Source organism: Coffea arabica, chromosome 6e (genome assembly GCF_036785885.1).
Source record: "Coffea arabica cultivar ET-39 chromosome 6e, Coffea Arabica ET-39 HiFi, whole genome shotgun sequence".
Taxonomy (NCBI): domain Eukaryota; kingdom Viridiplantae; phylum Streptophyta; class Magnoliopsida; order Gentianales; family Rubiaceae; genus Coffea; species Coffea arabica.
In genome coordinates this window covers 37,762,588-37,834,676 of record NC_092321.1, presented here as the reverse complement: position 1 = coordinate 37,834,676, position 72,089 = coordinate 37,762,588, and the positions used below count along the sequence as shown (strand labels likewise).

The 72,089-nt window shown below is 38.9% G+C and overlaps 1 protein-coding gene across 1 annotated transcript; it reads left to right on the top strand.

The window, feature by feature from the left end:
* The first annotated feature begins 43,346 nt into the window (after positions 1 to 43,346).
* LOC140009878 (uncharacterized) lies at positions 43,347 to 69,238 on the top strand. The gene is made up of 4 exons (XM_072056212.1): positions 43,347 to 43,558; positions 44,305 to 44,809; positions 44,903 to 44,971; positions 68,621 to 69,238. Exons 1-4 carry the CDS (start codon positions 43,347 to 43,349, stop codon positions 69,236 to 69,238), a joined length of 1,404 nt encoding a protein of 467 aa, XP_071912313.1.
* Positions 69,239 to 72,089: the final 2,851 nt, after the last annotated feature.

The following is a 72,089-nucleotide window of genomic DNA, read 5'->3' as shown; positions in this document are numbered from 1 at the left end:
TTTTATCTTGTATGAGACGAGGGTGTACTTTATCACACTCGTTCTCTTGCCTGTACTGAACGAACTGGAATCTATTACTTGTACTTGTTATGTACTTGAACTTGTTACTTGCACTTGTTATGAGATCGTTTGGAAGTGTGTCCAATGATCGTCCTGTTAAACTTGATTGTCCTGTTAAACTTGAGCTCAACCTCATTCCGGTATACTCGAGTATTACCATTCCCGTTCCTGTTTGGCGTTCGGGCCCGGTAAGGGGGTATGATTGGTGAACGGAATTTGGCGTTAAAGTGGTGTTCTACTGGACTGGTTCCTTTATTTGAATGTTGACGGAGGGTCAACGGGGCTGGATCAAGTATAGCAACGGGGATTTGGCTCCTGAGAGCCACATGTATCCTTTACATTGTGACGTTCATTCATTTCTCGTATTTGATGTGAATATGTGCCTCAAAAGTGTTTTCTCATGAATTCTACTGATTCTACTGTTTATAATGTTGGTACCTCATTGAGCTTTTAGCTCACCCCGTTCCGTTATCCTTGTTTTCCTTACAGGGAACCATCTTTTGGAACTGCAATGTTTTGAGAAATGAGTTGAGCTAGTTAGAAATTCTTTTGTTCTTTTGGTATAGCTCCTCGACAACTTGGAAACCCTAAATGTATTAATACAATGTTTCCTTTTGGATTTGTAAACTTACTAATATGTATATTATAAAGTGTTTCCTCATGTTTATGTAACATATGTATTCGAGAATGTATATTCTTTCATGGCAAACAAAGTTTCTTGTATTTGGTCGGATCCTGCATGGTGGCGGCCCTTCCATTTCGTTTTGATTCTTGTAGTTTTATTCCAGTTTTGATGAAGGTATGACTGAGTCCTGGCGAGAGCTGGGCAGGCGGTCCGCCGAACCCTTTGGTTCGCCTTAGGGGGAGGTAGGGCTGTCACACCCTTACACTCATTCACATGAGCGAGACCACAACACCACTTTGCCCCAAGCTCACTCCGTGCAGAGACCACGTGAAGCGGCCCTGATACCACCTGTGATAGCCCCACCTCACCCTAAGGCGAACCAAAGGGTTTGGCGGACCGCCTGCCCAGCTCTCGCCGGGACTACGGATCCGGAACAGACATAAACCCTTCCAAACGCTCAAAAGAACTTCAAAAAGGTAACATTCAGAACCAAATGAGCCGAAATAAAAGATACAATCAATCTTTGGTACAGCGTTCCCACGAAAATCAAAACGAAATGGAAGAGCCGCTGCTACGTCACAACCCATCCCAGTACCAGTACACTTTATTTAACATGAGAGAATGTACATGCCCATATATATGCCACATAAACATGAGGAAACACTTCAAAATATATATAGTAGTAAGTTTACAAACCAAAAAGAAACATTGTATTAAGATATATTTAGGGTTTCCAACTTCCATGGAGCTATACAAAAGGGTGTTTATACAAGCTCAATTCATTCTTCAAAATGATCATTGGTCCAAAAGATAGTTCCCTGTAAGAAAAACAAGGATAACGGGACGGGGTGAGCTAAAAGCTCAATGAGGTACCAAAAGTATAAACGGTAGGAACAGTAGAACTCATGAAAAATCACTTTTAAGGCACATATTCACATCAAATAGAAGAGATGAAAGAACACCACAATGTAAAGCATACAGGTGGCTCTCAGGAGCCAAATCCCCGCTGCAATACTTGATCCAGCCTCGTTGACCCTCCGTCAAAGTTCAAATGAAGGAACCAGTCCCGTAGAACACCACTTTAATGCCAAATCCTGTCCACCAAACATACCCCTTACCGGGTCTGAACGCCAAACAGGAACAGGAATGGTAATACTCGAGTATACCGGAATCAAGAGTCTCAATACTCAAAGATTCCATAAGAACAGGCACCCATGGATTGTCAATTTCCTCGACCAATCCCTTGCATGGCTCGATTTAATTAACTCCCCATGAGGTTGAGCTCAGGTTTAACCAGAAAGTCGCTGGACTCACTTCCAAACGACATCATAACAAATGCAAGTAACAGGTTCAAGTTCATAACAGGTACAAGTAATAGATTTCAGTTTATACAGGACAGGCAAGAGAACGAGTGTGATAAAGTACACCCTCGTTCATTCAAAATAACAGAGTTCACAGTTATCCATGTCACAAATTTCAAGTATAGAGAAACCAATTAAACAACAATCCAGGGGAGTGGTACACTCACCTATTAAGGTGAAATAACGTCCAGAATATCTTTCCGAGTAACCCTCTCAATCACCGGTGAACCCTAAGGTTAATCAAGAGAACATATTACAGTTCCTCCAGCAAAAGTTAGGTGAATCGAAAATAATTCAAATACTACTAGTACAAAGTATAAATATGATTTTGAAAGTGAAAAGAGTACATTTGAACCAAAGGATATGAGTAAAATATTTGGAAAACTCATGCTCGCTCGTAAAACTTTGAAATATCCATTTGAGTCGAAGAAATGAAGAAAACGTATTTCTATTAGTCGTAAATTTTATTTTTTCCAAGTGTACAAGTTTTGGCCAGATTCGACCTTATATACCTTGATACAAGACGACGCAAATATCCTAGATGGTTCATATGGTATTTGCTCTCAAATCGTTACCTAATCCTCGAGTGTAAATTTGGGCAGCACGCCATTTGTATTTACCTATTTTCCAGCCACTTATGGCTTCATTATTTTCCTCAATCAATCCCAAAGTCATACACAATATAAATTCATTACAACAGCCATTCAATAGGCTCAAAGTCATCCAAGTACAAGATTTAGCTAGGAAAATGACCGGAAATAAGCTTTAAGCTAAGGAACCAAAAAGGCAGATTCACCGCTACTTAGCCTATCGGACATAACCGAAACTACGCTTATTGGATTGATGTGAAAGTTATACCATTTCGAAGATAAGACAGAGGGATATAACTTTGATGAAGACTACTTAGTCCAGTTCTCATCCTAACTAGGTCAAAGTTACCAAAACAACCCCAGATTTTCCAGTTCGAAGCTCACTGTGAAATTCAACTAGCAGTCCTGATTCATTCAATCATATCTCAGAACACACAACTCCGATTTAGGTAATTCTAAATCCATTTGAAAGCTAAGATACGAGGCTATAATTCTTAAGAAGACATCGACAACCAAATAAGTAGTATTCCTGGTCAAACTAAGCAATTACAGAAGCTGATTATCAGTTTCGGACAGAAACAGGGAAGCAAGGGTATTTCTGTCTTTTCATAGGCTACGTTACTCCGATTGGGCTGAAATTTTGTAGGAAACTATAAAACATGATTTTCTACAACTTTCATGTTTTTTACTAAGGCCAATTCGTCCTCTAACTAGGGGTAACAGTACCATTTAGCTACAACATGGAAATTGAAACCCTAATCTGGAATTTTTCCGCACAACATGGAAATTTTCCGCATTTAGCTACAATTTACGCACTAAAGCTTCATTCTAGACCATTCCAAGCCATCATTCATGGCCAACCCATAAGAAACATATAGAAACAAGAAAATCCTCAATAAATAGGAAAATTAGACAACTCAACCATAACTTAAGAAATAATCCACAAAATGACATGCTTCACCACTAGAAACCCTTAATTGATCATTATTATCATGAGAAGGAAGATATCTAGACAACTCACCTTTACAACTCCAAGATAACTAGAGCTTGTTCTTCACAAATGGCTCCACTAAAAGCCTTAAACTAGCTTATCAACTCACTTTTGTGGAGGAATTTGGAATTTAAATGGTAGGTTTGCAAGATTCAAGCAAGAAAGGAAGGAAAATTGAAGAAGCTTTGATGCGGATACGGGCGCACAACAACTCCAACCTTGGGTCATGGACCCTTTGATCAACATTGGTGGTCCGATGACAAGATCAAGAACCATAGTTTAGTAGTTGTTAGGCGTTTAGTATTTTATTACTTATTGGGCCTTATCGGAAAGCCTTAAAGAGCTGGCTCTTTAAGCTCTTTGTGCGGACCGAATTTCTTCCAGGTTTATGTGGGCCGGATTTTTGCCCTAGGTTTAGCCTATAAAAGGCACCTCTTGTAAGAGTAAAGGACGGATTATTACAACCAGAAATCGTGAGGAATTTTCCTTCAAGTTCTTAACCGAACTTACTCTTGAATTCTTGAGTTCATAGCTTAGGATTCAAATCAGACTTTATCGATTAGCTTGTTCCCTAATCGTGGTGTCGCTTCATCCATCCTTATTTGCTTAAGGTTGCTGATTACCTTTGTGTGTCAGAGGTCTTGAGTTCATGAGAACAATCGAGTTCAATTTCTGTTGGGAGAAAAGATCCAACTCTGATAATTACAAGGTTGGGAGGCTCTAGGAGGGTCTTCCCCTAGGGTTGCCTATATCAGTTGGTAATCAGAGCATCAGGTTAATTCTCTTTTAATTGAAGTTGTTCATATCTTGTTAGTGGTGTCTTTTGTCAAAAAAAAAAAACTGTAGCGATTACTGTTCATCGTTACTATTGTTCATCCGAGTCAAAAAAAAAAAAACTGTTTGGGTGTTGTCTTTTTGTGTTTTCTGTCCAAGTTCTTGGGTTTGTTATATTTGTGTTTGGGTTGTTAGGGTTTAAAGACAAAAAAAAAAAAAAAAAGAGTCACGTACCTTATATTGTTTAGTGATCAAGTTGCTAGAGTATTGCTGGAATTTTCTTTTGAATAGTGCTGAAATTCTGTTTTGCCTATTTCTTGAGAATTGGTTGTTGTTTCTGCAAACCCTAGACACCGCAACATAATTTGGGAAAATTCTTGTGTTTCTTGAACAAATTCTTGAAGTTCTTGGACCACCAAGTCTTGTTTTGAAAATTCTTGAACAATAAACCAAGAACTAGGGTTTTCTTGGAATTGGCATAACCTTTCATCCGTTTCTTGAACTTGTTGGTGTGATCTGAATTTGTGTTCCTTGAAGAGCCAAAAAAAAAAGAGAAAAAAAAAACGAAAGAAAAAAAAAAGGAAGAAGAGAAGGAATTGGCTCTCATACAAAGGAAATCAAGTTTCCAAAAAAAAAAAAAAAATCGCGAGTTTCCAATTCTTGGTGGGTTCCCAAATCTTGGTTAATCTCCAAATCTTGGTTGATTTCCCAAAACTTGAGTTTCCTAATCTTGATTGGTTTCCAACTCTTGAGTTCCAATCTTGATTGAATTCCAAAAACCCTAAACGACCTCACCAGCCCCAAACACACCAGATTCTATTTTCAAAACCAAACCAAACACCTTAGCCCCAAACCGCCTTGGGAGTTCTTGAGTTTCTAAAATCGGTTGAGCTAGTTTTGCAATCCGATTTGACTGAAATTTGAGGACTGATTCATAGATTGTTTGAGCACTCCAGAAACACCATTTACCTTCCAAAGTACTGACCAGAAACTCAGCAAAACAACAGCTCCAAAAAAAAAAAAAAGTTCCGGCTTCGGGTAGAGTTTTTCTAAGATTTGTAAAATTTTGCTTTGTGTCTTGTTACTTGCTTATAGGGTAATTAATTCTGGAATTTTTGAGAGTTGAGTTGTCTTAAGAACTTAGAGAAGGAAAATTGAGAGTGAGTGTGTTTTCCTTGAGTGATACACGAGTGCTTTGCAAGGTCGACTAGGATACACTTGTTTTGCAGGTTAGACAATATGTCTCAAGAGGGGAACATGCCTGAGCCGTCTGAGACCGACGTGTCACTCAAACTGGTGCTCCAAACTCTTCAAAAACAAGCGGAGAGACATGAATTTGCGATGGAGAAACCTGAATTTGCGATGGCACAAATATCCGACAGGTTGGCTGCCATTGAGATGCGAGGTACCGGAGATACACACCATAGGGTTTCGAGTGTTCAGAGTGCTGATCATGATGCGGATAATGAGGGGTATCATTCTCACACCTCATTTCGATCAAGGAGAAGCCAAGAGGGAGCGAGGGAAGGTCGAGGCCGACCTAGGAGAACCGATGACAATCTTGGTTCCATCAAGACTAAGATGCCTACCTTTCATGGGAAAAATGATCCTGAAACTTATTTAGACTGGGTTCGGAGAGTTGAGCAAGTGTTTGAAGTCCACAATTACTCCGAAGAGAAAAATGTGAAACTTGCGGCTATTGAATTTGAAGATCATGCATCCATTTGGTGGGAGCAAGTATGTGCCACAAGGAGGAGAAATAGGGAACAACCAATTGACACTTGGGCTGAAATGAAGCAAGTGATGATGAAACGATTTGTACCCTTCCATTACACCACGGACTTGTACAATCGGCTCCAACGACTCACCCAAGGGTCCAGTTCGGTTGATGAGTACCACAAACAAATGGAGGTAGCAATAATAAGGGCCAATATACAAGAGGATTCGGAAGCAACCATGGCAAGATTCCTTAATGGATTAAATCCTGAAATTCGGAAGAAGGTTGAGCTTCAAGACCACTTTGAGCTACAACAAATGGTGTCTTATGCAGATAAGGTGGAAAGGCAAGCCTTACCTATAAAGACACCTAGTGGCCGAACCACTACATCCTCTTCCACACCTTGGAGAAGAGATCAATTGCCAACATCCAATGCTTGCCCGAGGCAAGGCAATAAAGAAAGGGAAAACAGGCGAATGGAGCAACCGTTCCATCCGAGTGCAACTCCTTCTAAACCAACCCCGCGGCCGGCCCTTCCAAGGGTCAATACGTCTACCAACCAGCCAAAGGCATGTTTCAAATGCAAGGGAATTGGCCACCTCATGGCTCAATGCCCTAACCGAAGCATCATATACATGAATGAAGAAGGAATGTGGCAAAGCGAAGGAGAGAAGGAATATGCGGACATACCACCGCTTGAAGAAGAGGGGAAGGATGCTGACCTGGTTGAAATAGAAGAGGACCCCGTGGCTCGAACTATGGTGACTATGAGAGTGCTAAATGCACAAGCTCAAGAAGATGATCTCCAACGGACCAACATTTTTCATACGAGATGCAAAATTGGAGATGAGGTATGTCTCATGATCATTGATAGTGGCTCTTGTACTAATTGCGTAGCTGCTGACTTTGTCGAGCAAAAGCACCTTCCATGGACTTACCACCCTAAACCCTATAGACTATCTTGGTTAAATGATGGGGGGGGGAAGTCAAGGTGACCAAACAAGCTTTAATCGCTTTTTCTATTGGTCGATACAAGGACCAAGTTTTATGTGATGTAATTCCTATGCAAGCTAGTCATGTCTTGTTAGGGCGTCCGTGGGAGTATGATCGGCAGGCTGATCATATTGGACTCACTAATAAGTATAAGTTCATTATGGACAACCTCAAGATCACTCTTTCACCCTTGACACCTACACAAGTGTATGAGGAACAATTGCATCTAAGAAAAGAGCGAGAGAAAAGGCAACTGAGAGAGGCAAAGAAAAAGCCGAATGTGCTTGAGGATGAGGAAAAAAAGAAAGTAGAGGCCGAGTTGAGTGAAAAAGAAAATTCGAGTGGAAAAAAACTTAGTGAGGCAGAGAGCTTGAAAGTGAACAAAAAGAGCTTCTATGCAAGTGTGCGTGAGGTAGGTAGGGCTTTGAATGCACAAAGTCTTCTCATAGTACTTCTGTACAGGGAAGCTGATTATTGTTCTTTTTACACACTAGGCATAACCGATTCTCTTCCTAGTGCAATCTACTCTCTTTTGCAGGAATTCAAGGATGTGTTTCCGGAGGAACTACCAAAAGGATTACCTCCAATTCGAGGTATCGAACATCAAATCGACTTTGTTCCTGGAGCAATTCTCCCAAATCGACCAGCCTATAGAGCAAATCCGGAGGAAACAAAGGAAATCCAAAGGCAAGTCGATTCCCTCCTTGAAAAGGACCAGGTACGTGAATCTCTTAGTCCTTGTGCAGTTCCAGTCATTTTAGTGCCTAAGAAAGAAGGGACTTGGAGAATGTGTACAGATTGTCGTGCAATTAATAAAATTACTGTTAAGTATCGTCATCCTATTCCTAGGTTAGATGATATGTTAGAAGAATTGCATGGGGCAATCATTTTCACTAAAATTGACTTAAGATCTGGTTATCATCAAATAAGGATAAAGGAAGGAGACGAATGGAAAACTGCTTTCAAAACAAAGTATGGTCTTTATGAGTGGCTTGTGATGCCTTTCGGCTTAACAAACGCTCCAAGTACTTTCATGAGGTTAATGAACCATGTTTTAAGGCATTTTCTTGGGAAGTTTGTTGTTGTTTATTTTGATGATATATTGATCTTTAGCAAGTCTTTAGATGAACATGTTGAGCATTTGCGACTTGTTTTAAGTGCCTTGCGTGAAAATAGGTTGTTTGCTAACATGGAAAAATGTGTCTTCTGCACTCCTGAAGTTAATTTCCTTGGATATATTATTGGTGCAAATGGCATACGTGTTCATCCCGCCAAGGTAAAAGCCATCTTAGAGTGGCCGACTCCAACCAATGTGTCTCAAGTAAGGTCTTTTCATGGTCTTTCAAGTTTCTATAGGAGATTTGTTAAAAACTTTAGTACTATTACAGCACCTTTGAATGAGACAATTAAAAAGAATGTGGGGTTTCAATGGGGAAAAGAGCAAGAAGAGTCATTTAATAGGCTTAAGGATTTGTTAACTTCAGCACCTATTCTTGCTTTGCCTAATTTTGATGTGACGTTTGAAGTTGAATGTGATGCTAATGGGATCGGCATAGGGGCTGTCTTACATCAAAATCATAGACTCTTGGCATATTTCAGTGAAAAGTTGAGTGGGGGAGCTCTTAATTACCCTACTTATGATAAAGAATTGTATGCTGTTGTGCGTGCTCTTGAAGTGTGGCAGCATTATCTTATGCCTAAGGAATTTGTGATACATACTGATCATGAATCAATTAAATTCCTTAAGGGTCAGGAAAAGTTGCATAAAAGACATGCGAAGTGGATTGCATTTATTGATTCCTTTCCGTACATCATTAAGTATAAGAAGGGGAAAGATAATGTCGTTATGGATGCATTGTCTAGGAGGTATACTTTGATCACTAACATGAGCACTAAGCTACTTGGTTTTGAGCACATTAAAAACATGTATGCACATGATGACGATTTTTCTAATGTGTTTCAAGCTTGTGAACATGCTGCATTTCAAAAGTACTATAGGCATGAAGGTTTCTTGTTCAAAGAAAATCGCCTATGTATTCCCAATTGTTCGCTTAGGGAATTACTTGTTAGAGAAGCTCATGGTGGAGGGTTGATGGGACATTTCGGTATTGATAAAACTCTTGACATTTTGCATGAACATTTTTATTGGCCTAAAATGAGGCGTGACATTGCTAACATTTGTGATAAGTGTTTAAAGTGTAAGCAGGCAAAGTCAAGGAGTAACCCTCATGGATTGTATACTCCTCTACCCGTACCTCATGCTCCTTGGACAGACTTATCCATGGATTTTGTGCTTGGTTTACCAAGATCTTCTAGAGGTATGGATAGTATCTTTGTTGTCGTGGATAGATTTTCTAAAATGGCTCATTTTATCCCTTGTAGGAAAACAAATGATGCGCGCCATGTTGCTGATTTATTCTTCAAGGATGTGGTTAGATTGCATGGAGTACCGCGTACTATTGTAAGTGATAGGGATGTGAAATTCTTAAGCTATTTCTGGAAATCACTTTGGGGAAAGTTGGGAACTAAGTTGCTGTTTTCTACTTCTAGTCATCCCCAAACGGATGGTCAGACTGAGGTAACCAATCGAACCCTTGGTGCTTTACTTCGAGCCATTGTTCAAAAGAACTTGAAGAAGTGGGAAGAATGTTTGCCTATCGCTGAGTTTGCATATAATCGAACCACTCATTCTACTACTAATCATTCTCCTTTTGAAATTGTTTATGGGTTTCAGCCGCTAACCCCTCTAGATTTATCACATATTCCTGTTGATGAGTGTTTAAGCGCAGATGGTGTCAAAAATGCAGAGGCTGTTCGGACCTTGCATGAGAGAGTTCGAGCTCAAATTGAGAAGAAAAATGCGCAATATGCACAACATGCGAATATGGGTAGAAAACATGTTGTATTCGAACCCGGTGATTGGGTCTGGGTGCACATGCGGAAGGAAAGGTTTCCTGCATCTCGACGGACCAAGTTATATCCAAGAGGAGATGGACCTTTTCGTGTACTAGAGAGGATCAACGACAATGCCTACAAATTGGAACTTCCAAGTGAGTATGGCATAAGCGCATCTTTTAATGTGTCTGACCTATCCCCTTTTGACTTTGATACAGACTTTGAAGATTCGGGGACGAATCCTTTCGAAGAGGGAGGGAATGATACGGATACGGGCGCACAACAACTCCAACCTTGGGTCAAGGACCCTTTGATCAACATTGGTGGTCCGATGACAAGATCAAGAACCAAGAAGGTGAAGGAAGCTTTACGAGCCTTGATCATTCACCATACAAGCAATGAGCAAGCTAGGTTTGAAGATTCGATGGACCATGAAGTTACTTTGTTCACTTGTACGTTTGAAGCGAAGGAATGATCTCATACTTGTTAGCTTAGTTGGTAGTTGTTTTAAGACTGTCTAGTTTAGTAGTTGTTAGGCGTTTAGTATTTTATTACTTATTGGGCCTTATCGGAAAGCCTTAAAGAACTGGCTCTTTAAGCTCTTTGTGCGGACCGAATTTCTTCCAGGTTTATGTGGGCCGGATTTTTACCCTAGTTTTAGCCTATAAAAGGTACCTCTTGTAAGAGTAAAGGACAGATTATTACAACCAGAAATCGTGAGAAATTTTCCTTCAAGTTCTTAACCGAACTTACTCTTGAATTCTTGAGTTCATAGCTTAGGATTCAAATCAGACTTTATCGATTAGCTTGTTCCCTAATCGTGGTGTCTCTTCATCCATCCTTATTTGCTTAAGGTTGCTGATTACCTTTGTGTGTCAGAGGTCTTGAGTTCATGAGAACAATCGAGTTCAATTTCTGTTGGGAGAAAAGATCCAACTCTGATAATTACAAGGTTGGGAGGTTCTAGGAGGGTCTTCCCCTAGGGTTGCCTATATCAAGCTTTCTCTCTTCTTTTCTTCTCAATAATTCGGCCAAGATGCTAGAGAAATGAAGATGATTTTGGTCAATTTTTGGTATTTAGTAAAGGTGATGAATAGTATGTTACATGACACTTGTCCATTCCTATGCTTGATCTCATCCTTTTGTCTCTCCTAGATTAATCTAACTAAGTAATCTCTAATTATCTCTTAACACCTAGTAAATTAATCCCTGTATACAAAACTTAACCTAGTGGGTCCCACAACCGGTATACGCTCTTAATTTCTCAAAAACTAATTAATACTAGAAAAATAATTTTAGAACTATATTTACTCATAAAAATTATCTAGAAAATTTTCCTAATAAAGAAAATATAGAAAAGGCATGCAATTAAATAAAATAAAGTCCAGAAAATAAGAAAATCCACGGGTTCTCACAGTTTGGACATGTTTCCAACGACCATTACTGTTACCTCTGAGCTCAACCTCATTGGAAGTCAATTGACTCGAGCCAGCAAGGACTTGGTCAAGGAAAATTGACAAGCCATGGGGACTGTTGTAAGGAATCTATGGGTATGAGACCCTTGATTCCGGTATACTCGAGTATTATCATTTCCGTTCTTGTTTGGCGTTCGGGCCCGGTAAGGGGGTATGATTGGTGAACGGGATTTTGACGTAAGCGGGGTCTACAGACATGTGTGTTTCATTAAAAGTTGACGGAGGGTCAACGTAGTCGGATCAAGTACTGCAACGGGGATTTGGCTCCTGAGAGCCATCTGTATCCTTTAATTTGTGGTGTCCGTTCATTTCTTTATTTGACGTGTATATGTGCCGTAAAGAGAAATATCATGATTTGTGACTGTTATACTTCTGGTACCTCACTGAGCTTCTGGCTCACCCCGTTCCCGTTAATTTGTTTTCCTTACAGGAACAACTTTCGAAACCATGTTTTGAGAAATGAGCTGAGTTAGTTAGGTATTCATTTGTTCTTTTGTATAGCTCCTCGGTAGTTGAAAAACCCTAAATGTATTTTGATTCCAAGTTCCCTTTGATTTGTAAAGTTTATGAACGTGGATTTGTAAAAGTGTTTACTCTTGTATATGTGAACTATTTTCTTTAGTAATGTGTTTTCATGAGTGTTGGATAAAGTGTACTTGTTTCGGTTGTGTTGCGGTTGAGTACGAAGATCGATCAAGGAAAGAAACATTTTGAAGAGGTTACTGTTCGCGGAATTCGGCCAAGTTTTGGCCGAATACCTGGTCGGATTTGCCGGGGATTTGGTACCCTTCGAAGTCAGCTTCTCTTGAAAATCTTATTGCACTGACCATCCGGCCTAATTCTGGTCGAATAGTGATGTGGCAGGCACTGTTCATCCGCGACTCGTTTTTGTTAATTTATTTTATTTTATTTTTACATCCGTCGAAGCGTTCGAGCACTATATTGTCATTCGGAACGATTTAGCTTGTGTGTAAATGACCTATTAGCCTTCGATTGGTTGTTTTCTTGGGATTTCTATCGCAAGTTAGGTGAGGTTTGTGTTGTGTGTCTCTGTAGTCCTGGCGAGAGTTAGGCAGGCGGTCCGCCAAACCCTTTGGTTCGCCTTAGGGTGAGGTTGGGCTGTCACAGTTGGTATCAGAGCCTGCTTCGCGTGGTCTCTGCGCGGAGTGAGTTTGGGCCGAGGGTTAATGTGGCTTGATTATGTGAGTATGTGTAAAGGACTAAGTGCTCTTTTGAGCCTAAGTTATGACTCATGAAGGGTTATAGGTTTCAAACCTTTATCATGTTACTTGGAGACAATTGATATATATGTCGAGTAGGAATTTAAATGTAGATAATTTACTCTTGGGACTGGCTAGCTCGAGTTGTGAATTATCTTATTTTGAATTCTTGTAACCGAATACCAAATAGATGAAAGCCTAGGATAGAAATGATTTGGGCGACTTACAATTTTGATTTTTCGGAACTTCGTAGGATATATTAGGGTTTCATTAAGTGTGATTAACCCTGACTAAGATATAAGCTATGTATCCCTGCAGGGTGTGGACGGAGTGAATGGAAAGCTCTTAGTTTGATGTTTTGTACTTTTGGGCCTAGTTTGTCTAGTGTATTTTGAATATGACCTTGTTACTTTCTTGGACATATTTTTGCTTGTATCTGACGATTAATGTGTGATTTGCTTGATAAAGTTATATTATATATACATATGCCCTTTCGAGCTATGTCCACTTTTGTTACTATTACATACCTATCTTTGTTTTAGTATTGTATTCGCGTTTCGACCCTAGACTTGGTCAACCAAATGGAGGGTACTCGTAGGGGACGAGGCCGGGGACGTGGTCGTAAGCAACCCTCGAATGAAGGGAAAAATCGGGAACCAATACCTGAACCTAACCCTGAACTTAGAGTGGATCCTAACGTTCAGGTAGCGGCTGTCATCCAGCATATGATCGATTTATTGGCCCATGTAGTGGAACATCAGGGCCAAAATCCTGTTAATCAGCCGGACAACCCTGGTAATCATATATAGGGTAAGGATAGAGCCCTCGAACGGTTTCAGAAGTTCTCCCCTCCGAAATTTCTTGGAGGGCCAGACCCTGACGTGGCCGAAATGTGGCTGGAGAAGATGATCGATATTTTCGCCGCATTGCACTATACTGAAGAGAGACAAGTGATATTTGCTATCTTCCAACTAGAGGGAGCAGCCCGTTCTTGGTGGAATATAATAAGATTGAAATGGAAAAGAGAACAAACACCGAAGACATGGGTGAATTTCATGAGGGAGTTCAACGCAAAGTATTTTTCACCTTGAATTCAAGAAAGAAAGAAGATGAATTCATTAGGCTTCGCCAGGGAGCTCAGACTGTCGCCGAAAATGAGAGCCAGTTCACTAGGTTATCTAAGTTTGCTCCTGAGTTAATTGTGACTGAGTAAAGGAGGATAAGGTGTTTTGTCCACGGACTAAACGTCGAGATTCAGAAGGACCTGGCTGTAGCTCAACTTAGTACTTTTAGCGATGCGATGGAGAAAGCTCAACGAGTTGAAAGCGCGAGGTTAGAAGTCAGAACCTTCCAGGCAAAGAAAAGGGCTACTCCTGAAGGTGGCCAAGGGCAAGAAGATACGACCACACCTCCTAAGTCTGGAAAAGGAACTGGAGGAATAAGATTTTCGGGGACATCAAGAGATACCCCACAGAAAGGCTCGGCCTCTGCTTCCCGTGGTCACTGCGGGTAAATCTGCTTCCCGTGATCCGCAGTACTCTGCTTCCCATAGTACCCGCAGGGAAGCCGAATCACACGGAGGATGTTTGCTGGAATAAAGGAAGAAAATGTTTACGTTGTGAGAGTGCAGATCATCAGATCGCTAATTGCCCAGGCCTACCTCGAGAAGGAAGGGGAACCCAACAGTCCACTAAGACCACCCCTGACTAGTCAAAGGGGGAAAGGACCATACCGAAGGTGCTAGCTCAGGTATACTCCCTAGAGCAACATCAGGTTCCTGACACATCTGAGGACATAAAAGGTACGATCCGCCATTTAACTTAGATGTTGATGGATCTCGTTGGTAAGGAAATTTCGAGGACGAAATTTCTTTAAGGGGGAGAGAGTGTGAGGACTCGTAAAATTTCCTTCTTTTATATTCTTTAATTTTATTTCTTCATATGAAATTTTCCTTTTCTTTACCTTATTATATTAATTTGCTAGATTTTTTATAAGCAAGAATAGTTTTGAAATCATTTTTGCAAGTATAAGTTAGTTTATGGGACATTATACGTGTATATTGTACGTGGGGCCCGCTAGTGCATTACGTGTGTTAAATTTTGATAATTAAGTGAATTTACATACGGGGATATTATTGTACAAGGTATTAGGAGATAATTAGAAATTGGTTAGATCAATTTCTATTGGAAGTTAAGCGGATTAGATCAAACCCTTAAAGGTGCCAAGTGTCATGACCCTATTGCAAGTTGGACTTTGACCAATTTTCATCACCTTTACTAAACCTCAAAATTGACCAATTTCCTTCCATTTTGAGCTTGCCTTGGCCGAACCTCTTGGAGCAAAAATACAAGAGAAGCCTTCATTTTTCCACTTCAATTTCTTGCTCAATCTTTGAGTTCTAACCATCAAGAGTTCTAATCACTCCATAAAAGTGTTAGCCAAGATAGTTTCCAAGGTGGTTGTGGAGTTGTTTTGGAGGAAAAACCCCTAAGCTACTACCTTTCTTAAGGAGTTAAGGTGTTTTGCTTGGAAACTCACTCTTTGTTCCTAATTATGGCAAATTAGTGATTTATGGTGGCTAAATAGGTTGTTTTATGGAAGATTTCATGGATTAAAGTGAAGTTAGCTAAATTTCTGATTTTTTGGGGATTTTTCTGTTTTCATATGACGATTATGGTTGGCCTTGAATTGATGGCTCTAAATTGTGCTAAATGGATCCCTTGTGCGTTAATTGCGGTTATTTGCGGAAAATTTCAGCTTGTGCGGAAAATTTCAGTTTTAGGGTTCCAATCTGCCCTGTTCTGACCGGCTTTATTAGTGCATGTTAGAGGTCGAATCAGGCTTAGGTTAAAACATGAATGTTGTAGAAAATAGTGTTAGCTAACTGCCTACAAAATTTCAACTCAATCGGATTACTGTATCCCATGAAATGACAGAAATACCCTTGACTGCCCATGAGCCCTGTTTCGCGGACAGATTTCTGGTTTCATGGGGATTTCCATTTTTGACCATGAAAATGCATGATTTGGCTTTGGAGGTCTCCATAACAAATGTAGGTATATGTCTTGGCTTCGAAACACCATAAAATTCGTTTCAATCTTATAGTTGTGCTTATTGTGCCGAAAGATCTATTTTATAGTCTATGACTTGTATGTGGTTCATTTGAGATGAATTGGTTTTGATTGTACGATAGAAAAGTAAGGAAATGTAGGGGATATGCTGTCCAAATTTTGGAAGTGTTGGATTTCTTCGAGTTTGGTTTGGTTTGGGATATATATAAGAAGGGCTTTTGGGGTTGTTCGAGCCCTAGGTCTTCATGTTACCTTTTGTGACGGCCCCACCTCCCCCTGAGGCGAACCAGAGGGTTCGGCGGGCCGCCTGCCCAGCTCTCGCCGGGACTCAGTCGTTCACTACAATCCTCAATTGAATTTCAAGATAAAACTTCAAATATTACATCAAATTCTCCAAAAATTACATGTCACAAATGCAGCGGAAACAATTCCTAACTATACATAAAATGATTCCAAATCAAAACTGTACAAAACATAGGCCATCCAATCACGTGCACAAGTACTATAAGTCCTTCCTTCGCCTTGAGCCCTGTGGAGGGGAATAAAATATTTTTGGGGTGAGCTAGAAGCTCAGCGAGTAACCAGCAAAATCATTAAGCAAATATATTTCACAATGTTGCATTTCGATGATTTCGATGATGTCATGATTCAGAGATCAAATGTCCGTCTAGTGCTCTCGTGAGCCAGTGAAATCATTGCACTAGAACACCCAACGCTCAAATAGATCATAACACACGAACAGAGAGAGGAAGCCCCTTTTTGAGCTCCAGATAACCATGAACATGAACCACAAACAGAGTGGAGACGTTGGTGTCCAGCACAAGACTTTCCCAGAACTCATTGAAGCCAAAATCATATCATGAATTCACATGCAAGCACGCATGAGATGCAATCGAGTAAATAATGCAAGAAACATTTCACAAGTACTTTGGAAATAGTTTAGGGTCACTCACCTCCACGGCTCCGAAACCATCCATCATGTATCATTGCCTTGCTCAAATCCAAGTCTTAAATCACAAACTCAATGCAAACAAATCCCTTCAAAGTTCGGACAGCACTTCCCCTAAATTTCTTTACTTTTCCAGCCATCAAGGCTTCATTATTTCCTCAGCCAGTCCCAAAGGTACACACACAACAACAAGTTCATCTAATAGTCATTCAGCAAGCTCCAAGAAGTACAAAGACAAGTCAAGCTAGGGAAAAGTCCGGAAATGAAAGTTAAGCTCAAAACCAGAAAAACAGTTTTGACGTCATTTTACGGTAATGGCACCAAAGGTACTACGAGTATCGGATGGAGGTCCAAGACCCACTGTTTCGAAGCTAAGAACCAGGTCTACAACAATGTAGAAGGTCACTCAGTCCAAATCCCAGCACAACTAAGTCAAATATGCCAAATAACAAACCAGAACCGTAATTGCAGGTTTACAAATTACCCTATGCTGTAATCAGTACAACTCAGTCTAAACAGGTCCAAATGCAGAAATTCCAAAGGCATATGGTAGCTAGTACATCAAGCTACATTTCATCAGAAGACCTCAATACCCAAATCCAAAACAATTCCAGTCAAAACAACCCATTACAGGCGCAGTTCTTACATCCTGATGAACCCAGAACAGCAACAGTAAATTCGGCTTATCTCATTCTACACTACTCCAATTGACCTGAAATTTTACAGGCACCCTTAGAACATCAATACCTACAACTTTCATGTTTTGAGTCAAGGACAATTCGGCGTCTATCTATGACCTAAAATTTCGGACAGAATGAAGAACCAAGGAACCCTAATTTTCCAGATTTCTTCCAAAACAGAAATTACTTGCAATCTTCCACTTTTTCCACCTTCTAGAATCATTATATACCATTTCCAATCATCATATATAGCCACACAATCATACTCATATTAAAACAGAAAAATCCCCAAAAATTACAAAAGTTCATCAATTCAACCAAAAATCACGATATAATCCATAAAGTGGCACCTTATACCACCACTAAGCATCAATTAAGCATCATTAGAGGGAGGAGAGTGGTACTTCATGACTTACCTTTAAAACAAGAGAGAGAGAACTATGGTTCACCTTAACCTTCCAAACAACTCCACAAATCCACTTACTAACTCTAATTGAAGAGGTTTTATGAAGTAATTTCAAGGTTGGATGGTTAGTTTTTGTGAGAACCCGTATTGCCCTAATATTTTCCTAGGATTTTTCCCCTTTAATTGCATGTTTTCTGCATTTTCTGGCTTAGAAAATTTCTTGGTGGAATTTTATGAGCAATTATAGTTTTTAGACAATTTTTCTAGCATTGGAGAATTTTTAGAAAATTAAGAATATATATTGGACGTGGGACCCACTAGTGCGAAAAGTTCGGAAAAATTCGGCCAATAAGGTTAAGTTTCGGATACTGTGAAAAATTTATCGGGTGTTAAGAGATAAGTAGAGAGTGAGATTTGATTGATGTGAGAGAGAAAAGAAGAGATAGGATTGCATTTAAGAAGGTGACATGTGTCATCGTCTCATTAGTTGGACTTTAAGAAACACTATTCACTTTCTTGACTTTTTTTTGACCAAAGGAATAAATATCAAAAAAATTCACAAAATTCACCATTTTCTTCCTTGTGTTGGCCGGCCCTCTCTCTCTCAAAGAAGAAGAAATTTTCCCAACTTTCAAGCTTCCATATCACTCAATCTTCCACAAACAAGAGTTTAGGTTTGATTTCATTCCATAAAATCCTTTCTTTTGGTGATAGTGAGTGCTCTAGTGAAGTTTGTTTGAAGCTCTAAGGTGGCCATCATCTCTCTCTCTCTTGTTACTTGGTAAGTGATGCTTGAACCCCCCTATTACCCCTAATGATGGTTATATTATGCTTAGAAGTGGCTAAAGTGTTGGATTATGTGATTTATTTCTTGGTTTGGCTTGATTTGGTGGAGTTTTTAATTTTATGATGAATTTTCTGGTTTCATATGATCTTGATGGTGTGGTTGTTTTTGATGGTTTGTAATAAGGGGCTTTGACTCTAGTGGGTGTGAATTGTTGAGAAATGCAATCAATTTTGGATTTGAATGGAATTGTGAAAAGTTAGGGTTCATGAACCCCTATTCTGTCCGAAATTTTAGGTCATAGCTATCGGCCGAATTGGACTTTGCTCAAAACATGAAAGTTGTAGGTATTGGTGAGTATGAAGTGCCTACAAATTATCAGGGCATTTGGAGTAGTATAGAGAGAGTTATGCCGTTTTTACTGTTGCTGTTTTTGGTGAACAGAATGTGCGGAACTGCGATAGTAATTGCCTATTTTGACTGGATTTGATTTGGATTTTGAAGTTGGTGTCTTCTGATGAAATGTTACTGGATGTCTTAGCTATCATATGCCTTTGTAATTTCGGCATTTGGACTTGTATAGACTGAGTTATAGTAATTACAGTTTTGTGTGATTTGCAAACCTGTTTTGGGAATTCTGGTATAGTATTTTGCATATTTGACCTAGTTGTGTTAGGAACTGGATTGAGTGAACTTCTACATTGTTGTAGCTCTGTTTCTTGGATTCGAAACGGTGGGTCTTACACCCCCATCCGATAATCATAGTGAATTTGACGCCATTACCGCAAAATAAGGGCAAAACAGTTTTTCTATTTGGGGCCAAGACTAATGCTATTTCTAATTTCTGGTTTGCTATCATGCTTATTTATGCATATGAGACCCTATTGGGGTTGTGTTCAGCATTGTTTTATGACTCGTCGTCGAGTCTATCTTAGGGCTTGCTTTCATTTTGGTTGTTTCCTAGCTAACTTTTGTACTTGTACCACTTTGAGCCCTGTACGGCTTTTGGGAAATGAGATGACCTTTGGTGTGAAATGTTGGGGCTGATTTGAGGAAATAATGAAGCCTTAATGGCTGGAAAAGTAAGAAATTTAGGGGAAGTGCTGACCGATTTTCTAGGCCGTTTGGTTCTTTTAAGTTGGATTTGCCTTTTGGTAAAAATGAAAGGGCTTTTGGGTTGTTTGCGCCTAGGTCTTCATGCTACCTTTTCGTTTCCAAGGGAATCGTGTTTTTGCATTTTTGCACTAGTATTTATTTGGCAAGGCGTACGACGTGTAGTCGAGCCTCACATGTGCATTCTGTTTACTCGATTCTGGAAGTAAAACCTTCAATTGGTTTATTTTGGTTATTTTAGGGTTTCTTGGCGATTAAGGCCAATCTGAAGTGAAAACTTTTGAAGTTGAGCCGGTGAGTGTACCACTCCCCTCCATTGCTGTTTAACTTGATTTCTGCTCTGCAATCTGTTTATTTGTTCGAGACGAGGGTGTACTTTATCACACTCGTTCTCTAGCAAAATTTGAATCTGTTATCTGTGTCTGCATCTGTTCGGATTTCTATGACCTATGAGCTCAATCCTGTGGCTAAGTTATTCGAGTCGGGCCGGCAAGGGCCTGGACGATTAGATAACGAACCACGGTAGTCTGTTCGGGGATTTTGGGTATTGAGACCCTTGATTCCGGTATACTCGAGTATTACCATTTTGTTCGTTTGAGGTGAGCGGGCCCGGTAAAGGGGTGTTTGGTGGACGGAATTCGGTGATAAGAAGGGTCTACGGACGCATTGGTTCTATATACGTTGACGGAGAGTCAACCGGTTTGGATCAAGTATTGCGCTGGAAATTTGGCTCCTGAGAGCCACCCGTATCCTTCTGATTTGAATCATTGGTTCCTTTGCTTTACATCTGACATGTGTATCTGATTTGTTAAATGTGAAATGCCATGATTTTAATGCTATCTGTTTGGTACCTCATTGAGCGCAAGCTCACCCCTTTCTGTTCCTTTTGTTTTCCTTACAGGAAAATTTTGCCCTTTTGGTCTGGATTTGACAAATGACTGCCACATTGAGCTAGTTGAACATAGCTTTTGTGTAGCTCATGTATTAAAACCCTAAGTGTACTTTTGGGGCGTTTTCTCTTTTGATTTGGCAAACCGTGTATATGTATTAACTTTTGAAAACTTTTGTATGTCCTTTTGGATTGTAATCGCTAAAGTTCAGATGTGAATGTTTGCGTGCTCTGTCGGTTGGGTTTTGACGGATCGGTTACTATTCATGACCGACTCCGGATTTCATTCTTTTATTTTGGGTTATTTTACCATTTTGACCTGTTTACGCTCGTTTGTAAGTTCCGGATCGCAATAGATAGCTCTAATCTGATCCGTAGTCCTGGCGAGAGTTGGGCAGGCAGTCCGCTAACCCCTTTGGTTCGCCTTAGGGGAAAGTGGGGCTGTTACAGTTTTGATGATTTGGAGCAAGATTGAAGTGTTTTCTTCCTTGTACTTGGAATAAGAGAGAGAGAAAGAAAGCTTGAGAGGGCCGGCTCTTCTTGAAGATTTTTGGAAGATATTTGGGTCATTTTTGGTCATTTAAGTCAATGGTAAGAAAGTCTTAAGGTAGCCCAATCAAATGGTGACACTTGTCACCTAATTAATGAATCTCAATCTCTTTGTTCCCTCTCACTCCAATCCAAATAACATCCTCTACTTATCCCTTAACACCTGGTAAATTTCACACAGTATCCGAAACTTAACCTAATTGGCCGAATTTTTCTGAACTTTCGCACTAGTGGGTCCCACGTCCAAAATACGCTTTTAATTTCTCAAAAACTAACCGATACTAGAAAAATCATTTTAAAACTATTTTTGTTCATAAACTTTATCTGGGGAATATTTCTAATCAAGAAAATGTAGAAAAGCGGGCAAGTAAATAAAATAAACCCTAGAAAATTAGAAAATTTCCGGGTTCTCAAACTCATTTTTTTCTTCGGGGCGTCACAAACTCCCCTCCTTAAAAGAATGTCGTCCTCGACATTCCATCTTGTATTAATCAAGTCAAGACATCCCGCAAAAATCTCTCAAGAGTCAAATCAAACCCACAGTCCGGCATCCTAAACTTCAAGCCTAGGACACACTACAGAGATCTGAAGCCTAAGCTCTGATACCAACTGTGACGGCCCCACCTCCCCCTGAGGCGAACCAGAGGGTTCGGCGGGCCGCCTGCCCAGCTCTCGCCGGGACTCAGTCGTTCACTACAATCCTCAATTGAATTTCAAGATAAAACTTCAAATATTACATCAAATTCTCCAAAAATTACATGTCACAAATGCAGCGGAAACAATTCCTAACTATACATAAAATGATTCCAAATCAAAACTGTACAAAACATAGGCCATCCAATCACGTGCACAAGTACTATAAGTCCTTCCTTCGCCTTGAGCCCTGTGGAGGGGAATAAAATATTTTTGGGTGAGCTAGAAGCTCAGCGAGTAACCAGCAAAATCATTAAGCAAATAAATTTCACAATGTTGCATTTTGATGATTTCGATGATGTCATGATTCAGAGATCAAATGTCCGTTTAGTGCTCTCGTGAGCCAGTGAAATCATTGCACTAGAACACCCAACGCTCAAATAGATCATAACACACGAACAGAGAGAGGAAGCCCCTTTTTGAGCTCCAGATAACCATGAACATGAACCACAAACAGAGTGGAGACGTTGGTGTCCAGCACAAGACTTTCCCAGAACTCATTGAAGCCAAAATCATATCATGAATTCACATGCAAGCACGCATGAGATGCAATCGAGTAAATAATGCAAGAAACATTTCACAAGTACTTTGGAAATAGTTTAGGGTCACTCACCTCCACGGCTCCGAAACCATCCATCATGTATCATTGCCTTGCTCAAATCCAAGTCTTAAATCACAAACTCAATGCAAACAAATCCCTTCAAAGTTCGGACAGCACTTCCCCTAAATTTCTTTACTTTTCCAGCCATCAAGGCTTCATTATTTCCTCAGCCAGTCCCAAAGGTACACACACAACAACAAGTTCATCTAATAGTCATTCAGCAAGCTCCAAGAAGTACAAAGACAAGTCAAGCTAGGGAAAAGTCCGGAAATGAAAGTTAAGCTCAAAACCAGAAAAACAGTTTTGACGTCATTTTACGGTAATGGCACCAAAGGTACTATGAGTATCGGATGGAGGTCCAAGACCCACTGTTTCGAAGCTAAGAACCAGGTCTACAACAATGTAGAAGGTCACTCAGTCCAAATCCCAGCACAACTAAGTCAAATATGCCAAATAACAGGTTTACAAATTACCCTATGCTGTAATCAGTACAACTCAGTCTAAACAGGTCCAAATGCAGAAATTCCAAAGGCATATGGTAGCTAGTACATCAAGCTACATTTCATCAGAAGACCGCAACACCCAAATCCAAAACAATTCCAGTCAAAACAACCCATTACAGGCGCAGTTCTTACATCCTGATGAACCCAGAACAGCAACAGTAAATTCGGCTTATCTCATTCTACACTACTCCAATTGACCTGAAATTTTACAGGCACCCTTAAAACATCAATACCTACAACTTTCATGTTTTGAGTCAAGGCCAATTCGGCGTCTATATATGACCTAAAATTTCGGACAGAATGAAGAACCAAGGAACCCTAATTTTCCAGATTTCTTCCAAAACAGAAATTACTTGCAATCTTCCACTTTTTCCACCTTCTAGAATCATTATATACCATTTCCAATCATCATATATAGCCACACAATCATACTCATATTAAAACAGAAAAATCCCCAAAAATTACAAAAGTTCATCAATTCAACCAAAAATCACGATATAATCCATAAAGTGGCACCTTATACCACCACTAAGTATCAATTAAGCATCATTAGAGGGAGGAGAGTGGTACTTCATGACTTACCTTTAAAACAAGAGAGAGAGAGCTATGGTTCACCTTAACCTTCCAAACAACTCCACAAATCCACTTACTAACTCTAATTGAAGAGGTTTTACGAAGTAATTTCAAGGTTGGATGGTTAGTTTTGATGATTTGGAGCAAGATTGAAGTGTTTTCTTCCTTGTACTTGGAATAAGAGAGAGAGAAAGAAAGCTTGAGAGGGCCGGCTCTTCTTGAAGATTTTTGGAAGATATTTGGGTCATTTTTGGTCATTTAAGTCAATGGTAAGAAAGTCTTAAGGTAGCCCAATCAAATGGTGACACTTGTCACCTAATTAATGAATCTCTATCTCTTTGTTCCCTCTCACTCCAATCCAAATAACATCCTCTACTTATCCCTTAACACCTGGTAAATTTCACACAGTATCCGAAACTTAACCTAATTGACCGAATTTTTCCGAACTTTCGCACTAGTGGGTCCCACGTCCAAAATACGCTTTTAATTTCTCAAAAACTAACCGATACTAGAAAAATCATTTTAAAACTGTTTTTGTTCATAAACTTTATCTGGGGAATATTTCTAATCAAGAAAATGTAGAAAAGCGGGCAAGTAAATAAAATAAACCCTAGAAAATTAGAAAATTTTCGGGTTCTCAAACTCATTTTTTTCTTCGGGGCGTCACACCTTTTCATCCCAAAATCATGTTTTGCACACTTGCATGAGTAATTATTTGGCGAGATCTATGACTTGTAGTCGAGCCTCATTTGTGCATTTTGTTTACTGGATTCGTGATTGTGGGAACTATAATTGTTTTACCTTGGTTCTTTTAGGGTTTCTTGGCGATTAAAGCCTCTTTGGGTGAAAACTTTTGAAGTATCTGTACTTGAACTGGTGAGTGTACTACTCCCCTGGATTATTGCTAAACTGGTTATCTATACTTGTACCTTGTTACTTGAATGCCTACTTATTTTGTACGAGACGAGGGTGTACTTTATCACACTCGTTCTCTGGTTTGTGTGACTTGTTTCCTATGTATACTTGAACCTGTTACCTGTGCCTGCTGCGATGTTGTTTGGACATGTATCCAACGACCATTACTGTTACCTCTGAGCTCAACCTCATTGGAAGTCAATTGACTCGAGTCAGTAAGGACTTGGTCGAGGAGAATTGCAAGCCATGGGGACTGTTGTGAGGAATCTATGGGTATGAGACCCATGACTACGGTATACTCGAGTATTACCATTTCCGTTCTTGTTTAGCGTTCGGGCCCGGTAAGGGTGTATGATTGGTGAACGGGATTGTGGCGTAAGCGGGGTCTACGGACATGTGTATTTCATTAAAAGGTGACGGAGGGTCAACGTAGTCGGATCAAGTACTGCAACGGGGATTTGGCACCTGAGAGCCACCTGTATCCTTTGATTTGTGGTGTCCGTTCATTTCTTTTATTTGACGTGTATATGTTGTGACAGCCCCACCTCCCCTTAAGGCGAACCAGAGGGTTCGGCGGGCCGCCTGCCCATCTCTCACCGGGACTCAGGCGTTCACTACAATCCTCAAATGAATTACAAGATAAAACTCAAATATTACATCAAATTCTCCAATAATTACATGTCAAAAGCGAAGCGAAAATAATTCTCAACTATACATAAAATGATTTCCAAATCCAAACTGTACAAGATATAGGCCATCCAGACACGTGAATAAGCACAACAAGACCTTCCTTCGCTTTGAGCCCTGTGGAGGGGAATAAAATATTTTTGGGGTGAGTTAGAAGCTCAGCGAGTAACCAGTAAAAGCAGTCATCAAATATATTGCACAGTAATATATTCCAATGATGTCATGAATCAGAGATCAAATGTACGTCTTTTGCTCTCGTGAGCCAGTGAAATCATAGCACTTGAACACCCAACGCTCAAATAGATCATTTAACATTAACAGAGAGGGAGCCCCTTCTTGAGCTCCAGATAAACATGAACATGAACCATCAACAGAGTGGAGACGTTGGTGTCCAGCACAAGACTTCCCAAGAACTCAGTAAAGCCAAAACTTGTCATGAACTCACATATAAGCACGCATGATATGCACTCGAGTAAATAATGCAAGAAACGTTTCACAAGTACTTTGGAAACAGTTTAGGGTCACTCACCTCCACGGCTCAGAAACCATCCATCATGTATCATTGCCTTGCTCAAATCCAAGTCTTAGATCACAAACTCAATGCAAACAAGTCCTCTCAAAATTCGGACAGCACTTCCTCTTATCTTTCTTTACTTTTCCAGCCATCAGGGCTTCATTATTTCCTCATTCCAACCCAAAGGTACACACACAACAACAAGTTCATCCATATTCCATTCAGCAAGCTCCCAGTAGTACTAGTACAAGTCAAGCTAGGGAAAAGTCCGGAAATGAAAGTTAAACTCAAAACCAGAAAAACAGTTTTGACGTCATTTTGCGGTAATGGCACCAAAGGTACTACGATGGTCGGATGAAGGTACAAGATACACCGTTTCGAAGCTAAAAGACAGGGTTACAATATTACAGAAGGTCACTCAACCCAGTTTCGAGTGTAACCAGGTCAAAAATGCAAGATACCATACCAGAATCACAAAAACAGAGTCACAGAACATATTCTAGCGGAAACATCATAAATCAGGCTATCCAAGTCCAAATCCAGAAATTCCAAAACCAAAGAAAAGCTAAGAAACAGGGATACATTTCATCAGAAGACCTCAACAACCAATTCGGAAGCAATTCCAGCCAAAACAACCAATTACAGGCGCAATTCTTACATTCGGGTAAAACCAGGATAGCAAGGGTAATTTTGATTTTTCTCATTCTAAGCTACTCCGATTGACCTAAAATTTTGTAGACACCTCTAAAATGTCATTATCTACAAATTTTATTTTTTAAGCCAAGGCCAATTCGGCCTCTAACTAGGAGCTAAAAATTCGGGCAGAATGTTCCTTCACAAAACCTAATTTTCTGAAATTTCTTCCAAAACAGAAATTGATTGCAATTGTCCACTTTTTCCACCTTCTAGAATCATTATATACCATTTCCAATCATCATAGATAGCCACACAACCATGCTTATATTAAAACAGAAAAATCCCCAAAAATAATAAAACTTCATCAAGTCAACCACAACTCAAGATATAATCCATCAAACCATCTCTTTAGCCATCACAAGTCACTAATTTAGCATAATCAAGAACAAAGAAAGGATTGCTAGACATGAACCTTGAAATATCAAGAAAGTTGATGGCTTAGTCCTTTGCCTTCTCTAATCACTCCACCACTACCTTCAATCTTCCTAAACAAGTGACTTTTGTGGAGGAATTTGAAAGTTTAACGGTTGATTCACAAGATTGAGCAAGAAATGGAGTTGGAGTTGAAGGCTTTCTTCTTGTATTTTTGCTCCAAGAGGTTCGGCCAAGACAAGCTTAAAATGGAGAGAAATTGGTCAATTTTTGAGGTTTAGTAAAGGTGATGCAAATTAGTCAAAGTCCAACTTTGAATAAGAAGGTGACACATGTCACCTTTTGGTTTAAAACTTATCTTTTTGTCTCTCCAATACAAATATCTTAACACTTTGTAAAATAATATCACTTAATACAAAATTCCAACGAGTTGTCAAAAATATAATGCATTTACCGCACTTGCGGGTCCCACGTTCAAAATACGCTTTTAATTTCTCAAAAACTAACCGATACTAGAAAAATCATTTTGAAACTATCTTTGCTCATAAACTTTATCTGGGGAATTTTTCTAATAAAGAAAATGTAGAAAATGCGGGCGATTAAATAAAATAAACACTAGAAAATTAGAAAATTTTCGGGTTCTCACACTCATTCTTTTCGTGGCGTCACATATGTGCCGTAAAAAGAAATATCATGATTTGTGACTGTTATACTTCTGGTACCTCACTAAGCTTCTAACTCACCCCGTTCCCGTTAATTTATTTTCCTTATAGGAACAACTTTCGGAACCATGTTTTGAGAAGCGAGTTGAGCTAGTTAGGCATTCATTTATTCTTTTGTATAGCTCCTCGGTAGTTGAAAAACCCTAAATGTATTTTGATTCCAAGTTCCCTTTGATTTGTAAAGTTTATGAACTTGGATTTATAAAAGTGTTTACTCTTGTATATGTGAACTATTTTCTTTAGTAATGTGTTTTCATGAGTGTTGGATAAAGTGTACTTGTTTCGGTTGTGTTCCGGTTGAGTACGAAGACCGATCAAGGAAAGAAACATTTTGGAGAGGTTACTGTTCGCGGCATCCGGCCAAAATACCTGGTCGGATTTGCAGGGGATTTGGTACCATTCGAAGTCAGCTTCTCTTGAAAATCTTATTGCACTAACCATCCGGCCTAATTCCAGCCGGATAGTGACGTCGCAGTCACTGTTCATCAACGGCTCGTTTTTGTTTATTTTATTTTATTTTATTTTTGCATCCGTCGAAGCGTTCGAGCACTATATTGTCATTCGAAACGATTTAGCTTGTGTGTAAATGACCTATTAGCCTTCGATTGGTTGTTTTCTTGGGATTTCTATCGCAAGTTAGGTGAGGTTTGTGTTGTGTGTCTCTGTAGTCCTGGCGAGAGTTGGGCTGGCGGTCCGCCGAACCCTTGGTTTGCCTTAGGTTGAGGTGGGGCTGTCACATGATAGCCAAACCGTGACGTCTTCCTGATCTGGAAAAAACTGTAACTGAGTAATTCGCTTAACAATAAAGTCTGGAACCTACTGCCTAAGTCGAGAAATATTCCAGCCTTGATCTGTATAAAACTCTCCCACCGAAAAGTGTAGAGGTTGGTGTTTCCCCAGTTCCTGTGCTAGAGACATATCCCCGTACTAGATGTCATGCCACAAATCAACCCGACCCCTACCCAGACTCCACCGAATCCTCGACTCAACAGCCTCCCTAACATCCAGCAATTGCCGCCAGGAAACCGGAGGACGATCCACCATAACTAGTAAGGGAATGCCCTTGACATACTTTTCATGCATGAAATCCGCCCATCGAGTCCTTCTTACGAAGCCACCACCAGGACTTACATGCAAATGACCGGACGATATCAGAAAAAGAATGAACCCTAAGCCGCCTTCGTGTATAGGAAAACATAACTTCTCCCAAGCAGCCCAATGCAAATGCTTTGACTCAATATTCAAATCCCATAAGAATGAATTACAAATCCTACCCAACCGCGACCATCACAGATTTCGAAGGATAGATTGCCTACAACATATACAATGGAATAGGCAAGAGCACATGCCTGAGCAAAATGATTTCCCTTCCCCCCTATGCTTAACAATTTTGAGCTCTAATAGAATAAGCGTGCTTGGAATTTCGCCAACAGACCATCCTAGAGTACAACATTCATCTTCCCGTGGACCCTAGGAATCCCTAAATATTTCATGGGAAATGATTGTTGGGTAATGCCAAACACCGAAACTACCATACTACACTGGACCATAGACTGTCTGAGGATGCAAGGAATGCACTCTTGTCCATATTCATCTTCTGACCTGAATGCTTCTAATAAATGAGTAAGAAGTCTCGTAAAGCCTCTAAGCCATTGGCCAAACACCGAGTAAAAATTATTGTATTGTCCGCAAAGGCCAGCTAGGGTACCTTGGCACCTGTCGAAATTTAGCACTTGTTGACATGGGTACGACAGTGCTCCAGAATACCATGACCTAGAATGATGAGGAACCGCCAAGAACTCAAGTTGTCGCTTCAAGAGGCTCGAGTGAGGTTCTAAGTGCACCATCGATGAACCTTGGACCGATGACTCGAGCAAGGGCAAGGAAGATGCGAGAGACCCTCCAAACATTCCTACGAATCATTCGTACACGCATAGGAGGGATTCAAGAGAATCACCACACATTGGTGAACCTACTCCAAGCCCATGAGGGAGCCGCGGGTGACTAAGAGAACATGGCTTGCAAGATGGGCTACCTTTGTCGAGTTAAGTAGCTGGTTGTAGGAATAATAATAAAGGCCGAATAAGCTCATGTTGAGCCCAACCGACCAGCCTTAGTCCATTAGGGGTGAATGAGTAATTTTACAAATTATTAAGTAGATCCTTAGTAAGTTAGGTTTAGGATTATTTGAAGTTAATAACGTTTTTCCATTGCTAGATAGGATTTCGGGTCATGAAGCCTATAAATAGAGGTTGGCCGAATTGTCTCAATAATTCAAGTATCAATAAAAGTTTCAGCTTTAAGAGTGCTTTCTCTTAGCTTTGGTTATCCTTTGAATATCTTAGATATGTTCTAAGTGTTCTTTTTGGCTTATCAAGGAAGAATCACACTTTTTTGTGGCGCCATTTTACCAACACCATAAGTTCCTTTAATCTTTTCTTGAGGGTTAAGAATCATTCTTAGTTCTTATCCAAGGGATTCTAAAGGGGTTTAGGGTTCTGCATGTTCAAACCTTGGAGTCACATGTCTAGATCCTGTTTGTTGGAATACGAGTTCGCCAAGCACGGTTGGGTTCGTATCATCTAGTAATCAGAGCTAGTTGACAACTTCCAGGTTATATCCTACCTTTTCTTTTTGTGTTTGAGTCATATTCTTGCTACCAAGTTGTTCTTGTGTCAAAACGAAAAACAAAAAAAATATAATTTTGTTGTGTCGCTTGTTTTCTTGTCTAGTAGTCTTGCTGCCGAATTGTTTCTTGTTGTTTGCTGAATTAAAATTGTTGCTTCTGTCCAGTTTTTCTTGATTGTCGTGTCTTTGAGTCGTCAATTGTTTGGCAAAAAAAAAAACAACAACAAATCTGATCGCTAATTTCTTGAAGCGATTAGGGTTCTTGAACAAAAGGGTTGGGAAAATTTTGTGTCTTGCACTACTATAAGGCTGTTTTACCTTGTTATTGAAAGTCTTGATTCAAATCTTGAATTGCTAAAAGTTCTTGGATGAAATCTTGAAAACCTTGGGTGGTTCTTGAATTTCTTGAAAACAATTAACCTAGTTCTTGAATCTTGAAGTGGCGGCTGTTCTTGCTCACAAGACATAGCCGAAATCTTGTCTTGGGTTGTGTCGGAATTGGAAGAAGAAAAAAAGCAATCTGGTTTGCGTCACTACTACAAAAAAAAAAAAAAAGAAATGCAAGAAAGAAACAAAGAGGAAACTAGATTCGGATCTACAACTAAAGGAAACCTATTGGAACTTGAAAACCTAGTTGACTTGGGTTTGTAAACAAATCCTAGTTACACTTCGATTACCAAATTCTAATTGGTACCTTGTGTCACATAGGAAGCCCGACCTTCAGCCGCTAAACCTACCCAAAAAGGTCCAAGAGGCCTTGTCTTACACCTTCAAAAAATAGCCAAGTGCAAGTCGGGTAAGTCCTTTTAGGATCCGAAAACTTCAGCCATCTTTCTTGCTTGATTTGAGTCGGTTGAGTCTTTCTAATTGTCTATTCTCCTAGTTGATCAGCCTGAGTCAAGTCTTAGTTAAGTTTATTTGTCTTAGTAATCGAGCTTTCAAAAATCAGTTTCGAGTTCCTAACACTCATTCCCCAATTCACGTGCTAAGCGACCTTTCCCTTGGTAGGCCATCGAACAACTTTGAACTAACCTAACCTCTTCAAAGGTGAAATCAAAGCTTTGAGAATATTTGGTGAGCCTATAAATGAGAGTTGTGTGATACACAAGCGCGAGCGTAAACACTAAGGGAGTGAGTGAGGAAATTATTTTTTTCGAACTAACCTCTTCTTGCAGGATTAACTAAGCATGTCTAACGAAGGAGGAGATAGCCCCTCGGCTTTTGACTTCAAACTTTTTAAATTACCGGGTGTTATGAGATATTTAGAGGTTGCCAAGTGGATAGGTGTGAGAGAGACAAAAGTTAGGCAAACCATTAATGCAAGTGACATGTGTCACTTAGAGATTAAATTCTACTTTTGACTTACTATTCATGCTTTTACCATTTTACCAAAATAACTCAAAAATTTGACCCAAAAATTCCCACAAATATCAAGCTCATAGCCGGCCCTCATTAGAGAGAAAAGAAAAGAAAAGCTCTTCCAAAATTTGATCCAAACTTGCTCAATCTTCCACTCCTACCGTTTAATTTTGGTTTTGCTCCACAAAACTCCTCCACTTGGTGATTTTAAAGTGATTGGTGAAGTTGTTTAAAAAGCTAAGGTGACCAATAGCTCTCTCTCTCTTGTTTTAAAGGTAAGTTGTGAAGAACCACCCTCCTCCTTTAATTGATGCTTAAATCATGCTTAGTGGTTGTATGAGATGCAAATTTATGGGTTATTTCTTGATTTGTGGTTGAAATGATGAAGTTTTATTATTTTTGGGGATTTTTCTGTTTTAATATAAGCATGATTGTGTGGCTATCTATGATGATTGGAAATGGCCTATATTGACTCTAGGAGGTGGGAAAAGTGATTAATTGCAACCAATTTCTGTTTTGGAAGAAAATTGAAAAACCTAGGGTTCTTAAGGGAGCATTCTGTCTGAATTTTTAGGTGCTATATAGAGGCCGAATTGGCCTTAGATCAAAACATTAAAGTTGTAGGGAATTATATTTTAAAGGTTGCTACAAAATTTCAGGTCAATCGGAGTAGTGTGGAATGAGAAAAGTCGAAATTACAATTGCTGTTCTGGTTTTACCCGAATGTAAGAATTGCGCCTGTAATTGGTTGTTTTGGTCAGGATTGATTCCGAATTGGTTGTTGAGGTCTTCTGATGAAATATAACCCTGTTTCTTAGCTTTCAGATGGTTTTAGAATTTCTGGATTTGGACTTGGATAGCCTGATTTATGATGTTTCCGCTAGAATACGTTTTGTGAATCTGTTTTTCCGGTTCTGGTGTAGTTTCTTGCATGTTTGACCTAGTTACCCTCGAAACTGGACTGAGTGGCCTTCTTCAATATTGTAGCCTCTTATGTCCTGAATATATCTACAAAATTTACGGTCAAACGGATCTGTGTAGCTCGAGTTATAACCAAAACACTCGCACCTGTTTTGTACCCTGAAATTGTGTACGTTTTGAATTTCAGCCTCTGACCGTGCATCTGGGTGTCGACTCCTTCATATGAAATGTAGATCTTGGTTTTAACTTCGAAATGGTATAAAGTGCGTCGAATTCCGAGTTCCGTAGCTTCCGTTATGACCAAAACAAGATTGATCGTCAGAACTGCCTTTAATCTGGATAGTTCTGACGGGTACATTGGCACTCAATTTTCGTTCTGTTCTGAATGGATTCAGGTCTTGACCAAAACATTAAGGTTTTAGCCTTATGTCTCAGATTTCAAATGCCTTTGGAATTTTCTGATTTTGATTTGTGAGCTGGGAGTTATGATCCAGCCAACATACCCTATTCGTCACTCTAAAGTGCGAATTTCTTGAACGATTTTTCATACTTTTGACCTATTTCTGTTCAGATCCGGACTTAGGTGTCTTCATGAAAATAGTAACCCTTCCTCTTAGCTTCGTAACAGTACCTCATGTACCTTGATCCGACATTCCTAGGCTAACTTTTTGATCAAAACGGTTTGAGAAGGCAGATTTGACCATTTCAGTTTGCCGTTCCGCGCGGGCGCGTGCACCTGTTTTGCCGTTTCCGCACTTGCATGTGCCGATTTTGCCGTTTTGCTTGTTTTAAGTATGTTAGTAGCCGTTTGTGATATATTGTGACACAATCTTCAATTTCAGACGTTGGTGAGCTAGGTGGAGCCGGTGGGGCCTACTAGCTACTCCACGCGGCACGAATTTCGTACTTTTGCTCTTTTGTTCGTTGTGTAAGTATTCAGGCCGCTCTTATGTGTTAGTTGCTTATGTGTTTTGATATGTATGAAAAGGGTACCTAGGCGAGGGTGTACTTTATCGCACTCGACCTAAACCCTAATTTACGCACACATTTGTATATGGCATATGTATATGAATCATTTTGGAACTAAACCCCTTGAGCTTGTGGCTCGGGGTGACTTTTGAATAATTTTGTGAAGTTTGTGAGTTTGGGGTTGATCTTCCGACCGAGATGGACTATTCGAGCCGGTCAGGGCTTGGTCGAAGCCAGTCCAACTTAGTCTGAGGTCACCAAGTTTGTGAATCCGGTTCACCGAGAATGTGGACCAAGTTTGTGACCCGAGCTTGTGATTCAAGCTCAAGTTTGTGATTTCGTTCGCCCGGGCAAGTTTGTGAGGTGACTGGCCAGTGAGGGTGATAAGGTGTTCAGTGGGTGTACAAGTGAAGTTTCTACGGACCTTATTTATGGTCGACAGAGTGTCGACAGGAGATCACGCATGGCAAATGACTTGGCTTTGGAGCCACCTGTATCCTTATTATGTGATGTTACTTTTCTGCTTTTGCTTTACTCTTACTGTGCAATTGTTGTTACGTGAGATTTACGCTTTTGCCCCTGTTTACTTACTAAGCATATAGCTTACCCCTTTCCTTTTATTTTCCTTAGCAGGGGCCGACGCGGGGACTTTTGACACATACACTAGTATAGTTAGGTTTGATTGTAATAGTCGGACAGTTAGGATGTTTGTTTTTGTTTTGGTGGTTTGTATAAGAACCCTCCATAGGGTCTACCTTCTGCTGGTTGTTATTCTAATGTATTAGAGTGGTTTGACTCGATACTTTTGAAGATGTAAATAGAACTCTTTTGGCGTTAGATATCTTGTGAATAGTATGCTTGTAGGTTTATTTAATTTTATTGTTTTAAAATTTTGAGTCCCGGCGAGAGCTGGGCAGGCGGCCCGCCGAACCCTTTGGTTCGCCTTAGGGGGAGGTGTGGCCGTCACAGTCATGGCATTCTCCGAGTATGCCATCATTTGGTGGGATCAAATTACCACTAGTCGAAGGCATAGCGGAGATATTGAGATCACTACTCGGTCCGAATTAAAGGTTCTCATACGCAAACGTTTTGTTCCTAGCCATAACCATTGTGACTTGTACCACAAGTTGTAAAACTTAAGGCAAGGAAACCAAAGCGTTGAACACTTCTATAAGGAGATGGAGATAGTCATGCTCCGAGCTGACATCGTAGAGGACTAAGAAGCTAACATGGCAAGGTTCCTTAGTGGTTTGAGACCGCAGATTGCAGATGAGGTCGAGATGCATCATTACATGGAGTTGAAGGACATGCTTGAGAAAGCCTTAAAGATCAAGCGAAGGCTTAAGAGGAGGGGTCAAACTAGAACCTTCTCTACACCATCACCATCTTATAACCATACTAGCAATACGAGGAAAGAGATCAAGTGTGACGCCCCCACTTCTCCCTAAGGCGAACCAAAGGGTATCCGCGGGACGCCTGCCCATCTCTCGCCAGGACTCGGTACAATTTCCATTCAAACTCAATACAATACTAGTCATTATCATGAAGTAAAGTAAGAAAGTGTGGAAACGATCAAACTTAACAATATATAACCATCATCCAATCCTTACATTAGGTTCGCAAAAGATACATCATTTTCCAAAATATACAACAGCAAAGATGTTTAGTCAATTCCATTGAAACCCTAATACAAAAGTACATCCCAAGGGTTTCTTTGAGTCTTACTCCATGCCAACTATCCGGTCGGATTCTTTGAAAATGGTTTCCGCGCGAAAATTTTTCAAAAGGCTAGGAATTATCGAATTTAGGGGCATTCTTGGAAAAATCATAACTCACTCTCCGAAAGTCCAAAATTGGAAATTTGGTACTGTTGGAAACTACTTCCAAAGAACTAAAAGTTCCTAGAAAACACTTTTCCAAGATTCCAAATGGATGACATTCAAAATGTGGCTCAAAGTGGCTGTTTTGGAATGCCAAGACAGATTTGAGTTGATTTTCGGCAAAATTTGGAAATTCGGCAAAATTCACACAATGTGAACTAGCCTCTGAAATTTGGAACTCAATTAGAGTTACAATCAAAATTTTCAACACAGCAAGCTGAACAAGAATTGAAGTCTTGAGCACTAAGATATAGCGGCTCAAAGTCACTGAAATTTCCTCCTCAAACAGGGGTTTTCCAGGTGTAAAGCTTGAGCTTTGGTACTTTAGTTGAGCATCTAAATGAACTTGGAATGGTACCAAAATTAGCAGTATTACACTACCATATAAGGGGTATTCCTCTGTAAATTTTCATGCAAAACTCGCACGGGAAGCCAGTTAACCAAGTCATTAAAACTCCAAGAATTTCCAAGGCAAAACTGCCTTGTAGTTCCGTTTTCCTTTTCCCCAAACGTTTGGCCAACAAAAACATCTCAAATATGATTCATTTGTGTAGAAAATGTCTAAGAAGCATCCAAGATATATTTGGTAGGTGATTAACACCAAGGATTTCGAATAACAAGTCCCAAATCAAGATTAGCTATAGATCAGTCCAGAATTAGGGTTTTCTTTCACAAAGACAGTTCCGAAATTCGACCACATCTCACTCAATGCAACTCGGAATTGAGCATGGTCAGTGGATTTGAAAACTACATTCATAAGGCTACAATTTCTTAGAAGGAATCATTTTAAAATTCTGTCCACAACTAGCTCATATTTGAGCATCAAGTCTCAGCTCAGAACAGAGCTTCCAGTAGAGACGTGAAACAGAACAGGCAAGTTTAGAAGGTTGGTACGGCTGACTCAGGTAGAATCATGGCATGAATTTTATACCATTGGAAAACTGGAAATGTCTAGTTTCTAGTGCCGTAAACGGCACTTGATTTGGACATCGGAACAAAGAGTTATGGCCGAAACAAAATCACTGCCAGAGCAATACGGGACACAATTCCAGTTTTGGCAAATTTTCGAAATCTCATCATTCTCTCATCCAAATCACGTAAAGTTTTGAGGAAACTTTATACACAACCTATATTACACATTTACATAAAAAAAAAAGTCAATTGGACCACAAAAAAGTGCACCAAAGTGCACGGCAATGGCAGGGGCAGAAACGGTAAAATTTTCCCTTTCACTTCCTTTGAGCTATCTTTCACAACACCACTTATTTTCACTAGATTAAGTACTAATTCAACATAATTAACATCAAATCCCATCAAATCAGTTCATCAAGCCATAGTGGGATTTCATAGAGCCCACACACAAAATTTCCAACCATCTAAAGCTACCCATATGAATTTATGAGATCACAAGTGCAATATAACTTCCATAAATCAAGAATCAAGGGGTTGATAATTGTATACCTTCTTAGATGATAAAGGCAGAAATTTTCGGTCCAATGGAACTCAAGAAAACCGTGCAAATGAAGCCCCTTTCCTAGCTTAAGATGATCACCAAGTTGTGGTAAAAATTTGAGATGATTTGGACAAGAAATGAGCAAGAAAATGAAGAGCTTTTGGTCTTGTTTCTTCCTTGGGGGTGGCCGGCTGTCTTGAGTGAAGAGAGAGAGAGAGTTGTGCTGAAAATAAAGCTTCCTTGAGAAGCTTAAATGTATGGCCAAAAGTGTCCTAAAAGTCAACTAGGAATAGTGCGCGCGAACGCGCGTTTCGCGCCCGATTCCTCTCGGGTTTGTTTCACTTGTTCACTAAACCTCTAATGCACTTCCATTCATACTATTATTATTCACTCTTAATGATCTAAAAATAAAGGTCTAAAGTCCCTCAATTAATCGCGTACGCGAAAACGCGTATTTCCGATTTGTGCGCGATAAAGTGGAAATTCCAAGAAATTCTTATAATGATAGTATCACTAACTAATAATTGAACACTTAAACATAAAAATACCTTTTTCAAGACTAATGTACAAGTCTCCAATTTTCAAAGTTTATTGTATCCTCGATTCAATTATTGTCTCCAAACGTGCAACCACTATTCACTCTAAACCAGCTTTCAAAAATAAATTTTCGTGTCAAGGCATTTTTAAAATACTTGTAGGTCATAGTTCCATGCAATTAGATCTAAAAAGTTTAAAATAAAATATTTGGAGTAAACGGGTAATTAAATATTTAAATGAGCTAACAATAGGAATTTAAAATAAGAAAATTTGCGAGTCCTCACATCAAGCCCTCGGGGAGCTATACCGCTCCAACCAAACCAAAACCGACGCCGTTCAAGGAGGAGGGTAAGACCATTTCAAATCTGACCAATGTGACGACCCCACCTTCCCCTAAGGCGAACCAAAGGGTTCGGCGGACCGCCTGCCCAGCTCTCACCGGGACTCAGTCGTTCACTTCAACCCTCAAACAAAACCGGAATAAACCCACAAGAATAAACATAACAACGATCCAAAACTTAAAGCAAAACTTATATACATTACTATCTCAAAAGGGAGTACAAACATCAAATATACAAAGGTTCTCAATTCACCACACATCCAGTCCGTGCCAAGCACTAGGGCGAGAACCATTACAAAATCAAAGAACTAGATCAAGCTAGTCTATACGGAGCTCTCGTCCTTGCTCGCCTTCCCCTGCTAAGGAAAACAAAACTAAAGGGATAAGCTATAAGCTCAGTGAGGTTCCGAACACATAAACAGACAATTAATTCCTACAATAAACATAGAGCATCAATAAATCAAGAAACATTTATAATGGAAAGCGATAATAACACATACATTAAAAGGATACGGGCTCACAGGGAGCCATATATTCATTTGTTCGTTCGTTCTCCTGTCATTCCCCTTATTCCTCCGGTCATTTAAATAAAATGCATTGTTGGTAAATAAAACCCTTGCTCGTTCTTTCGTTTCATTCACCCCCTCCTGGAAATTGGCCAGGCTCCACCAACCTACAAGGTAATACTCGAGTATACCAAACGTTCACCCAGGTCACCAAATCGCCCGACCGAGTCCGCTTCTGGCTCGAGTCGATCGGCAACAAGAGTAAGGGCCCAGTTCAGCCAAAAAGGCTTACATTCATGCGCAACTAGTATTTCAACATTTAATCATTGAAAATTTCATGTTTCATTTAGGTCGAGCGTGGTAAAGTACACGCTCGCCTAGAAAACTCGTTTTGGAAATCCTTGAATGCACTTAACACATCATCAAACAAGAACACAAGTCATGAAGTCAAGAAAAATATAGCAAACAAGGAACACTCACCTATTTAAGCAAAATAATGTCCAAAGTATCCTCCCGGATAACACTCACAATCGCCAAGAAACCCTAATAATAGCCAAGAGAAAATATTACAGTTAAACCCCTCCAAAGTTTAAGTGAACCAAAGAAAATCCGAATAACTACTAGTACAAAGTATAAGTACAGTTTCGGAAGTGAAAAGAGTACATTTAAACCAAAGGCTATGAGTAAAATATTTGTAAATCTTATGCTTGCTCGTAAAACTTTGAAATCTCCATTTAAGTCGAAGTGACAAAGAAAACGTACTCCGAGTAGTCATTATTTTATTTCTCAAGGGTATAAATTCGGCCAAGTCCTTACTCAAGTTACAAGTATAGTTCTCTAGTTCTCGAGCGTAAATTTGGGCAGCATGCCCTTTGTGTTTACCTCATTTTCCAGCCATTTTGGCTTCATTATTTTCTCATTCAAACCCAAAGGTACACACAACACAAATGCATTTCAATAGCCGTTCCATAGGCTCAAGACAATACAAGGACATAAATCAACTAATAACAAGTGCGGAAATGAAGTTTACAAAAGACAGATTTGACGGGTTTTTACGGAAAGAACACATCTGAGGCTACGCTTATCGGATTGGTGTAAAAATTATACCATTTCGAAGCTAAGACGAAGTCCTACAACTTTCATGAAGATCACTTGGTCAAATTTCGAGTGTAACCTAATCAAATTCCCAGTTCACAGAACCAGGTTCCAACTAATCGGCTAATTAACCGTACTACATTTAAAAGGCCATATCTCAGGCTACCAAAGTCCGTTTAAGGTGTTCTTTGAGTTGTTAAAAAGCTAAGACAGAGTACTAAAACTTTTATGTTTTGAAAAATGGCTAAATCAGTACGGATCATAGTGAATAATCACAGCCAAATGAATGAACTGTCTAAAACGGATCACTGGAAACATCCTAGGGCAGAGAGGGTATTTTGGTCTTTTCACAGGCTACATTGCTCCGATTGGGCTGAAATTTTGTATGAAACTATAAAATATCATTATCTACAACTTTCATGTTTTATTGTAAGCCTAATTTGGCCTCTAACATGATGAAATAAAACCAGACAGAACAAGGCTGAAATTTTCCAGAAATCTGGAAATTTTGGGATTCAATGAAACTTTCTTCATTTCTTGCCTCAATCCACCACCACAACCTCCTATATAAGCTTAGATACAATATATATCATCCATATAGCAAGTATGGGTAGAAATAATCAAACCCTAACTTACATATATCACCTTAAAATCATCCCAACAACTTGTATCACAACTAATCTAACCAAAACATGAATTATATAACATCTTAATCAAAATAAAAGAACCAAAGCTATGGGTTAGACCTTATACCTCAACAAAAGAAGCTTGCAAGAGTAATACTTCACCTCCTCTTGGAATTTTTTTTTCCCCTAGCTTCCCAATGTGACGGCCCGAAAAGAATGAGTGTGAGAACCCGGAAATTTTCTAATTTTCTAGAGTTTATTTTATTTAATCGTCCGCCTTTTCTAAATTTTCTTTATTAGAAAAATTCCCCAGATAAAGTTTATGAGCAAAGATAGTTTGAAAATGATTTTTCTAGTATCGGTTAGTTTTTGAGAAATTAAAAGCGTATTTTGAACGTGGGACCTGCAAGTGCGGTAAAAGCATTATATTTTTGACAACTTGCTGGAATTTTGTATTAAGTGATATTATTTTACAAAGTGTTAAGATATTTGTATTGGAGAGACAAAAAGATAAGTTTTAAACCAAAAGGTGACATGTGTCACCTTCTTATTCAAAGTTGGACTTTGACTAATTTGCATCACCTTTACTAAACCTCAAAAATTGACCAACAATCATCTTCATTTCTCATCCTCTTGGCCGAATTTCTTAGAGAGGAAAAAGAAAGAAAAGCTTCCAATTTTTACCTTCATTTCTTGCTCAATCTTGGGATTCAACCGTTAAACTTTCAAATTCCTCCACAAAAGTCACTTGTTTAGGAAGATTGAAGGTAGTGGTGGAGTGATTAGAGAAGGCAAAGGACTAAGCCATCAACTTTCATGATATTTCAAGGTTCATGTCTAGCAATCCTTTCTTTGTTCTTGATTATGCTAAATTAGTGACTTGTGATGGCTAAAGAGATGGTTTGATGGATTATATCTTGAGTTGTGGTTGACTTGATGAAGTTTTATTATTTTTGGGGATTTTTCTGTTTTAATATGAACATGGTTATGTGGTTATATATGATGATTGGAAATGATGTTTAAGGAATCTAGAAGGTGGAAAAAGTGGACAATTGCAATCAATTTCTGTTTTGGAAGAAATTTCAGAAAATTAGGTTTTGTGAAGGAACATTCTGCCTGAATTTTTAGCTCATAGTTAGAGGCCGAATTGTCCTTGTCTTAAAACATGAAAGTTGTAGGGAATAATATTTTAGAGGTTCCTGTAAAATTTCAGGTCAATCGGAGTAGTGTAGAACGAGAAAAGTCGAAATTACTATTGCTGTTCTGGTTTTACCCGAATGTAAGAATTGCCTCTGTAATTGGTTGTTTTGGCTGGAATTTCTTCCGAATTGGTTGTTGAGGCCTTCTGATGAAATTTATCCCTGTTTCTTAGCTTTCTGTTGGTTTTTGAATTTCTGGATTTGGATTTAGGTAACCTGATTTATGATGTTTCCGCTAGAATGCGTTCTGTGAATCTGTTTTTGTGATTCTGGTATGGTATCTTGCATTTTTGACCTGGTTACACTCGATACTGGGTTGAGTGACCTTCTGTAATATTGTAGCCCTATCTCTTAGCTTCGAAACGGTGTATCTTGCATATTCTTCCGAGAATCGTAGCACCTTCGGTCCCATTACCGTAAAATGACGTCAAAACTGTTTTTCTGGTTTTGAGCTTAACTTTCATTTCCGGACTTTTCCCTAACTTGACTTGTACTAGTACTACTGGGAGCTTGCTGAATGGCTATTGGATGAACTTTTTGTTGTGTGTGTACCTTTGGGACTGAATGAGAAAAATAATGAAGCCTTGATGGCTGGAAAAGTAAAGAAAGACAAGAGGAAGTGCTGTCCGAATTTTGAAAGGACTTGTTTGCATTGAGGTTGTGATCTAAGACTTGGATTTGAGCAAGGCAATGATATATGATGGATGGTTCCTGAGCCATGGAGGTGAGTGACCCTAAACTATTTCCAAAGTACTTGTGAAATGTTTCTTGCATTATTTATTTGATTGCATATCATGCGTGCTTGCATGTGGATTCATGACATGATTTGGCTTCAATGAGTTCTGGGAAAGTCTTATGCTGGACACCAACGTCTCCATCTTGTTTATGGTTCATGTTCATGTTTATCTGGAGCTCAAAAAGGGGCTCCCTCTCTGTTAATGTTAAATGATCTATTTGAGCGTTGGGTGTTCAAGTGCAATGATTTCACTAGCTCACGAGAGCAATAAACGTACATTTGATCTCTGAATCATGACATCATCGAAATGATCGAAATGCAACATTGTGAAATATATTTGATTACTGATTTTACCGGTTACTCGCTGAGTTTCTAGCTCACCCGAAAACGATTTTATTCCCCTCCACAGGGCTCATACCGAAGGAAGGCTTGTTGTGATTTTATTGTTGTTGAATTCCTCTTGTATAATAGTTGGATCATGGGTCAGAGTGGCGCAGTGGAAGCATGGACGCTTCGCTTTTGATATGTAATTATTGGAGAATTTGATGTAATATTTGAGATTTATCTTGTAATTCATTTGAGGACTGTAGTGAGCGACTGAGTCCCGGCGAGAGCTAGGCAGGCGGCCCGCCGAACCCTCTGGTTCGCCTTAGGGGGAGGTGGGGCTGTCACACCCAAGGTCACAACTCACACTTTAATCGGTTTAGAATTTTGGTTCCTCACTTGCATGGTGCAAATCAAGATGAAATGGTGAAACTCTTGCTCTCTCTTTCTCTCTCTCTTGTCTCGGCCAAACCAGAAGAAAATGAGGAAGAATGAAGCTAAATGGAAGATAAAAAGGCAAGACAATTGGTTTGGTCAAAGAGCCATAGGTGTGTGACACTTGTCACCACCAAAGCCTTCCAAATTTCTCTTTCTTTTCCTTGCATTTTGGGCCACATATTTTGGTCACATGGCTGAGGATGAGGGGGGGATATTTTGTAAAAATATCAAGGGTATGTGGTAGTAAGAAAGTGGTGGTCAAGTGGTGGGTTCAATCGGTAGTGATCGATACCCGTCGGTTCGCACCGTTTTTTCTTAACTCACGCGTATTAGGGTTTTTACTTCCTATTCACTAACCTTTTATCATTGCTTCTAGTCACATATTATTTCTCACCTAAAAGTCACTCTTAAGCACCAAATTTGATCCTTACTCCATACTGAAGAATCACCCTTCGGAAAAACGTGAAAACCCTAACTTGCTCTAACTTGGAAACGAAATGTGAAACCCTACTTTCTAGGTTAATTTGCACTTATTGTGGAATGATTGGGTAGTAGGGCTATAATAAATGAATAATTTCCAAATAAAGGCATTTTTAAGAAAAACGTGAGGAATTTTACAATTCCAGTGATTAAAATTAGGGTTTCAATTAAAATATGAGGGATTTAAGAAAACCGGTTGGTCACAAGTAAATTAGGGTTTTTGATTAAAATTATTAGGGTTTCTAGTCTTTTTAAAATAAAATAAGGTTTTAAATCAAACCCAAAGAAATACACTTTAGTATTTTCTTTACAAACAACCTCATAATTTTCGGGGTATCACAACCAATGAGCCTCCTAGAGCAAGGAGCCGCGACACCAAGTGTTGAAGGTGTCAAGGGCTCGGCCATATTGCTAGCCAATGTCCAAATTAAAGGACAATGATCGTGCTTCCAAGCAGAGAAGTAATATCCGACGATGAGGAAGAATACAAGGAAATGCCACCACTGGATGAGGAGGATGACATTGAAGTAGTCGTACAACCACCATTGGAGGAGTCCGTTGGATTAGGGCTCGTTGCAAGACGAGCACTAGCCGCACGTGTTAAGGAAGAAGAATTCAACAGGAAAACATCTTCTACACCTGATGCCATGTAAATGGTAGAGTGTGTAGCTTGGTGATAGACCCTGGGAGCTGCACCAATGTTGCGAGCTCAGTGATAGTCGAGGCGTTAGGACTTCCAACCCGCGAGCACCTCCGACCATATCGCCTGCAATGGTTAAACAATTGTGGAGACATTCGAGTGTCTCAACAGGTACTCGTTTCTTTTAAAATTGGTGCTTATGGGATGAAGTGCTTTGTGACGTAGTACCTATGCAGGCTAGCTATATTTTACTTGGTAGACCATGGAAATTTGATAGGAGTACTAGCCATGATGGTCGTAGCAACATGTACACTTTCCTACATAAAGGAAAAAAAATCACACTTGCACCACTCACACCTAAGCAAGTGTATGAAGACCAAATGAAAATTCAGCAGGAATGTGAGAAAGTTGATGTGCGAAAAAGAGTTGAAAAACATGAAAGAAAAGAGAGGAAGACATCCGTGCAAAATGAGAGGGAAAAGGCAATAAATGGGATGGATTATGAGGTAAAACAAGAGGGAAAAATATTGTTGAGTGCAAAAGCCAAAGATGTGAGGAGAGGTTTTCTTGGGGGCCACACTTTGCTCTTGTTTTATACTAAGGAAGTCTCGAACAACATTAACATGTTTGACACTTCATTGCCTAGTTCTTTTACTAAGCTATTGCAGGAGTGTGATGATGTTTTTCCAGATGATGTGCCGAGTGGATTGCCACCCATAACCTGGAGCACCCCTGCCTAATCGACCTGCATATAGAAGTAACCCCAAGGAAACCAAGGAGATTCAAAGGCAAGTGGAGGAGCTTCAAGGCAAAGGGTGGGCGCACGAGAGCTTAAGTTCCTGTGCTGTTCCAGTCATTCTCGTGCCAAAGAAGGACGGGTCTTGGAGGATGTGCACTGACTGCAGAGCTATAAACACCATCACGGTAAAGTATCGCCATCCCATTCCTCGACTAGATGACATGTTAGATGAATTACATGGAGCAGTTATATTCACAAAAATTCACTTAAAATCTGGATATCATCAAATTAGGATTAAAGAAGGAGACGAGTGGAAAGCTGCATTTAAAACTAAGTACGGGTTATATGAGTGGTTAGTCATGCCTTTTGGTCTTACTAATGCACCAAGTACCTTTATGCGTTTAATGAACCATGTCTTGCGCGAGTACTTAGGCAAATTTGTAGTTGTTTACTTTGATGATATTCTCATTTATAGCACGAGTCTAGAAGAACATTTGCAGTATGTTAAGCTCGTGTTAGAGGTACTTCGAAAGGAACGCCTTTATGCTAATCTAAAGAAATGTACCTTTTGCACTAACCAACTAACGTTTCTAGGCTTTGTTGTAATTTCGCAGGGCATCAAGGTGGATGAGAGTAAAATCAAACCCATCCAAGAATGGCCAAGGCCGACCACCATTGGGGAAGTAAGAAGCTTCCACAGACTCGCGAGCTTCTATCGACGGTTTGTCCGCGATTTTAGCTCCATAGCAGCTGTGAGGACCCAAATTTTTATTTTATTTTACTTACTTTTATTTCGTTTTACTGGCTTATTTAATTATTTATTCACCCGTTTATTTCGAATAATTTATTTCAACCATTTTAAATGTGAAGACTCATAAAATTTATCTATTTTAAACTCCTAATTCTAGCTCATTTAATTATTTAATTGCCTATTTGCCCCGAATATTATTTTCTAACCTTTTTAGACCTAATTACATGGATCTATAGCTTACTTACATTTTTAAAATGACTTGTTTCAAAATTTAATTTTTGGAAGTTCGTTAAGTGAGAATAGTGGATGCGCGTTTGGAGACAATAATCGATTCGAGGATACAATAAGCTTGGAAAATTGGAAACTTATACATTAGTCTTAAAATAGATATTTTATGCCTAAGTGTTCAAGTGTTAGATAGTTATACTATCGTTATAAGAATTTCTCGGAAGGTTCACTTTATCACGCAAAAATCGGAAGTAGGCGTTTTTACACGCGCGATTAAATTGAGGGACTGAAGACCATTATTTTTAGACCATTAAGAGTGAATAATAATAGTATGAATACAAGTGCATTAGAGGTTTAGTGCACTAGTGAAATAAACTCGAGAGGAATCGAGTACGAAACACGCGCGAACGCGCACTATTGAAGGGTTGACTTTTGGACAAATTGTGGCCACACCTTTTAGCTTCTCTTGGAAGCTTCATTTGCATTGCACATTCTCTCTCTCCAGCTCCAAACAGCCGTGCACCCTCAAGAGCAAAGAACCAAACTTGCTTCATCAATTTCTTCTTCATTTCTTGCACCAATCCTTCACCATTTCACACCAAAATTTGACAACACTTAGCTAATCACTTGGTGAACTACTCAAGCTACAAAAAGGGGCTGCTTTCATGGTTTTTCTTGGGCTAAGAAGGACCGAAATTTCTGCTTGGTTCATGTAAACAAGTAGGTGATGATCAACTTTGAAAATCTTGATTTATGGAAGTTATATTGCACATATAAGCTCATGCATGCATGTGGGTAGCTTTATTTATGTTGGAAAGTTGTTGTGTGGGCTCTATGAACTCCCACTACGGTTGGATGGACTGATTTGTTGTGTTTTGATGATATTAATGTTGGTTTAGTGCTTAAATTAGTGGAAATGAGTGATATTATGGATGAAAGTTCAAAGGGGAGTGAGGATGAAAATTTTCCATTTCTGCCCCTGTGTTGTCCGTGACCCATAGGGTGATTTTTCGTGGTTCTAATGACTTTTTTATGATGTATATATGTTATGTGGGTTGTGTAGAAAGTTTCATAAAAAATATAACGTGATTTGGTTGGCCAAATGTTGTGTTTTCGGAAATCAGCAAAACTGGAAATTTTTCCCGTAACTGCTCTGGCAGTGTTTTTCAAACAGCTATAACTTTTTTCTCCGATGTCAAAATCGAGTACTATTTATGGCACTGGAAACTAGACATTCCTAGCTTTCCAATGGTATAAAATACACATTCTGATTCCAACGGAATAGTCCATACCAATCGTTTGAACATGACTGTCCTGTTTCGCGTCTACACTGGGAGCTCTGTTTTGAACAGCAAATTGATGCTCAAATATGAGCTAGCTGTGGACAGATTTTAAAAATGATTTCTTCTAAGAAATTGTAGATTTATGAATCTAGTTTTCAACACCACTAACCACACTCAATTCCAAGTTGAATTGAGTGCGTTGTGGCCGAAATTCAAAACTGACTCAGTGATGAAAAACCCTCTTTTGACTAGTTGGATGCCTAAATTTTGATTGGGGCTTGTTGTTTCGAAATTCTTGGTGTTGACCACCTACCAAATGTATCTTGGATGTTTTTTGGACAATTTCTACACAAATGAATCATGTTTGAGAGGTTTTTGTTGGCCAAACGTCTTGGTAAAAGGAAAACGGAACTACAAGGCAGTTTTGCCTTGGAAATTCTTGGAGTTTCAATGATTTGGTTAACTGACTTTCCATGCGAAGTTTTGCATGAAAATTTACAGAAAAATATCCCTCATATGGTAGTGTAATACTGTAAAATTTGGTGCCATTCCGAGTCCATTTCGATGTCCAACTAAAGTACCAAAGCTCAAGCTTTAAACCTGGAAAACCCTTGTTTGAAGAGGAAATTTCAGTGATTTTGAGCCACTATATCTTGGTGCTCAAAACCCCAATTCTTGTTATGCTTGTTGTGTTGTAAACTTTGAATGTAACTCTAATTGAATTCCAAATTTCAGAGGCTAGTTCACATTGTGTGAATTATACCGAATTTCCCAACTTTGCCGAAAATCAACCCAAATCTGTCTTGGTATTCCAAAACAGCAACTTGAAGCCAAAATTCGAATGTATTCCAATTTGAATCATGGAAAAGTGTCTTCTAGGAACTTTTAGGAAATTCGAATGTATTCCAATTTGAATCATGGAAAATGTCTTCTAGGAAATTCGAATGTATTCCAACGGTATCAAGTTTTCCAATTTTGGACCTATCGAGGGCAAGATCTGATTTTTCTAAGTTTGACGCGCAAAGCTGAAATTTGCCGATTTCTTAGAAAATGAAAATTTGAGAACTCGTTATTCTTTCTTGATGATAATTGGTCACTTTAAACTCGATTTCATGAAGGAAATCAGTTTTTCTTGTGTTAATAAAACCTCACTTTTGAACCTTTATTTTGAGTGGCTAAGGTTCTCGGTTTGAGGTATTGACTAGTTTAGATGAGTGTAACTCCTTTCTTGATTAATGCGTGATTATGAGTGAAAAATGCTTATTAATTGCTTCAGGTACACAAGCGAGTCTTGAAGAGAATCCCGGAGGGGACAACTAAAGACTTTACTCGCTCAATTACTTTTGAATTGGTGAGTGTCAAGTGCATGACTTGTCGCGTTTACTTGATTTACCTGCTTATATACGTGAATATTACTTGATGAGACGAGTGTATACTTTATCGCACTCGCTCTCCTTTACTTGCATTAACTTGGTTTTCAAAGTCGATTTGAGTGAATCTCGTCGACTAAAATATACTCGTTTTCGTGTGCATAGCATGTTATCGTGCGTGTCGTGTTGTCGGGTAGAGTGAATCTCCTCGACTTATGGAGATGCCCAATTCTCTTAGCCAATCTTGCAACTCAAGCAGGCATGGGCTTGGTCGAGAAGGTTGGTTAATTAAGAGAATAACAAAACACAACTTGATCTTTTGAGATCTTGTTCGGCATACTCGTGGAGTATCGCCCTTTTCGTGCGTGTTCTAAAAATCAAAACTTGATCTCTTGAGATCTCGTTCGGCATACTCGACGAGTATCGCCTTTTTCGTGTGTGTTTGGTTACGGATCCGAGAGGGTGGAATGTTGGCCGGAAGAAGTAATAAGTGAAGTTTCAACGGATATAATACCCACCCGGATGACGGAGTGTCATCACGAGAGGGTATCGGATCGAGTAGTGGCGAAGCAAGTGGAAAATAGCTCCTGAGAGCTTCTATATCCTTGAATTGTTTCTATTTACTTTTCTCGCTCGAATTGTAATTTACTTGAATATTATTGTTCTACTTGAATATTGGGATTGTTACTTGGACAACGTGCTTGCATGTGTGTTTTCTTGGCCTCACGAGCAATTGCTCACCCCGTAGATTTGTTTTCCTTAACAGGAATGGATGGAGTGAAACTTGGTGGAACCCTTTGGATATACTTTTGTATTAGGGTTTCAAATGTAATCGACTAGACATTTTGGCTGTTGTATATTTTGGAAATTGATGTATCTTTTGGATCCTGATGTAAGAATTGGGTAACTGATGTATTTTGAACTCGTGGTGTAAGACTTGGATATTCGATTATTGAATCGACTTTTCCTTATTAGACTAGTATTAATTGTTATATATTGTTAAACTTGAATCGATTTGTCTCGAGTTCTGGCGAGAGCTGGGCAGGTGTTCCACGGATACCCTTGGGTTCGCCATTGGGAGAAGTGGGGGCGTCACATTAAATCCATTTACATGGAACAATGTCTCATTTATATTTTTTAAATATTTCGTTAGCGTATTTAATTTTTCTACGGCTCGTTTAGCGAGAAATAGTGCATGCATGTTTTTCAAGGAAATATTCGGTCCGAGAGTGTAATAATCATAGAGTATTAAGGATGATCAATAGTAGACTAGGAAAAGTTAATTGAGGGATTAGAGTGAGTGAGTTAAGTTAAGCTCAATTAGGAGCACTAATTACACACTAATGGGAGGTTGACTTTTGGGGCACAAGAGCACTTTATGTCAAATCCTTCTTACACAACATCAAGTCACCACCTAACCTCACAAAACCCTTCTTTCTCTTCCCTCTTTGGCTGGCCACCCTACCACCATTTCTTACCAAAATTACAGCTCCATTCTCTTCCATTTTTGCTCCACAAAAGCTCTCCAAAATTTTCTCCATCTCTTGGTTCTTCATTCTAGCTTGGAAGAGGACTTGGAGAAGGAAGAAACTTGGTGATTTAAGAGCTCAAAACCTAGTGTTTACTCTTCTTTTGGCAACAAGGTAACAACCCAAGAAAACCTTCAACTTTTCCTTTCAAAGCTTAGTAGTAAGTAAGCTAGTCTAAGTTAGTTTAGTTGTTAGGTTGTTGATGGGTTCACAAGAACCTTGACATTAGGTAGTGGACTTGAGGAGACCTTATAGGTAGCTGCCTTGAGGATTATTTTGTGTTTAATTGCTTGTTTGTTACTTGCTTTGATGAGATATGGTGTAGTATGAGTTGAAAGTTGAAAAGAAAGCTAAAGGATGAGAAGTCCATGCTTTCCATTTGGTTGTGTTTAAGTAGGGTTAAAGTGAGGTTGAATTCTGGAAATTTTCTGAGTAAGAAACCCCAACCAGTGTTCACGTTTCTGGCCATAACTTGTTATCTGGGTTTTGAAATCGAGTGCCGTTTCTGACATCCAAGACTAGACTCCGAGAGCTTTCCGTTGCTATAAAATGGACCCTCTGATCCATTTCCTATGAGCCATAGTGAACCGGCAAAGATGACTGAAATTCTTCACTGCATTCATCCGAGAAACAGTCAAAGCTGCAGTTTGTAGCCCAATTTTGTCTATCTTGCAACACAAATTTTATGACAGTCCCTCATAGTGAATTGTATCATTTTCAATCTAGTTTTCAACGCCACAAACCACACTAAATTTTGAGTTGTGTAGCTCAAGTTATGACCAGATTTTGAAACTCTGTCTAGTGTGTCAGAACCGGAATTTTCGTAAAACAGGTTCCAAACTTCAGTTTCCTTAGAACTGTTGTATCTTGGTGTAGAAAGGTCCAAATTGAGTTCTGTTTGTTGTATTTAAAACTAGATTTGCAGTTCTAATTGTGGTATAAATTTCAAAGGCTGATTTCATTTGTATGAATTTTGCCGAATTTCCAAACTTCACTGAATTTGCGAGCCTGTTTTGCTCTGTCCTGTCTAGTACAGTGATTTTGAGCTGAAATCTGAATGACTTCAGTTTGGAGTCTGAGAAAAGTATTTTCTAGAAAGTTTTAGTGCTTTGAGTCTAGTTTCCAACGGTATAAATTTTCAATTTTTGGACTTACAGAACTCGAGATACGATTTTTCCAAGTAATGTTGCACCAACCTGGAAATTCTCTGTTTTCAAACAAATATTCCTTTTAAGAACTATCCACTTTCCTTTGTGGTTGTTGGACTGTTTTAAGTTTCATTTCATGATTTCATAAAAGGTCTCTTTGGACTTTAAACTTTCCTATCGAATCTTTGTTTCCAAGGGATTAATCCCTTCTTGTGATTCTTCTCGGCTCTATAACTTCCCTTGATTTATAACACTTCTCTTCATACTTGAATTATAGACTTCAATTCTATTCTTATGGCCTTGATTTCCATGAGTTAGAAACCTAAAAAGGGAGCGCTTTGACTAGAGTAATTCCTGATGAATTTCACTAGTTTTATACTTGAACCTTCGAACCTTAACTTTGATATTTTTCTATGACATGAGCGGAGTTTTAAATGGGTTTCAACTCCATTAGTTTGGATAATGCACATGCTTCTTACATTTTAAAGTTTGGACTTGAGATTTGAAGTTTTGGGAAATGAAAACCATTGACCCTTTTTCCTCGATTTTCGTGCCGAAAGTGAAAATGGTACTTTCTCTTGGATATGAGATTACTTACCACGACTTGAATCAAAAACAACCTTCGAGCACTCTTGGGCATTATTTTAACGTTTTAGCTAGAAAAACTTCTTTAACTTGACTCGAAATTGTGACCTTAAACCTTCATTTGTGAATTTCGATTTTTAATAAAATAAACCTTCTTGATGCATTATTCTAGTTCTAGGCAAACGAACTTTCTTCTTTGTATGCTCAATGGTCTAGCGTATCCGTGAGTGATGGTTGGTAAATATCTCTTCAGGTGCTCAAGAGGGATTCGAAAGAAATTCCGGCGAGGAACTTTAAAGGGATTTCTTGCTCGCTTGCTTTTAAAATTGGTGAGTATCAAGTGCATGACTTGTTGCACAATACCTAAAATACTTCTTGTTGAATATGTGAATTGAACTTGTCGAGACGAGTGTGTACTTTATCGCACTCGTTCTCTTTTACTTGATTTGATAATTGACTTGCTCATACTTGAAAATTATACATGTGTTTGACTCGACGTCGATTGGAGAGCCATCTCATCGACTTATACTTGTACTCGTGGGGACACCCAAAACTCATTGGCTAACCTTGCGACTCGAACCGGCATGGGCTTGGTCAAAAAGCTTGGTGAACCATGAGAAAATCATAAAGCTTGATATTTTGAGAGCTTGCTTGGCATACTCGAGTAGTATTACCTTTTCTAGCCGACATGCGGGCCTGGTAGGGGGTGTAACGGTGGACGAAAATTTGGTGACAGTGGAGTCTACGGATTTGGTACTTGCTCGGTTGACGGAGAGTCAATGTGGGATATTTGGATCAAGGCCTTGGCCAAGCTGTGTGGAGTTGGCTCCTGAGAGCTTCCGTACCCTTATTAATTGTGTTTTACTTTCCCTTGTGAATAACTTGAATTTTGTGACTATTCCTTTTATATAAGCTTTATTACTACTTGAACTTATCTGTTTGCATGCTTTTCTTGGCCTCACTGAGCATTAGCTCACCCCCGTAGTTTGTTTTCCTTAACAGGAGCTCGGATGGAAAGATTTTGGAGAAGCTGTCATGATTACCTTTTGATTAGAATTTTGGATGTAAATGGTTTAGTCAATTTTGAAGGGTTGTATTTTGAAAAAATTTTGATGTACCTTTTGGAAACATTGTGATGTAAGACTTGAATGATTATATAAGGGAACGACTTTTCTTCTACTTGACTTTTATTATTGGTTGATTATCTTTAAGTTTAAAGTTGATCCGTATCCAGCCCTGGAGAGAGCTAGGTAGGCGACCCGCCGATACCCTAGGGTTCGTCCTAAGGAGAAGTGAGGTCGTAATAGCAACACCTTTGACATTCATCATTAAAAAAGATGTATCGTTCCACTGGGGGGAAGAACGGGAAAAATCCTTTGACTCTCTTAAACACGCACTCACACACGCACCCGTATTGTCTCTTCCTAATTTTTCTAAGACATTTGAAATTGAATGTGATGCGTCAGGGATCAGCATAGGAGCAGTGTTGATTCAGGGCGGACGACCAGTTGCTTACTTTAGCGAGAAACTGAATGGGGCAATGTTGAATTATAGCACCTATGACAAGGAGTTGTACGCCTTGATTCGAGCACTACAAGTGTGGCAACTGTGACGCCCCTACTTCTCCCAAGGGCGAACCCAAGGGTATCCGCGGGATGCCTGCCCAACTCTCGCTAGGACTCGGTACAAATTCAATTCAAACTTAAAAATAACCAATCGATACCTGAAGTCGTGTGACGACCCCACCTCCCCCTGAGGCGTACCAAAGGGTTTGACGGACCGCCTGCCCAGCTCTCGCCAGGACTCACTCACTCGTATCACGTGCATTCATTCATGGACCATAAATAACATCGCAATTCAAGCTTAGAATTTACATTGATGAAAATCAAGGTACAAAGCCTCAATATATAAAACATTCTATTCGAGGAATAGCGCGAGTACAAGTCAAAAGTCAAAAGTAAAAAACAACTAGACTACGCTAGTCTTTACACCTCTCATGCCTCGCTCGTACCCCCTTTAAGGAAAACAAATAGTGTGGTATGAGCTAAAAGCCCAGTGAGGTTCCAAATAACAAATTGACCATTATTTATAAGTACAAGTTTTCGATATAGCAAAGTAACGAGCATGAAGAGTTCATAAAAGTGAGTAATAACACTTCAAGTAGCAATCTCAAAATGAGCGAGTGTAAAAGTTTTCAGAAGAAACAATAATCCAATAAACAATATTCATTCCAAAGCATAAGGATACGGATGGCTCTCAGGAGCCAACTTCCCATTTCATCATCAGGAGCTTGATCACGTAATAGTTGACACCCCGTCAACTTTCAAGTAAAGGAACCAATCCAGTAGAGCACTACTTACACTACTCTCCGTCCACCATTCACACCCCCTACTGGGCCCAAAATCCTCAATAAACACGGGTGGTAATACTCGAGTATACCGATTAGTCGAAGAGATATCACTCCACTCGACAAAACGAGAGACCCAGGGTTTGTTACCCAATCGACCAAGCCATTGCCGGCTCGACTAGAGTAACTCGCCACAGGGTTTCTGGAATTCCAGGAAGTGCGCACATCATAAACAAGTATATCAAGTCAATTGCAATCAATAAACAAGTATATCACGTAAGGGCAAGTGCGATAAAGTACACTCTTGCCCTATCAATTCACGTATATAACATGTACTCATATTGGTCACGTATCAAGTTCAAGTATCTAGTGCAATTCGGTATTTGAAAGCACTCACCACAAGATATAGTGCCTTTACTGGTCACTTTCAGGTTATACTCCGGGTTCGGAGTCCAAATCTGCGATAAAACTCAGTTTGAGAACTTTGAAACATGACTAAGATTCGAAACTTAGACGTTTCATTCAATAAAAATCAAGAAATTGGAATTCACTTGGAGAGTAGTCGTGAAACACTTGCTCGCCTTTTTAAACAGTAAAACTTTGTAATATTTATACTTGAAATTGTCATGCGAGTTGAAAGTACAAGGAAAACATACATCGAGCAATCATGATTGCATTTCTCAAGGGTACAAGTTCGGCCAAGTCCTTACTTATATACCTCGAAACAAGAAGACTCAAGTACCCTAGATGGTTCAAGTACTATTCATATCAACTCGACCCAAGTCGCAAGTGTATTTTTATAGTCCTCGAGCGTAAATTTGGGCAGCACGCCCTTTGTGTTTACCTAATTTTCCAGCCATTTATGGCTTCATTATTTTTCCTCAGCCAATCCCAAAGTCATACATATCATAGATTCAAGTAAATAGCCGTTCCATAGGCTCATAACAACATAAGAACAAAAATCAAAGCGACAACAAGTGCGGAAATGTAACCTAGCAAAAGACAGATTTGACGTGTGGTTACGGAAAGAACACATCCGAGGCTACGCTTATCGGATTGAGGTACAACTTATACCGTTTCGAAGCTAAGACACAGGGTTACAATGTTCATGAAGCTCACTTAGTCCAGTTTCCAATGCAACCTAGTCAAATCCTCAATTTACAGAACCAAAATCTAACTAGTCGGCTATTTAACCGCTCTGCACTGGAATGGTCATATCTCAGGTTACCAAGGTCCGATTAAGGTGTTCTTGGAGGCCTTTAAAATCTAAGTCAGAATAATAAAACTTTCATGTTTTGGTAAAAAGCTAAATCAGTACGGATCCTAGTGAATAAACGTGATAAACTGGATAAACTGACCAAACGGACTACTGGGAAAAACCTTAAAACAGTGAGGGTATTTCGGTCTTTTCACGGGCTACGTTGCTCCGATTGAGGTGAAATTTTGTAGGTACCTAAAAAATACCATCATATACAACTTTCATGTTTTAGGTCAAGCCTAATTCGACCTCTAACTAGGAGTTCCAAAACCGAGCAGAACTGAATTAGGAAATTCCAGAAATCTGGAATTTTTGGTCTTCAATGAAACTTTCTTAAATTCCTTGTTCCAATCACTACCAAAGCCCCTTATACAATCTTATATACAACATCTATCAACCATACAACAATTTTAGGCAGAAATTAATCAAACCCTAACTTGCTTAAATCATCCAAAATTCATCACACAACTTGCATATCTTGTAATCAAGCCAAAGCATGAACTAAATAGCATCTTAAACCAAAGTAAAAAAAATCAAAGCCATAAATCAGACTTTTTACTTCAATAACAAAGCTTGAAAGAGTGATACTTCACCTCCTTTAGAAATCTCTTGGTTCCACAAGCTTCCCAACTCACAACCCACTCTTTAATCGGTTTGGAATTTCAATTTCTTACTTGGATGATTCAACTCAAGAAGAAGGAAATTGTTTTCTTGCTCTCTTTCTCTCCTCACTTTGTTCGGCCAAGCTACTGAAATAATGAAGGGAAATGAGCAAAAATTGGGCTAAAAAGGAAGACCATCTCTCTTGGTCAAGAAACCCTTAGGTGGCGACAGTCGCCACCACCACCTTTCATTTTTTTCTCTTTCTTTCTTGCATTTCTAGCCTCAAATTTCGGTCAAGATAGCTGGAAATTGAGAAGATATTTTGCTCAAATACCAATAAGCTTGTATGATAAAAAAGTGGTGGTCAAGTGGTGCGTTCAATCGGTAGTGCGCGGTACACATCGGTTCGCGCCGTTTTTCTTAAAAACACACGTACTAGGGTTTTTACTTCCCATTCACTAACCTTATATCATTGCTCCTAATCACATATTATTTCTCACTTAAAAGTCATTTTTAATCACCAAATTTGATCCTTGCTTCGCACCGAAAATTCATTCGGCGAAAATCGCGAAAACCCTAATTTTGCTCCAATCTTGAAACCAAAAGTGAAACCCTACTTTCTAAGTTCATTGGCACTTATTGTGGGGTGATTGAGTAGTAGGGCTTTAATAAATGAATAATTTCCAAATAAAAAGGCATTTTTAAGAAAAACGTGAGGGTTTTACAATTTCAATGCTTAAAATTAGGGTTTCTAGTCTTTTAAAACAAAATAAGGTTTTAAATCAAATCCAAAGAAATACACTTTAGTATCTTCTTTACAAACAACCTCCCAATATTCGGGGTGTCACAAGTCGAAGATATAAAGGAAGGTCAATTCCTTACTAAACGTTCAAGTCTTACATCAAAAGCTACCAAAAATACCTTACATTCACAAAATATACAGATTCTAAAAGTTGTCTAAACAAATACATTCGAAATTCTAATCAAATGAGCCATCAAGTAAGCTTCTCCAAAATTCCTCCCATTTCAGCTCCTATTAAGGAAAACAAATCTAACGGGGTGAGCGAATGCTCGTGAGACCAAGAAAATCATGCAAGCAGGTAATTCAAGTAGCAATAAAGCTGGTACGAGAGATAAAGCTATAACATTCAAGCAATTCCCGAATATTCACAAAACACATTCAAGAAGGATACGGGAGCTCTTAGGAGCTCATTTCCACTTGTTTTGCCAAAGTTCAATCCAAAAGTCCGTAGAACTTTACTTATTCCATTTATGATTCTGAGTCGAATGAGAGGTACCTCCCACCCGAATCGGTGTGGTACATACTATCGTTCAGTGGTCGATTATACGTTTATGGTTCTGAGTCGAATGAGAGGTACCTCCCACCCGAATCTGTGTGGTACATACTATCGCTTAGTGGTCGATGAGACATCGCTCCAATCGACTTATGCTTTGCTTATAGTTCTGAGTCGAATGAGAGGTACCTCCCACCCAAATCGGTGTGGTACATACTATCGCCCAGTAGTCGATAAGACATCGCTCCAATCGACTTAGAAAGGTTTATGGTTCTGAGACGACATGAGAGGTACCTCCCACCCGAATTAGTGTCGTACATTCTATCGCTCAGAGACCCGATTATACAATTATAATTGTAAGGGTTGATGACATTCAGTCCAATCGACAAATACCGTTATAGGCCGATGAGCGCACTCCAATCGGCAGTCATACAGTTCAATTATGAATCAAGGAGATTCACTCCAACGACATATACAGCCATAGCATATAATGCAATTCAATTCAGGCAGTTCAATTATAATTCATTTTATTGAGAACGCATTCGATAAGGTACACACTCGACTCAGCAGTTATAATCCATCCATTTCATATTGAGCAATTCACATAATTTTCAAATATTCATGCACTTGACACTCATCAAGTAAACAAAGAAGTAATGCCCTCTTGAGGGTTTAAGCGTCCACCGTAGGATCCTCTTGAAGGTCCTCTTGTGTGCCTGAGCAATTAATGACGAACTACTACTTAGAAACCCCATTTATCAAAGAAGATTGTACTAGAGTACAATCTAAGAAAATTTCACAAATACGAGCCTTAATTACTCGTAAATCGAGGCTCAAAAGCGGGGTTTTAAAGTTATAAGAGAAATCTGATTTGCATCTTTAAAGTCAAGTGCGGAACGGTCGAGTGATATGGAAGGAAAATGGAGAGTTTGAAACCCTCAATTTCCCTTAAGTTCGGAAATTTCAGATTTATCAAGCGGTTTTGAAAAATTGTATCTCACTCTCGGTAAGTGCAAAATTGGAAAACTTCGTACCATTGGAAACTACTTCCAAAGTACTAAAAGTTCCTAGAAGACACTTTTCCATGATTCCAAATAGATGACATTTGAAATGTGGCTCAAAGTGGCTGTTTTGGACCATTAAGACAGTTTTGGGTTGATTTTCGGCAAAGTTTGGAAATTCGGCAAAATTCACACAAAGCGAACTAGCCTCTAAAATTTGGAACTCAATTAGAGTTACAATCAAAATTTAAAACACAATAGGCGGAACAGGAATCGGAGTTTTGAGTATCGAGAGACATCAGTCCAAAGTTGGTCACATTTCGCAAACTGTTCAGTCATTTTCCAGATTTAAAGACTATCTTTGAAATATCATTTGGCCATCGATTTGGCATTAGAAATACACCAAAATTGGTACACTAAATCCTCCATGTGTGAACAACATTTCTACCAAGTTTCATGCAAAAATTCCCACGGGAACGGAGTCATTAAAACAACCAAAGTTCAAGAAATATTTCAAGGCTAATCTGCCTTCTCACTTTTCTTTCGCTTGCAAACATTTTGTGCAATGAAATCGGTTCTAAATCACTCCATTTTTGAAACCAAGAGTTCATAAACATCCATTAAGCAATTTAAAGGTAATGGATATCACAATTTTCGAAATATAACTCCCCAAATCAAATTTGACCATTCGGCCAAGAGAAAAGGAAAAGTTTTCCAGATTTGAAAAGCAGACTTTGGGACATCTGTTGGGCCTCGAGAAGGACTTGGAATGGCACCAAATTTGGCAGTATTACACTACCATATGAGGGCTACTGCACTGTAAAATTTCATAGAAAAATACGTACGGGAAGTCAGTTAACAAAATCATTAAAGTCCCACAAGTTTCCAAGGCAAATCTGCCTTGCATGTAAATTTTTCTTTTCTAAACGTTTGGCTAAAGAAATCTTCTCAAACATGGTCCATTTGGGTATACAATGCCTAAGAACATCCAAGATACATTTGGTAGGTGATTAACACCAAGGATTTCGAATAACAAGTCCCAAATCAAGATTTGCTATAAATCAGTCCAAAATAAGGGTTTTCTTTCACGAAGACAGTTCTGAAATTCGGCCACATCTCACTCAATTCAACTCAGAATTGAGCGTGATCAGTGGATTTGAAAAATACATTCATAAGGTTACAATTTCTTAGAAGGAATCATTTTAAAATTATGTCCACAACTAGCTCATATTTGAGCATCAACTCACTGCTTAAAACAGAGCTCCAGTAAAACGAGAAACAGAACAAGCAACTTTACAAAGTTGGTACGGATCACTCAAGTGGAATCAGGAAGTGCATTTTATACCATTGGAAAATTGGGAATGTCTAGTTTCCAGTTCCACAAACAGAACTTGATTCTGACATCGGAGCAAAAAGTTAGGACTAAAACAACAACACTGCCAGAGTACACTGGACACCCGTTTCCAGTTTTGATGAATTTTCGAAATCACAACATTTGGGCAACCAAATCATGTAATTTTTTTGTGGAAACCTTCCACACAGCCCACACAGCATATATACATCATAAACAAGTGAATTGAACCTCAAAAAATGCTCTAAGGGTCACAGCATTGACAGGGGCAGAAATGGAAAAATTCCCCTCTTCACTTCCTTTGAGTTTCCATCCACAATATCGCTTATTTCTACTAAATTAAGCACTAATCCAACATTAATAACATCAAAACTCATCAAATCAATCCATCACCATAGTGGGAGTTCATAGAGCCCACACACCAAATTTCCAACATAAATAAAGCTATCCACATGAATATATGAGCTTATACGTGCAAGATATCTTCTATAAACCAAGAATTGAAAGTTTGATCGTTGATTACCTTTGTTGGTGACTCAAGCAGAAATTTTCGGCCCTTGATAGCTAAAGAAAACTGTGGAAAGCAAGCTCTTTTCCTAGCTGAGGTTGTTCACCAAGTGTTTAGCAAGTTGTATGTAAAATTTGAGGTGATTTGGTGAAGATTTGAAGGTGAAATGAAGAAGAAATGTGGGCTGTTTATCTTCCTCCTTTGGCCGCTGGAATGAGAGAGAGAAAGGAGAGTGTTTGGGCTGAGAAGCTTTAATATGTGGCTCCAAATTGTGCAAATGTGAGGACCCGAAATTTTCATATTTTATTTTATTTTTCTGGCTTAATTAATTATTTACTCACCCGTTTTCTCTGAATAATTTATTTCAACCATTTTAAACTTATTTACATGGAATAATGTCTCAATTATATTTTTAACACGTCTCGTTAGTAAAATTAATTTTTCTAGTGCTCGTTTAACGAGAAATAAGGAGTACATGTTATACGAGGCTATGTTTGATCCGAGAGTACATTAGTCTTGGAGAATTAAGAATGATCCATAGTAGATTAAGAAAAGTTAATCGAGAGATTATATGTGAGTTAAAGTTTAAGCTTATACCGTGTGCGCGTCGAAAGTTTTTCGAAAGACGCGTTAGTATAATTAATTGGAGATTTGAGGAATTAATGCTGGACTAATGTTTTTATTTCTGAAATAGTTATTTTCATGGTTATTTACCTTAGTATTAGTTGGTTACATTATCGTTATAAAAATTTCTTAGAAATTGCACTTTATCGCGCACAAATTGGAAGTACGCGTTTTCGCGCGCGTGATTAATTGAGAGACTTTAGACCTTTATTTATAGACTATTAAGAGTGAATAATAATAGTATGAATGGAAGTACACTAGAGGTTTAGTGTACTAGTGAAACAAACCCGAGAGGAATCGAGCACGAAACGCGTGCGTGCGCGCGCGGAGGGAGAGTTGACTTTTGGACCAATTGTGGTCACAAACTCATAAGCTTCTCAAGGAAGCTTTCCCATCAGCAAAACAACTCTCTTTTTCTCACCATAGCAGCCATGCATCAAGGAGAGGAAGTAGAACCAAAGCTTTTCCATTTTTTCTTCAATCCTTGCTTTATTTCATCTCAAATCTTGCAACCAACTTTCATACAACTTGGAGACCATCTTGGACTAGGAAGAAACTTCATTTCCACGGTTTTTCTTGGGCTTAAGGTGATCAAAAATTTCTGATCTTAATCATCTAAGGAGGTAAGGACGATCAGCCCCTTGAATCTTAGTTTATGTGAGTTATATTGCACTTGTGAGCTCATAGATTCATATGGATAGCTCTATATTGTTGGAAATCTTGTGAGTGGGCTCTATGAAATCCCACAATGACTTGGTGGACTGATTTGATGATATTTGATGTTGTTTATGTTGGATTAGTGTTTAATCTAGTCGAAATAAGTTGTGTTGTTGAAGGAAAACTCATAGGAGTGAGTTGAGCAAAAAGGGACAATTCTGCCCTTGCTATTTCCGTGCACATTAGTGCACTTTTTTGTGGTTCAATTGATTGAATTTTGATGTAAATGTGTAATATGGGTTGTGTAGAAAGTTTCATCAAAAAATTACGTGATTTGCATGGGTAAATGTTGAGATTTCGAAATTTGCTAAAACTGGAATTGTGTCCCGTATTGCTCTGGCAGTGTTTTTGTTTCAGCTATAACTCTTTACTCCGATGTCTAAATCGAGTACCATTTGGGGAATTAGAAACTAGACACTCCCAGTTTTCCAACGGTATAAAATGCATGCCCTGATTCCACATGAGTGAGCCGTACAAACCTTGTAAAGTTGCCTGTCCTGTTTCACGTCTGTACTGGAAGCCCTGTTTTGAGCTGCAAATTGATGCTCAAATATGAGCTAGTTGTGGACAGAATTTTAAAACAATTCCTTCTGAGAAATTGTATCCTTATGAATTTATTTTTCAACGCCACCAACTATGCTCAATTTCAAGTTGAATTGAGTGAGTTGTGGCTGAATTTCGAAACTGACTCGGTGATGAAAAACCCTCTTTTTGGCTAGTTGAATGACTCTTTTTGAATTGGGACTCGTGATTTTGAAATTCTTAGTGTTAATCACCTACCAAAAGTATCTTGGATGTTTCTTAGACCTTTGTTTCATAAATGGGCCAAATTTGAATCGTTTTCACTGGGCAAAATGTTTGAAAAATGAAGGAAGCAAAAGACAAATTGGTCTTGGGATTTTCTTGAACTTTGGTAGTTTTGTTCACTACCTTCCCGTGTGAATTTTCAAATGAAATTTGGTAGAGGTGTAGTCCTCATATTGAAGTTGAATTGTACCAATTTTTATATCAATCTAACACCATTTCGATATACAAATGATGTCCCAAAGTTGCTCTTCGAATCTGGAAAATTTTCCTTTTCTCTTGGCTGAATGGTCAAATCTGATTTGGGAAGTTATATTTCGAAAACCCTGATGTCAATTACTTCTAAATTACTTATTGGATGTTTATGGAACATTAGTTTCAATATTTAAATAATTGAAGTTGATTGTGTGGAACAAAGCTTTTAAAAAGGAAAATTGAAGTACAAGGCAGAATTGCCTTGGAAATTCTTGTAACTTTAGTGGCTTTGTTAACTGACTTCCCGAACGAATTTTTATATGAAATTTGACAGAGGAATAACCCTTATATGTTAGAGTAATACTACCAAATTTTGTGCCATTCCGAGTCTATTTCAATGTCCAACTGAAGTCCCAAATTTCATGTTTCAAATCTGGAAATTCTTGATCAATGAGGAATTTTTGGTCAACTTTGAGCTGCTATATCTTGGCGCTCAAAACTTCAATTCTTGTTCCGTTTGTTTTGTTTTAAACTTTGATTGCAACTCTAATTGAGTTCCAAATTTTGGAGGCTTGTTCGCATTATGTGAATTTTGCCGAATTTCCAAAGTTTGCCAAAAACAAACCCGAATCTGTCTTGGGAGTCCAAGTCAGCCACTTTAAGCCAAAATTTGAGTGTCTTCCATTTTGAATCTTAGAAAAGTGTCTTCTAGGAATTTTTAGTACTTCGGAACTAGTTTCCAACGGTACCAAGTTCTCTATTTTTGGACCTACTGAGTGCAAGATATGATTTTTCTAAGTTTGACACACAAAGCTGAATTTTGCCAATTTCTTAGAAAATGCAATTTCGGAACCTTGACTTCTTTTCTCGATGTAGATTGAACGTTTTGAACTTGATTTCATGGACGATGTTAGACTCTCTTCGAACTTTAAAACTCCACTCTTGAACCTCGAGTAGAGAGAATTGAAGCTTTCTTTTAAGACTTTGATTTAGTCTAATTGAGTGTGCATCCTTCTTGGTAAATGCATGATTTTAAGTAAAGTTAATTATTACTTGCTCAGGCGCTCAAGGGAACCTTCAAGAGGAACTCCAAACGGACGCCTAAACACTTGTTTGAGCACTTACTCACTTGTTTTGAATAGGTGAGTGTTCCATATAGGAGTACGTGATTTGAATAGTTTTATGACATGTTTGCTCCATGGTCATTATGTGTTTAATTGTTAAGTACTATCGATAATTGCTCCTATGGACTTTTCCATCATTTTGAGTCAAGTGTGTGTATTACCGCACTCGTCCTCACTTAAGTAAAATGTACTTGAATTACTCGATATGAAATACTTGAAATGCATATTTACATGAAGCGCTTCAATGATTGATTATGCTATGGCTGCATAAGTCGATTGGAGTGAATCTCCTCGACTCTTAAATGGTAAAAGTAGGGAACGGCCAATGGGCGACCTACGAAAATGATGAATTCTTACCGTTAATCGAGATTGTTTACCGTTTACCGTTCACCGTTTACTGATTTACTTGATTACCTGCTTACTTGATTATCGTAAATTACATTTTCATATGAAATTATTGCATATTGCTCATGTGTTTAAGTGATAAGTGTTAATCATAATTGCTCATATGAAATCGGCCACCGTTTTAAGGCGAGTGTGTACTTTATCTCACTTGACCTACTAAAATGATAAATTTTACCGTACACCAATTTACTTCATTACTTGTGCATATTGTAAGTTCTAAGATGAACTGGGTCCTGCCCTTGGTTACTAACCTACTCGAGCTGAGACTGGGCTCGGTCGGGTAGGTTGGAACCCTGGAACACCGTTTCGGTATACTCGAGTACTACCACTGGAGGGATAAGGTGATGGCCAGACAAACCGAGGGGTTCTGAAGTTATAAGGTGAAGTTGACCGAAATGGTTCCACTGGAACACCGTATCCTTCAATGTGTGTTTATTTTACATAATGATAACTGTTTCATGCTTATGTGCCAACGTGCGACCCTGAGCCATACCTGTGATATGCTCAAATTACTCGTACAATGATAATTGTCTCATGTTAATGTGCCAATGTGCAACCTTAAATCATAAATTGGGTATGCTCAAATTACTTTATTTATTAGAACTGCTAGAATGTCTTGGAACCTCACTTGGCTGTGTAGCTCATTCCACGTTTTTGTTTTCCTTAACAGGGTTCGAGACCAAGAGTGCTCATGAATAGTGTTAGATTGTTTTCTTTTGGGGAAAACTTTAAGTTATATTACAGCAGATGACTGTGGTAAATATTCTTTTGGGTTGTATTAAGCTTGACAGCTGACTAATTGCAAGTATGAAGTGTAAATATTCTTTTATTTGAAGTAATCCTAGTTTTGAATTATAGATTGTACCGAGTCTTGGCGAGAGCTGGGCAGGCGTCCCGCCGATACCCTTGAGTTCGCCCTTGGGAGAAGTGGGGGCGTCATAGCAAAAGTCAACTCTCTCCCCGCACGCGCACGCGCGTTTTTTGTGCTCGATTCCTCTCGAGTTTATTTCACTAGTGCACTAAACCTTTAATGCACTTTTATTCATACTATTATTATTCACTCTTAATGTGACGACCCCACCTCCCCCTAAGGCGAACCAGAGGGTTCGGCGGGTCGCCTGCCCAGCTCTCGCCGGGACTCAGTCGTTCACTACAGTCCTCAAATGAATTACAAGAATAAACCTCAAATATACATCACATGGTCCACAAATATACATCCAAGTCTCCAATAATTACATGTCATAATTGCAGCGGAAACAATTCCCAACTATACATAAAATGATTCCAAATCCAAATTGTACAACATAAAGGCCATCCATTCACGTGAACAAGCACAACAAGTCCTGCCTTCGCCTTGAGCCCTGTGGAGGGGAATAAAATATTTTTGGGGTGAGCTAGAAGCTCACCGAGTAACCAGAAAATCAGTAATCAAATCGGTTTAACAATATTTCTTTTCAGTGATGTCATAAATCACATGATAAGTCCAAAAATGATTACAGCATTTACAAAACATTAAATATGGAGTATCAATAATTCAAGAAACATGTACAATGGAAAGCGATAGTAACATTCATGAAAAGGATACGTTCATTTTTTATAAATAATCCCTCGTTCATCTTTTTATTCGTTCATCTTTTTTTTTTTCCGGACGTTGGCCGGTCTCCACCCATCCGGACGTAGCCGGACTCCACCCATCCGGACGTAGCCGGACTACAAGGTAATACTCGAGTATACCAAATTCACCCAGGGTCACCATATCGCCCGACCGAGTCCGCTTCTGGCTCGAGTCGATCGGTAACGAAGGGCAGTGACCAGTTCAGCCAAACGGCTTACATTCATCCGCAACTAGCATTTAATCATTAATCATTGAAAATTTCATATTTATTTAGGTCGAGTGCGATAAAATACACACTCGCCTAGAAAACTCGTTTTAACAATCATTGAAAGCACTTAACACATTATCAATCAATAATAACAAGCCAATAAATCAAGGAATACAGCCAACAAGGAACACTCATATGCAAGCACGCATGATATGCAAGAAAACAGTTCAAAAGTAACTTTGGAAACAGTTTAAAGGTAAATAATGTAAGAAAACGGTTGGAAAGTAACTTTGGAAACAATTCAAAAGTAAATAATGCAGGAAACGATTCATAAATAACTTTAGAAATAGTTTGAGGTCACTCACCTCAATGGCTCAGAAATCATCCATCATATAACATTGCCTTGCTCAAACCCAAGTCTTAGATCACAAACTCAATGCAATCAAGTCCTTTCAAAGTTCGGACAGCACTTCCCCTGAATTTGCTTACTTTTCCAGCCATCATGGCTTCATTATTTCCTCATTCCAACCCAAAGGTACACAACAACAAGTTCATCCAATAGCCATTCAGCAAGCTCCAAGTAGTACTAGTACAAGTCAAACTAGGGAAAAGTCCGGAAATGAAAGTTAAGCTCAAAACCAGAAAAATAGCTTTTGACATCCTTTTGCGGTAATGGCACCAAAGGCACTAAGACTGTCGGATGAAGGTGCAAGATACACCATTTCGAAGCTAAAAGACAGGGATACAACATTGTAGAAGGTCACTCAACCCAGTTTCGAGTGTAACCAGGTAAAAAATGCAAGATACCATACCAGAATCACAAAAACAGATTCACATAACGCATTCTAGCGGAAACATCATAAAGCAGGCTATCCAAGTCCAAATCCAGAAATTCCAAAACAAGATGAAATTTAAGAAACAGGGTTACATTTCATCAGAAGACCTCAACAACTAATTCCGAAGCAATTCCAGCCAAAACAACCAATTACAGGCGCAATTCTTACATTCGGGTAAAACCAGAACAACAATAGTAATTTCGACTTTTCTCATTCTAAACTACTCCGATTGACCTGAAATTTTGTAGTCACCTTTAAAATGTCATTCCATACAACTTTCATGTTTTAAGACAAGGCCAATTCGGCCTCTAACTAGGACCTAAAAATTCGGACAGAATGCTCCTTCAAGAACCCTAGTTTTCTGAAATTTCTTCCAAACCAGAAATTGGTTGCAGTTAATCACTTTTTCCACCTCCTAGAGTCATTATATACCATTTCCAATCATCATAGATAGCCACACAATCATGCTTATATTAAAACAGAAAATCCCCAAAAATAATAAAACTTCATCACTTCAACCACAAATCAAGAAATAATCCATAAAAGTGCATCTTATACCACCTCCAATCATGAATTGAACATCAATTAAGGGAGGAGAGTGGTTCTTCACAACTCACCTTAGCCATACAAGAGATAGAGCAACAAAACACCTTAGCTTTCCAAACAACTCCACAAAACACCTCAAGACCACTTAGCAAAGAGATTTTATGGAATGATTTGGAGTTTTATTGGTTGGATTTGAAGATTGAGCAAGAAATAGAAGGAAGAAATTGAGAGCTTTTCTTTCTTTCTTGAGCAAGAACATTCGGCCAAGAAGCTTGCAAAATGAAGCTTATTTTGATCAATTTTTTTGTATTTATTTGGTAAAGGTAAAGGTAAAGTCAAATGGTCAAAGTCCAAGATTAAATTAGATGGTGACACTTGTCACCTTTAGGTTTAAAACTTATCTTTTTGTCTCTCCAATACAAATATCTTAACACTTTGTAAAATAATATCACTTAATACAAAATTCCAACAAGTTGTCAAAAATATAATGCATTTACCGCACTTGCGGGTCCCACGTTCACAATACGCTCTTAATTTCTCAAAAACTAACCGATACTAGAAAAATCATTTTCAAACTATCTTTGCTCATAAACTTTATCTAGGGAATTTTTCTAATAAAGAAAATGTAGAAAAGACGGGCGATTAAATAAAACAAACCCTAGAAAATTAAAAAATTTCCGGGTTCTCACACTTATACTTTTCGGGGCGTCACACTTAAGGGTCTAAAAATAAAGGTCTAAAGTCCCTCAATTAATCGCGCACGCAAAAACGCGTAGTACCGATTTGTGCGCGATAAAGTGGAATCTCCAAGAATTTCTTATAACGATAATATAACTAACTAACACTTGAACATTTAAATATTAAAATACCTATTTTAAGACTAATGTACAAGTCCCCAATTTTTCAAGTTTATTGTATTCTCGAATCGATTATTGACTCCAAACGCGTATTCACTATTCTCACTTAACGAGCCTTTCGAAATTAAATTTTGAAACGAGTCATTTTAAAAATATAAGCAAGTCATAGTTCCGTGCAATTGGGTCTAAAAAGATTGAAATAAAATATTCGGAGCAAACGGGCAATTAAATATTTAAATAAGCCAGTAATAGGAGTTTAAAATAAGTAAATTTGCGGGTCCTCACATGAGTCTAGTATTACTTCCTCAAATCTCCAATAAATTTGTATCAACGCGTCTTTCGGAAAACTAACGACGCGCGAGCGGTATGCACTTAATTAGAACTCATTCACCTTTGATTTCTCAATTAACTTTTCTTAATCTACTATTGATCATTCTTAATTTCCTCAAGATAATTACACTCTCGAATAGAATATCACCTTGAAACACATGTACTCATTATTTCTCACTTAAACGAACCTCCGAAAATTAAATTTGCTAACGGGACGTTTTAAAAACATAAGGAAGACATTGTTCCATATGAATGGATTTAAAATGGTTGAAATAAATTATTTGGAGAAAATGGGTGGATAAATAATTAATTAAGCCATTAAAATAAGATTAAAATAAGTAAAAAATTCGGGTCCTCACAGCAACACTACCTTCAGCCCAAGGAATTTGTCATCCACACCGACCACGAGTCGCTAAAGTTTCTCAAGTCTCAAAACAAGTTGAGTTAGAGGCATGTGCGGTGGATCTCATTCATAGAGACTTTACCGTATGTTATAAAATACAAAACCGGTAAGTCCAACATAGTCGCTGATGCACTCTCATGAAGGTACACTCTTCTTGCCACTTTAGATGCTAAACTACTCGGTTTTGAGCTTATCAAAGATTTGTACGCAACTGATGATGATTTTAAGTTGGTGTTTGAAGCATGCAAACAATCGGCCCAAGAGAAGTTCTTCATAGCCGACGGGTTCCTTTACTACTTGGACCAACTTTGTATCCCTTAATGCTCTGTTCGACAATTACTAGTTAAGGAATCTCATAGTGGAGGATTAATGGGACACTTTGGGATAGCTAAAACTCTTTCAATTTTGCAGGAACACCTATATTGGCCGAACATGAAGAAAGATGTCGAGAGAGAAGTTGCTAGGTGCATACAATGTCTTCGCGCCAAATCCAAGGTAAACCCACATGGTCTCTACATGCCTTTGCCTATACCTAGTGAACCATGGGTTGATATTTCGATGAATTTTATTCTTGGTCTACCTAGCACAAAAAGGGGACACAATTCCATCTTTGTCATAGTAGATAGGTTCTCAAAAATGGCACACTTTATTGCTTGTCACAAAATTGATAATGCAACACATATTGCAAATCTATTCTTTAAAGAAGTAGTCCGTTTGCATGGTATTCCCCGTACTATTGTCTCTGACCATGATGTTAAATTTTTGAGCTACTTTTGGGAAACACTTTGGTCTAAGTTAGGTACTAAGTTGTTGTTTTCAACTACTAGTCACCCTCAAATCGATGGCCAGACCGAAGTAGTTAATAGGACCGTGTCTACCATGCTACGTGCCTTAATTAAACGCAATTTGAGAGCATGGGAAGAATGTGACGCCCGGAAGAAGAAGAAAAGGAAAACATTTCTGACTAGAAATGTTTTTGGGGAATCCGACCAGAAATCAGGCCAGTTCTTGGCAGGATACCTGGCCTGATTGCCTTGGAGTTTTGAAAAAAAAAATTTTTGAATCGCTAGTGCCTTCAAACCGGCGTGGGATCCGGCCGGATTGTGACGTGTCACAGGCGGCAGTCAGGTTTGACCGGTTGTTTTTCTTCATTCTTATCCTGCTTTTGGCTGAGATTTTCCTCATTTCTTTCCCTGGCTTGGCCGAACACTTTGAGAGGAAAAACCAAGAGAGTTTCCTCAACTTCAACTTCCATTTTGCTCAAATCTTGAGTTTTCACCGATGGTCTTGCAAAATACTCCATAAAAGTGACTTGCTATGGAAGATTAAAGAAGGTGATGGAGTGGTTTTGGCAAAGGAAGCTCTAAGCTATTATCTTTCTTGAGTTTTTAAGGTACCTTACTTGGAAAATTCCCTTTTTGTTCTAATAATGGTAAATTAGTGCCTTATAGTAGCTAAATATGTGATTTTGTGGAAGATTTATGGTTAAAAGTAGAGTTTTGCTAAATTTTAGATGTATTGGTGATTTATCTGATTTAATTTGATAATCATGGGTTGGCCATGGAATGATGGATCGATATGGTATAAAATGAAGCTTGTGTATATTAGTTGTGATGGTTTGCGAAAAATTTCAGATTTGTGCGGAAAATTTCAGTATTAGGGTTTCGAATTTGGGGCTTTCTTATGGTTGGTTGTTGAGCTCTTAATTGGTTAAGATTTAAGGGTGTTGTGGCCTTAATTAGGTGTGTTTTATAGCTTATGATTTCTATGTGAAAATGTGGTTGAATTGAGATGGTATTGGTGATGTTTATAGGATGGAAAATAAGGAAATTAAGGGGAAATGATGTCCAATCTTTGAGAGCATTTGATAGTTTTGTTATGTGAAATAATGAGGTTATATGTGCTAGTTTCACTTGCCTACGGAAATTCCAGCTTGTGTAGGTCAATATCAATGTTAGGGTTACGAATTAGAGCTTAATTGTAATTGGCTTTAGAGTTATCAATTGGCTCATATTGAAGGGGCATTGTGGCCTAATTAGATATGTGGTATATCTTATGATTTGTATGCGTACTGTGGTTCTATACCAAGGTTAGTTTACAAGTGTAATTTCCGTTTACCATGTTTCTGGACTTAACTTGGACTGCACATTTATCCATGTTTTAGACCGAACCAGCTTGTGGACAAAACATGAAAGTTGTTGGTATATAAGTTAGCTATCTTCCTACAAAATTTCCGATCGATTGGAGTACCGTAGTTAGTGAAATGACCAAAATACCCTTGACTGCCCTTAAGCCCTATTTCGCGAACAGTTTCCATTTTGTTTTCTCTAAGCTTTCGACTTTTGACCATGAAAATGTATAATTTGGCTTTGGAGGTCTTCATAAGAAATGTTGGTATATGTCTTAGCTTCGTAACGCCATAAGATTCGTTTCAATCGGATAAGTGTAGCTTCAATTGTGATTAAAATGCCAAAAGGTGATAGGAACTTGATGCTTTTAGAATTTCCTTTGCTTGACTTGATATTTGTAATCTAGGGCTTGGACTTGATCAAGACAATGATTTGTGATGGATGGTTCCTGAGCTGTGGTTGGTGATTGATCCCCAAACTATTTTTGAAGTTACTTACGAACTGTTTCTGCACTGTTTACTCACTTGCATATCATGAGTGCTTGCATGTGGACCATGACATATTTTGGCTCAAATGAGTACTTGGAATTCGTGTGCTTAGAACCAACTTCTCCACCCCTGATTATTTGGAGCAAATGGCTCCCTTGTACTGCTTGACTGACTGGATCCGTTTGAGTGTTGGAGTTCTAAGTACGAGGATTTCATTGGCTCACAAGAGCAATAAATTTTCATTTGATCACTGAGTCATGCCATCATCTAAATGCATTATTGTGACATGTACTTGATTATTGATTTTATTGGACACTCGCTGAGCTTCCAGCTCACCCCAAAAATATATTTTCTCCCCAAAGGGCTCGAGGCAAGGGAAGCGCTTGTGTTAAGTTCTTCGTGTGATTGGATGGTTATCTCTTGTATAGTTTGAATTTGGAATTCATCTTGTGTAATAGTTGGGATTGTATGAATGTTTGGAATTGAATGGATGTATATGTACGTACCACGCTCGGCAACTAGTTTTCACTTCGCTTGATATGTAATTCATGGAGGTTTTAATGTATTATTTTTGAGATGTACCTTGTAATTTAATTGAGAACTGTAGTGAGTAAGTGAGCCTCAGCGAGAGCTGGGCAGGCGGTCCGCCGAACCCTTTGGTTCGCCTTAGGGGGAGGTGGAGCTGTCACAAAGAATACTTACCTCACATTGAATTTGCTTATAACCGTTCTACCCACTCTACTACTCAATTTTCTCCTTTTGAGGTGGTATACGGTTTTAACCTATTAACACCACTAGATCTCATGCCTCTACCTTTGAGTGAACATGCTAGTCTTGATGGTAAGAAAAAGGCCGAGGCTGTAAGACAACTTCATAAGAAGGCACAGACGAACATTGAGAAGCGCATGAAGCAATTTGCCAAACATGCAAACAAAGGACGTAGGCAACTACTATTCAAACCTGGAGACTGGGTTTGGTTACACATGCGCAAGGAACGTTTTCCTGAGAAAAGGCAAAGCAAGTTGATGCCTCATGGAGATGGACAATTTCAAATCCTTGCCAAAGTCGACGACAACGCCTATCAACTTGACCTTCTAGGTGAGTATGGTGTTAGCTCTACTTTCAATGTCGCTGACTTATTTCCCTTTGATGTAGGCGACAACTTCGATTTGAGGACAAATCCTTCTCAAGAGGAGGGAACTGATGAGGAACCGCCAAGAACTCTAGTTGTCGCTTCAAGAGGCTCGAGTGAGGTTCTAAGTG

Excerpts from the sequence above, each read along its gene's own strand:
- LOC140009878 (XM_072056212.1), top strand. The coding sequence starts at position 43,347 with ATGATCGTGCTTCCAAGCAGAGAAGTAATATCCGACGATGAGGAAGAA. Across the intron at positions 43,559-44,304 it reads TCTTCTACACCTGATGCCAT|AAGTAACCCCAAGGAAACCA; the intron begins GTAAATGGTAGA and ends ACCTGCATATAG. Across the intron at positions 44,810-44,902 it reads ATGTTAAGCTCGTGTTAGAG|GGCATCAAGGTGGATGAGAG; the intron begins GTACTTCGAAAG and ends GTAATTTCGCAG.